Source organism: Scomber japonicus, chromosome 2 (genome assembly GCF_027409825.1).
Source record: "Scomber japonicus isolate fScoJap1 chromosome 2, fScoJap1.pri, whole genome shotgun sequence".
NCBI lineage: Eukaryota > Metazoa > Chordata > Actinopteri > Scombriformes > Scombridae > Scomber > Scomber japonicus.
In genome coordinates this window covers 30418365-30490453 of record NC_070579.1, presented here as the reverse complement: position 1 = coordinate 30490453, position 72089 = coordinate 30418365, and the positions used below count along the sequence as shown (strand labels likewise).

General features: G+C 43.0%; 1 protein-coding gene across 1 annotated transcript; it reads right to left on the bottom strand.

Annotated features, from left to right (window-relative positions):
- Positions 1-36956: 36956 nt before the first annotated feature.
- bcl11ab (BCL11 transcription factor A b) lies at positions 36957-69467 on the bottom strand. Its single transcript, XM_053332086.1, has 3 exons — positions 69413-69467; positions 65509-65901; positions 36957-38947 (listed from the first exon to the last, which is right to left on the bottom strand). The coding sequence occupies exons 1-3, from the start codon at positions 69465-69467 to the stop codon at positions 36957-36959; spliced, it is 2439 nt and encodes an 812-aa protein (XP_053188061.1).
- Positions 69468-72089: the final 2622 nt, after the last annotated feature.

Sequence of the window (72089 nt, the reverse complement as noted above, 5' to 3'; positions counted from 1 at the left end):
GTGAGGCTAGGAATAATGCCGATTATCATAATTGCTTAAAGTGTGTGTGAATATTCATGATTTCTCCAGCCTTATTATAGCAACAAATCCACACCACAATGAATGTAAATGCATTGTGATTATTTTACATAGCGCTATGCCCCCAATCCTTCTCCCCCTCTGTAAGTGTGGGTGTATGTGTGCATGTGTGTGTTGAGTGCAGCTGCGGGTGTCAAGGTTGGGTGTTATCTCTAACTGGCCCTCATCAGCTGGCCGAGCTGTTCCCATGCATCACGTACAGAAGAAAGAAAGAGCAGGATGTGAAAGGACAAAAAAATATCTAATGTGGAAGTAAGGAAGAATTGGGAAATGAGGATAAAAGAGCAACAACTATCTGTCATCAAAGGTAAGAAAGGTATGAAAAGAAGTTAAAGAGAAGAATATGTGAGATGGTGATTGGAGAAAGTAAATGGAAGGAGGGGTCATCCATGCACAAAAAAAAAAAAAGCACTTTCCCATCACGAAAGAAAAAAGAATGTGAATGAAAGACAACATGGGTATGGGATGTTAAGGTGCTGGAATTGGGGGGGGGGGGGGGGGGGGGGGGGGTAGGAATGAGTGGGGTTGCGGCAAATGGGATGTACAAGACACATAGCGGCGGTATATCAAGATAACCCCCCCATACACACACACACACACACACACACAGAGGCCCCCTCCTGCTACTGTGCCCATGCTTTTTAGGTGCCAGATGGCACAGGACAAACCCTCCTGAGGGGAAACAGCGTGATGACCCCTCCCTCTTTCACCCATACTTTCTCACACATTGAAGACACATGGAAACAGAGGTGGGGGGGGGGTGGTGGGGTGAGGTTATCAGTGATGCCCATCAAAGCATACACGCACACACACAAGCTATGCACTGTCTAACTCTCAAGATGCAGCGATATCAAGACATGCCTTGACATATTCTGAGGCAGGAGAAGAATCTGAATAGCCCTTCAGAAATGTGGCTAGCCTGTGGGCCTGCTGCACTGCGTCACGGACAGTGCCCTACATCAAACATTAGCTGCCCTCACTTTGTCTGCCATCCGTGCCCGTGCTACGTGAAAATCCTCAGCTCACCTCCACCTGCATGCTACATGGTGACCCGCCTCCAGACCTGTACCGTGCAGTCTTCCTGTCCAAAAGCGTTCATAAGTGGAGGTGGTGGTTATGGGCGAGTGGTTCAGAGACAGAAGAAGAGATAGAGAAGATAGGAAGTTCAGGAATGAATGTGGGTGAAATTGAAAGAACTGAAGCATATTGTTGTTGCTGGTGGTGGCCATATTAATCAAAGCACCTTCATGGCACATGTCATGTATATGATGGTTGTGAAACAGTTTCATAATTTGTTATATCGTAGGCTTAACTGATAGCTTAGGATAACTCAGCAGCAACTCTGATAGATCTGGAAACAGCGACATAGAAATTATAGGTGGAGCCAAATTCAAATATGATATTCAGAAAAGCACAAATAGTGGGGTTTTATGAATATTTATTTTACAAATATTTAAAAAATGATTTGTTTTTTGGGGAAAAAAGGACATGTCAAAAAACAGCAGGCCAGTAGGGACATTTCTTTGCTGTCTGCATCTCTCTGTTGTGCCTTGTTGTCTGTCAAGCATGTGTAAATAGCTGCAGGTCTTTGGGACTGAAAAGGTTGAGTTTTGGTTGAATGGTTGGCACAGTCGTCCGAGGTCTGAGAGACTGGGGTTCAAGCCTTGGTGTGGGAACTCTAGTTTATTGAAGAACACTTATTTTAACACTTAAACAACCTAAAATTATAAATGTAATTAAAACATTGTTAAGTCTATTTGCACTTTCATTTGAATACAAATAAAACATTATTTGCTGCCTCAACAAATACAGACACAAATACAAATACTGGACATTATGCACATCCCTAACATAAATATATTGGGGCTGAACAATCACTAATTGCTTATAGGAAAACTGTGAGCATGCAGCTACAGTAAGTACGATGGGTCAAATCAGAAACAGAAAATAGGTATGTGAACTGTGATGAATATATGTTATCCTGAGGTTTTGTTTAAAACCTGTCATGTCATCTGACTGCCTGTGTTTCTTGACCTTTATGAATTCTCTGTGTTGATTTGTTCCCACATATAAGCAATTAACTAGGTCATTCAATCTTATTATCACCAATAGGAATGATGGCCAAAAGTAAGACAAACTTGAATTACAATTAAATTAAAAAAAAATGCTCATGCTGTGACTTTTACAAAAGGTCAAGTTTGAATGAATTTGAACTCACACATATAAACACTGTAGAATTAAGGTTGTTCTGTACATTTGCATTTCATGGCCCTGCGTTTACAGATGATGTCACACATTATGATGTAAGGCTGTAAGTCAAAAAGTGTATGGATGTCTACTCACCTCAGACTACCATTTAAATGAGCTAAATCTGATTGTGCAGAGAAAGATGTCCAAATCTAATAAAATATAAAGAAAAAAATTTGTATACAGAGTGCAAATTCACTATACAATATATACACTACATAATCTGCATGTCTGTGTGTGTGTGTGTAAATGTCCTGCTGCATTTTCTAATATTTACATCTAAAAATACATCTTTCTATAGATACACACATTTCACAGTGACCAATCTGTACACAAGATTTTATTTTCTATTTCTTTAAATGGGTTGGGCATAAATGTACTGCTGCAGTCTGTAACATTGGTTGCTCCATTATTTATTAACAAAGGTACAACAACAAAATCCATGTACAACCCACAAATGGATTTCTGAAACTGTGACAAACCAGTAATTTGCCCTGTCTTTATAGAGACCTCCAGATGTATCTCCAGCATTCACACCTCCTACAAGCTGTCTCTACCATGTATTCACCCTGCCTTACAGTGTGGTGCATGCAACTGAGCTGAGTACTTCCTCTACTTGTGTTCCACCCAAAAAGGTTTGGCAGTGCACCACTTAGCTGTAGCATATCAGAGCCCAAAAAAACTAAATTATCCATAACAAGAGAAGCACTAACCCCACACAGATAAACATAACCCATTATATTTTGTAGAGAACAACAGTCTTAAGTTATATTAGTTAGCAAGTTATTGTTAGCTAACAAACAAAAACCACAGTGAAGTACGTTATCACAGCTAGGACCCTGAGCTGATCTGGCAGGTAAAGCTAAACTGGTAACTGCTAACTAGCTGTTAGCTTTGAACACAGAATCCTCCTGCTGTAAAGCGATAGTGCTAACCACTGCACCATGCGGCCCACTAGCATGTCATTTGTCTAAATTAACGTTGTAGAATTAAGGTTGTTTTGTTCATTTGCACAACTCGCCTCTCTAGCTTCAGTTGAGTAACAAGCTAACGTTACTGTAAGGCAGCTGCATTGTATGTCAGCAAACAGGTCTACCTTTATCCACAATTTTCGGTGATAAAACCAAATTGCTTCCTCGCCTTTCACCTGAGATAGTTTTGTGTCAGCACAGCTCACTACCTTTCTCCATTTTGCTCAGCACAGTTTACGAACGTCTCCCACTGGACTACAAAGCAAGACCTGTTGTGCATAGAAACACTGAACTTTGAATTCAAATAGATTATTACAGATTCAATATTACATTTACAGTAGTTAGACATTTTTCAATGAAGTGACAGCTCTAATCTCTTCTGAGCAATACAGAAATATTTTTCCACAGCTGCATCCAAAATATATCTGTCCCTCCAATGGCTAAAGAGAGGCCTATTTGATTTCGTCTCACTCCTCTCTCTATGCGCCAGCTTGGAAGGAGACACTGTACTGGGAGGACAGGCCAAGCCATCCCAACGGGCTCTACCACTTATCACCAGCCTTCTGAGATTCCACCAAGATTCACCCCCTTATGAATAATCTCACCCACAGGCACAATGGAGCAATGGAAGGGGAGGGGGGGGGGCAGATTATTTAGAAAGACAGGGAGGGTTGGGGATAGTTTGAAGGGGAATGAGAAAGCAAGAGAATGAGGAAAAGGGGGAGACAAGAGAGAGACAGAGAGAGAGAGAGAGAGAGAGAGAGAGAGAGAATTGTGGAACAGAAAGAATAAAGGGAGATGGAAGGAGGAGGGTTGGAGGGCACGACTGGTAGAGAGAAAGCGAGGCGAGAGGAAGTCTTTTGATGTGTTTCACTCTCCAGAGCGGGCATCAGGGTGGATAGTGGATCCGAAGCTGGCCTTGCTGCTTGAAGGGACTGACTGGTTTATTAAACGCTCCCACCGCCCCACATGCCTCCGAGCATGATGGGATTAATGCTGGCATAACCCTTTACTTAATTCATTACAGGGGGACGCTGACTAATTTGATTTGATATTATTTTAATAAAGTTCTGTGATGATTTGGAAGATTGTTTCAGGCTATCAGAAATAATTTTCCAGTTATTACCGCCGTTCAGGCAAGTCCTTTGATAGCGGCAGTCAGTCTTGGTGTGTGCAGAATACATTAGACGTAAGTGCAAGTACTTTAGCTACAAAGCTACTGAAGAAATACTAATAATGAGAAGACTCTGAGTTGCTGAGTGTTGTGAAATGATGCTCAGATGTGCTGTGGGCAGGCGCCATGTAAGACAAACATGACAGAAGAAGAATAAAGGGAGAGAGAGAACAGAGAAAGAGACAGTGCAAAGGAGAGATATTTTGTATGCATTGAGCTTACACATGTCACCATTGTTAAATCTCCTAGGGATACATGGTTGCCTTTGAGAGGAGCCCCAGTGCTTTGTGTTATTCATGTGGTTATTGAAGAGTCTACTGCGTGGGTGTTTCTGAACAAAAAGATGGACCTATTTTCTATTTTCATGGCTGTGGATTTTGTTTGTTAAATAATCAGATGTGCAGCATTGAAAATGGACATATCACACGTGTTATTTTTTGAAAATCATCATGTGAATCTCACATGATTTTAGGTACATTTCTGCAGTATTCAGTAGTTGTTTATTTCTAATACTGTTATGTATATTTGCTTATTTTGTACAGCAGTATTATATAAAGTTCCAAAAGTCTCAGTAAAAGTATTGGCCCCTCTGTGTTAGAATAATCCTGTTTTCCACCAAGCCTTTTGTCCACTTCATGTCATGAGCCGTTGCCAGTTGCAAATAATCCCGCCACTGTCTCTTCACCTATTTACATATTCCTCAAGATAATCAGAGACACTGTAGATGTCTCACACTATTTCCTTAAGCCTGAGTCCAGACTCTGCAAGTTTTGGAAGCGAAGGGAAAGAAGTGGGTTTAGGGGAGGGGGTCGAACTGTATGGTAGTGACAATGTTTTTGTTTTGCTTTTTCCTTAAACCCCAAATGACACACATTTCCCTCTGAAAAGATAAGCCCTCAGTCAAAGGCCGCGGGAGATGTCTGGGACCCTGTGAAAGAAGTGGGGGAATTACCTACCAGGGGTCTGGCATGAAGAGAGAGGGGGGGAGGTGGGGGTGGAGAAAGAGGTGGGGGGGTGGGGTTACCCTTATTCATTAGTCCGTCTGGGGTCCAAGGCGGGGTCACACAATGTGACGGTTGTTCTCCAGACCCCCAGACCCCAGCAGACACGTTTAATGGCCACCGTTTCCTCTCCAGACAGAGAGAGAAAGAGAGGGAGGGGGATGGAGGTTGCAGTGAAGGTGACAGAGGGGGATGGACTTTGGGAGATTAAAGAGGAGAATGATGAAAAAAGGTTAAGACAGAAAGTGAAAACACTAAAGAAAGAGAGCGAGAGGAAAAAACAAGGTCTGAGAAAGGGAAATGTAGAAGGTGGTGGACCCACACTCGGAGCATAAGACGCATTTTTGGGTCATTGAGGTTCTCACTCGGAGCATGTTAGTACCTGCCCTGGGAGAGAAACGGCACAACATTCCACCTCTGGATGCCTCCTTCTCTGTTTTTTCACAAGCTCAAAGGTTCAAGGGTCACAATTTAGAACAATTATTGGGGTCAGAGTTCATGGTTATCGTGGATAAGTGGAATCACACAAACGGGAAAATTTCACAGCCCATAACAAAACATAAAAAATAAAAAAAACTCTTGAAAGTGGATGGTTCCCACTTTACATAAACACTTCAACAGCACTTGACATAACCATCTATAAAATGCAATTAAAAACTTTTATAAAATCATTGTGATCAACACTTGCAAACCAGCAGAAGTAGTGTGTTGCTTCCCACCACCTATGAAAATGACATGCAAATCATATGTATATAATGCTGTATTTTTGTTCCATATATGCGTTTTAACCAAGGCACTTGATAATGTCAAAATGTCAGAGGTTTCGGTAATAGCTAGCTTTCTTAAGTTCATTATATCCGCTGAGATACGCTGCTCCAGGTTCAGTAGTATGGCCCCAGGCAGAAATCAATGTCCGCAAAAAGGTTTTTTGATACCACAGCAAGTAATCAAGGTTATAGAAAAGGGCACACATTAACACAATTTCACTGAAATATGCAGAGTTCATGTGCATATGTTCCAAGATTAAATCAAAAACTCAAATGTCAAGTGTAAATGCATGTAGATCCTAGCAAATAGGGCAGAGCGGCTGATATTGATACCAAGACTGGAAGGCTCGGCAAGGTGTATGACTTCAGCAAATGATCACTCAGTGAATGCAAATCAAAGAATGAATGACTAATACTTAATATTAAGCATCTACCAAAAACAATTATTATATTAATCATTTGTTATCAAGACATAATTTCCATATAAAAACAATTTAGATGTTAGAAAGATGATCTGCTGGTAATTGTAGCCCAAACCCAGAAAGAATAGAGTCTTAACTAGGAATACAATGTCATTAAAATGAACACATGCTTTGAACACAACACCATGGAAAATGGCAAATGATTTTTATCTAATGGACTGTTTTTTCTGCCATTTAAGATGGAATTAAAAGATATAACATTAACTACCTAGGTACCCTTTTCCTGCATCCATCTCTAGAGGTTCCCTCTCAGTCCCTGGTGTGAAAGGTAGTAATTTGTCACTTTACGCCGGCACCAATTAGATTAATTGCATTAGACAGGCTAGTTTAGTGAAACCCCCTCCTCTGGAGCTAAGAGACGTGGGTTTTCAGTCTTCTTTTCTTCTCACTGTCCTTTATATGCTGTTTCTATCCCCACAGGTTTCACTCATGATCTTGAAAGATTCTGTGATCCACTGTTGTATCGTAGACAGAGGCAATAGGAAATTTCTTTTAAAATATGCCTGCATAGAAAATAGTTTTCTAAGATTATAGTTAAACATCCAGGACACTAATAATTCACTAAAAGCTGTATGTCTTTTTAAAATTATTCATCAAACAGCAATAAAACACCACAAACACATACCTGCTTACCTACGTACATGTCTCAACTGTGCTGAAGACACAAACGAGAGGTTGTTCCCCCATAAAAATCCTCTTTGTCTGCACCCTCTTCTTAAAAGTTGGATGGCCAAAACACATGTTGATCCTGCCAAAGCGTTAGTTAGCACTGTTCGCCCCTCTGACTAGAGGAAGAAGATTAGGGGTCATGTCAGCTCCAGATTATTGGAGGATTTTACATTTATAAACCTGTGCTGGCTCTAATTTAACTGCACCTTCAGGGATCCTAAAACGCGTCTGGAATGAGAGAAACAGATGTGGGGCTGTGTTAATGGGGGAACAGCAGCACTGGGATGGCCCTGCAGTCACTTGAAAAGAGGGGGGGGGGCACAAAGACAAGGCCAGACAGTCCTGCTCATGAGCCCATCTTCTCCCTTTCGGTTCCTTTTCCTCTTTTGATTTTCCCCTCTCCTCTCCACCACTTCCACACCATTTCTTCCCTTGCCACTTTCTCTTGCCGCTCCTTTCTTACCCGTCCCCTCTTCTCAGGTACAGCTTTGCAAGACCAGACTAGGTTTTATGCCATGTACTGTTGAGTGAGGTTCCCTGCCAAGCACTCAGCATCCAGGGATACTCGCTTGGCGTTGGCCCAGGCCTATGTAGCTCGTGCTCTGGTCAACTGGCAGAGCAGTTGAAAGTTAAACACGTTGGACTGTGAAATCAAAGGCATTGCAGCGAGTTGACTTGTACGATCTTTGCAGAATGTTATGTCACAGAGTCCTGAGGGGAAGAAGGAGGACTGGAGAGAGATTACGGGATGTGAGTTATTGTATCCTGCTGGCACTTTTTCTGAAGTAGAAGAGAGACGGTTTTAGCCACAGGATAGTTAGATCACTGCAGGGAATTTAAAACTGACCTGAAAGAAAGTCAGAGCTGAGTGAAGGTGCAATATTTTTTCGAGGTGCTAACTTTGTGGTTGGCTGTGTAACTGATCAGTTGTGATTGTGTGTGCTAGTGCTTATGGAACACTGCACACTAATATTTCTGTGACTCTCTTTTTCTCAACCTCTGTTCCTCTGAAGCTCTGTCTGTCTGCCTCCTTTGGGCTTTTAGCCTGAAGTGGGTCAGAGTTTAAAGGGATCTGCTTCTCATTTGAGGGCCCTCAGCCGTCACCATGCTTAATGACAGAGTGCACTGGATTCCTCTCTCTCTCTTAGTCTGAGAATTCTCACCATGGAACGACCAACGGAGAGTTCAACTGCAGATGGCTGAGTTGCTCAGATACATTTACAAGGTATACAAAATAATGAGCAGTATGTTGTGATATGCTATTAAAGCTACCCTGTGGAGTTTTCTTGTAAACAAACAGTTACATTTACCAAAACCCACCATAGGTATTCCTGATGCATCACAACTAGAGCTCTTAGAGTTTAGCACAAAGCCTAAAGGCCAGACCAAACCAGACTATACTTGCAGGATACCCTAACCTTGCAGGTACCCAAGACCTGAGGCTATCCTTGTTATTTATTCTTGCTCGCTTTGGAAGGATTTTCTCACATATAAAAAAATAACCAATTTGACAACAGCAATAGACCAACACAAAATAAGTCTGCAAGGTAGCTCACCAGCACAAAACGTACAGACAGATGACAAATTACAGGAAAAACCAAGTTAAAGTGTCTACCTGAAGTGGCTCATGATGCCAGAACAGCTTCATTGTACCTTGGCATTGATTCTACTGAACTCTGCTGAACTCTACTGGAGTTCAGAGGTGTTCAGTTGGGTTGAGATCTGGTGACTGTGAAGGACATAGCATATGATTCACATCTTTTTCATATTCATCAAAACATTCAGTGACCCCTGGTGCCCTATAGAGGAGGGCATTGTCATCCTGGAAGAGACCACTCAGAACAGCTTTGTATTGATTTGCAGTTAAAGTCAAACTATGCCATAACAGAAATACTGTAGGAGTCAAACATTCACACCTGTACTGTTGGAGGATGGAGCATTTTTTTTGCAACATTCTTATCTCCCTCACTAATACAGAAAATCCTTACAATATATTTTCTATCTCAGGATGGCAATAGGTAACTTTTGAGATTTATGTAAATGTATTTTGTTTTGTGTCACTGGGACCATCAGAATGAGAGAGTTTAAAGCTGCCCCTTTAGATGAACACTTAGATGAACTATCACAAAACTGCAAAACTGAATCATCCTCATCAACATAGAATTTAATTTATCCCAGCTCACACACACACACACATACATGCAGGGACATACGCCCACCCCTCATACAGTGGCTCTGTATGAGAGGGGCAAAGCGGTGTGTTATCAGTGGTACTGTTCCATATGGCACAGATCGGGAGGCATCACATGCTCGCTGGCTTCCCAGTCCTACTGCCAGACAGGCCTGTTAATTGGGCGACAAGATCAGAGGCAATATTACAAGCCAATTAAAGCGATCGGGACAGATTGCCAAGTGATGAGCTCCACTGCGTAATTGAGAGTGTGAAGTGCTTGTCGCCTCTCTCTCTGCCTCTCTCTATCTCCGTCTCTCGCCCTCTCTCTCTGGATCCATCTGAATAAGTGATGAGACTGTGGAGGACTGAAACTAGTTAGCGCATTAGTGATGTCACTCGAGGCCCCTTCATCATTACTCTTAGAGCAAGACGCAGTGGATTTGGGTTAGAGAATTTGCTGCACCGCCTCACTTTAGCTGTTACTGTAGTGAGTGGGCCCATGGCGCTGGTGTACCAACATCAGAGCAGATGGCAGACATTACACAAGTGAAACTAAGGCTCTCTGTACACCCATCCATTCAAGTTTGAGAAATTTGTTGTTTCATGAGTATCGGCTTGTTTGATTTCTGCCACTCTCTTGTGATTTGAGATTGGCCATGTCATTAGTTTGTTTTGGGTTTGGTTTTGTTATTTTTTCTGTATTTGTGTGTGAGAGAGACAGTGTCAGTGTGTGTGTGTGTGTGTGTGTGTGTGTGTGTGTGTGTGTGTGTGTGTGTGTGTGTGTGTAACAGAGAGAGAGAGAGAGAAGCAGAGAGAGAGAGAGAGAGAGAGACTGATCCATATGACAGCTACTTTAATTTGTTCTGGGAATATTGTTGTACTGGTGCAGTCCACTGGGTAGCACCTGCATGCCAAGTTTGCTTAATCATGCAAAAAGAACAGAAAAATGCATTACACATGTCAGACTGCATCCCGATAGAGACAGAGATTTGACAAACACCTTGAACCCTGAGAGAACAGTGGTGCAAAATTCACTTTTGTAGCGTTCAGCTAGACCTTGTCATCAGAATGACAGTTCTGCCCCTGATATTTAGTACATTAGGCATGCACAGAGTAATTAATCATAATCTCTATCTTCCTTGATTGCTTTCTTGTATAAGGAAGGGAGGCCTAAATTAATAGAAAATGTCAAACTAAAATAACATTTAAAATAACTGTATAAACTGTTTAGGTTGAATTGGAAATGCACTGTGTAAGACATCGAGTGTACATATTATGTAAATGTAATATAATATGTAAATGTGGAGCATTTTAAAAGGCAGACAGATCATTAAAAAAAGAAAGCAAAACCAAAGCAACAGAATGAGCCACTGATGACATCATCGAGGTTATAGTATGTAGTTATAGTACAGACATTATATAGTAGTCCTACTGATGACAAACTGATCTTCATGTGAAGAATCAATGAAGTGCTCCTTCAAAACATTTTATATTTTACTTTCACAATTAATATGAGGCAAATATTTCATATTGGAAATAAAAATAAATGTGACTTTATATCACATGAGCTAAAAGCCCAAATCATTTCCAAATTGTTTTCCCCAGCTGTTTATTTCGTTTTAATGTCCAATTAGCCAAGGTTCAGCAGACGAGCATGCAGTTTTGGCACCTTTCGTTTGTGCCAATATTTTTAAACCATATCTGCAGGCTACTGGAGGTTCAGTGACAACCAGGAAAGATTGGATTAGTCCCATAAGAACCTCTCGTGAAACAAGACGACATTCCGAGATTCCATCAGACCTGAGACAAATTACAAACCTGGACCTGGATGAAAACCAAGAAAGAAATGTCACAAACTTTAGAGAAATTGCAGCTTTTTAATGTTAATGTATTGAACTGACGGAGACCTCCCGAGAGTCCTAATTTGAAAACAGCTGATGAAACATAGTAGTTACTGAGAAATGTTTTCATTAAAACCAATGGCAACAGAGCTCATTTAAGCTCCATGTGATTATGTTATGACAGTTATGACACTGAAGACTTATCTTTGGCAATAGCTCCATGTTGTGTGGTTTTGAGGTAGCTGGTATTTAGCGTAGCTCAAAACCAAAGTCTGTGCCCTTTTCTCTCTGTCTCTCTCTCCCTCTGTGTGTCTATCTGTCTCTGTCTCTATCTGTGTCTCTCTCAGCCTCTCCCACATCCCTCCATAATGCCACAGTAGCCCTTTAATATCCAACGGCTGTGATTATCCAGTCAAGTCCGAGATTTTCTCTGATATTTTCCATCTGATTTTTGAAACTAATGGGGTGTTGGTGCGTGCTTTGTGTATGATACACTTTTTACGGGATTGCAGGGGTTCCTTCTGAGGGCTCGGAGCCATTTCAAACAGCGCGCTAATGCTAGACTCAACTGCCTTTGTTTGTTTTAAAGAGGGGAGAGTGACATTTAGTGGCTAACCGAGGGGCGAGGGAGAGAACTTGAAAGTGAAAGTTTCATTTTTAAAAAAGAAAATGCCAGCCTAAGGTTTCTGTTACAGGCAGGTTGTCGCACCACACACACCCTCTCAAACCACAAACGCATGCACACGCACACACACATAACTGCGGCTCCAGACGTAACAAGACTTTTCAGTTTTCCCCATCAATCTAAACGTCCTGCAAGGTGCATATACTCGTCACATTTAAGTACACTTCTCTTTAAATGGGCCATAACTTTAAAGGGAGTTGACACCAACTTCCCATTACAAAACAGTTACGACTTTCACAACCGTTTTTATGAGCTTTATTGACAACTCTCCCTGCAACGCGGAGCAACAAACAGTTCAATAGCTGAATTGTCCCTCCTTCCCGTTTTCCCTCTGCTTGTACTGCTGATGTTGTTCTAGTGCTACTCAGGGAATAAGAGACCTCACACTATGGGGACTTGTAAAACCACTGTCATGTTGATGGGGGGGCTCGGCAGTTTGTGTGTTCAGAGTGCGTGTGCGTCTTTGGATGCGAGTATGAGCACACTGCAGAGACCAGTAAAATGCTGTCTGAATGAAGTCCCAGTGCAGCAGTGGTGAGTAGTGTTTGATGGCCATGTGATTTGTTTGTTCAGCCCCAATGGCCTTTTCTCCCGGCTGAGAAAGAGAGAGAGGGAGGGAGGGAGAGAAAGAGAAACCAGGAGAGAGGGAGGGCTGATCGCTTCACACCTTCTCCCCTCCTAGCCCCACCAATGAGCCATTTAATCCTCCTTCCTACAGCTAAATCAACACCTCTCACACACTCCAAGCTGTTCGGACCACCACTGCTGACTGTCCACTGCTCAATCTGACTGTCTGTCTTGGTAGTATTTCCATTGACAACAGCATTAGTGCCCTTTTTTTCCCAATATCCATGTTTTTTTGGGGGGATACACTCATGCCTAATGGACATGTCACTTAAAGTACAATATGCTGTCCTTTCCTTACCGTTCAACTGTATATTCACCACATCATCAAAAATGAAGATTTTCATCTCACATCATTTAGAGCAAACTTGTAGAAAACAAGGAGTGTGTTCGAGAGAGAAGTAAAAGATTGGAAGGAGAGTGAGCAAGCACAGAGTATGAATGAGATATAGTAATAATGGAGAGAGAAAGAGTGAAAGCATCAGAGGAAAGGAGAGTTGAGGTGAGAGTATGGAAGGCCTTTGATGGGTACTATAGCTTGTGGGCGGCACATTTAGCCCAGTGTGGTAATTGTGTCTCTAGGGTGAGATTCTTGGACCTGATCCTGGCTGAGATCAGAGAGTGAGGCAGAGCACTACAAAGCCAGAGAAGAAAATGAAAGATACTGAGAGAAAGGGAAACCTTTATGTGTTCACACGCATAGGAAGGTTGGTGTCATTGTCCAAGTAAATCAATGCATGTACACATTTATTTTTCAGTTTGTAAAGCATGGGTGTAGATGGACTGTAGGGACATGTCCCTACCAATGTCAACGTGTTACTGAATCAATATTGTTGCCGATATAGAGCCATCTTTCTATTTTAACTCCACACAATGTTAACGGTAAAATCTTGCCAGTTTTGTCTGTTTTCTGCAAAAAAATGGTTTATCATGACAAAAAGTGAAAATACGAATGGAGGATACTTGACTTTATTACCTGGAATCTGTCAACTTCAAACTGTGTTACGCATTGTTAACTAGCTGCAGCCCGGCAGCAGCAGCAGCAGCAGTGGAGGTGATGAATGGTGGTGAATCTGAAGTGCGATTTATAGTTAAAATGTTTCAAAGGTCACAGAATTGAAAATGACTTCACTGGATAAAACATCAGTCAGTTGATATTATATTTAAATTTCAGGCATTAGGCGTTTGCTAATTTTTGATTGTTGCTCAGAAATGCCATTTAATTAAATAACTCAATTACTGTGGGTGAATTCAGGGACCAACGTGTCACTGACAGCTAAGCTTAGCTAATAAAATTGTTCTGTATTTAATCCAAACATTAATCTTCTTTTAAATTAGTGGGAGAGATATTAACTATTTAAGGCCATCCATCCCTTTTGGGTAGATCAGGAGCAGAGGCATTATTGCATATTTGTCATTAAGAGGTAAATTGACTACAGATTGTCTGATTTGTTTGTGACTGTCAGGCAACATTTTATGAAAACCCTGTCAGCAGCAGCCTGAGCAGCACAGTGACACACAGACAGGTGAGCAGGTGAGAAGCACAGAATTGGAGTTTGAAAACCTTATAGCAGATAGTTGGTTTAAACATAGTTTAGACACATTACCTACAGGCTATTAACTTTTTTAACTGTTACTGTGACGGTCTATGTAATGTCAATTCTAAATATTAATGTCGGTCTCAGATTCATATCAGTTACATAAAATGTAGAAAATCAGTGAAGCATTCACAATGCAGGTGTGGTTTCAGGCAAGTCAGCAAACACTCATTCATTAAAGTGTGTCTTTATATGTGTGCACATGTGCAAATGAAACAGAAAGTGCACATACACAATAATTCTTATAAAATTGTCCCTAACCTATGCCCTTGTTATAAATAAGTGTTAATGGTACCAGTAATTGGATAGATCTCAGTAGATCATGCATAATATACAGTGTAAGCCTCAGAAGCAACAGACTAACAACCTGTAATCTTAAAGCTTAAGGATGACAGCATTTTACTCACAAAGTTAATATCTAGAAATGTGTTGACATCCCTAAAAGAAATCAGGAAATCAGAAATCATTTATTTATTTACATTTATTTACTATTCTCAAAATCTCTCTCTCTCTCGGATTGATCTAAAGTTTACTTAGTTCCTTTCCTGCACACATCACTGAAGGATACTTAATGATATTTGTGTGTGCACACTTTCTGTTATAATTCCAAATAAAGTGGCTTAGTTAACCTGACCAAACCATTACTGTTATGAAATGTTTCCTTTCAATCCATGCACTTCTAAAATTTTCTAGCATAGAATTGTTTTTATCTGGAAGGAAATCACAGCTTCATCTTCATCATCTTATCCATCCTAAAGGACACAAAACTGAAGAGATTATTTTCTAAGAAATGCATAAAGGTGCTTTTCTTGCCCTGAGATCTTTACTTTGCTTTGGTGAGTATAGTGTTGTCATAACTGATAGAAATGATGTCCAGAATCCAGAAAAGAAGACCCAGTAAATGATCCCTCAACGGTAACAAAGAGTGGTGTCCATGCTTACTACATAGATCACATTACACACCACACCCACAGCAGGCCTGCAGCTTATAATGCAGATAATCAACAGATTAATTACCTTTGATTGTTACATGTAAAATAAACATTTTAGTGCATGTTGAAGTATTTAGTGCACATGCTCCACTCAGCTAATGTGTGAAAAGCTGTTCTTGGCTATTTTGTTGCAAGCCAGTGTACAGAGGGGCCACTACTTTGCTCCCTGCTGAAAGACCAACATACTCTCATGTGAAACACCTCCTTATCTCCCTCTCCCAGAATGACCAGGTTTGTTTCCCTGCAGGCCCACCAACACTCACACTCACACACACACACACATATGCAGGCACACACCGCCCAGGGAGCTTGCGAGACTGTTCAGACACATGCTGATGCACACATAAAAATGTGTATACACTCTGACAAATTCAGACACACAGTTGTACATATGCTCTCTCTCCCAGTTTCTCTTTCTTCCTGTGTGTGTGTGTGTGTGTGTGTGTGTGTCTGTGTGTCTCTCTTTCTCTTTCTGGTGACAGCAAGAGAGCGAGGGGGGAAACGTGAGCGTTGGCGGTCCAAGTGCCTTGGTGTCGACTGACAGATATAATTACAGGAGCGGTCTCTAAACCCCCCCCCCCCCCCTTCCTTCTTCACCCCCCCTCCACCCCCCCTTTTTCCTCTTGCTACCCCTGTGCCCCCCCCCCCACCCCCCACCCCAACGCCACTCTTACCCCCTCGGCCCTAACCATTATTTATTTTAGCAGCTCCAGCCCGCTTCAGAGGGCTCAGCAGCACTCACAGGGCCCCTGCCAAAAAGTGGCTTTCTGACTGAAAGCTTTCCAAACAAGCTCCGCTGGTCCATTTGGCTGAGATCCAACGCTGTGCGGTCTCCCTACTACTGAAAGAGGGAGAGAGAGAGAGAGAGAGAGAGAGAGAGAGAGAGTCTGGTTTGCATTAGGATGAATGTGTGTGTGTGTGTGTGTGTGTGTGTGTGTGTGTGTGTGTGTGTGTGTGTGTGTGTGTGTGTGCGTGCACATTCAAGTGTGTGTGTTTCTGGCGATCTGACCCAGACCCAGAGTGATGGTCCCTGGAACCTGAAGCCACACCGCGCTGTATAAACAATGAGCGGTGTATTTACACAGAGCTAAGAGAGCAGGAGACTGCGGCTCCTCTAGTGCATCACAGCAGAGCCACGTCTCTGATACTACGCAGACAACCTGGACTTTCTCCGGTCTGCCTCACTCCCAGGTATCTTATCACTGTCTGTGAAGATAGGAGTACAGGGAGAAGCTGCTATAATAGCTCCTAAGATAAGTCTGTGTACAGGAGAGTGAGGTGGGCAGATAACATATGATTAGATTAAAAAAGGTGGTCAGACACTGGAATATAATGTGGTCCATGCTGCTACCATCAGCACATGCATGCATGCATATGGAGTGATCTTACAGGTATGGCCAGGTGTGACACAAGTGCTGATAGGATATCTAATAGATACGTGTGAAAGTTTATGAATCTGGCCTGATATTCAACACTAATTAGTTGACAGTTTTCAATACTTGAGAATGAAAGACAGGCAGAGAGAAAGAGATAATCTCTGTGTGTTTTACTGTGTCTGTGTGTGTGTGTGTGTGTGTGTGTGTGTGTGTGTGTGTGTGTGTGTGTGTGTGCATGTTTTTTGTGCATGAATGCGTGTTTGTGTCTTACGTCATTGCATTTTGTATGAGATGTTGCAGCTGTCCACTCTTCCAGGAATCAGGAACCAGACCCAATCTCACCTGACCTCCCGTGAGTGCTGGAGTGTGACCGAAAACACGCACATGTATACACACACACACGTGCAACACACACTCACGAACAAGCCCCAGAGGAACAGAGCAACAGGACACACACTCTTCCCCAGGCCAGCAGAGAGGAAGGAAGTAAGGGCTGGTGGTCACACAGCACACCAACGGTAAACTTGCCTGTCACACACTACAGTATAAGTTGCCGTCTCCTTTCAGCAGTGTAACCTACAAAATGAAAAGCTCTTATAATGAAATATGTGGAGTTAATGAGTTTTTATCCTGTTTTAACATGAACTAGTTCAATTCATCATGGTGAAAAATCATCAACACAACTGTAGCCTACAGCCTGGCTTTGAAACTTTGATGAGGAAACGACTTTCCCTTTTGAACAGCTTGTAGACAGAATATTGTAGCCTTATTACATACTTTAGGAATAAAGATACAATTCTGAAGGACTTCGTCAATGGTGGTCAATAATGGTTCCTGAATGTTGATGGAACATTTATAGTTTTTTGTAAAAGGTGACAAGGTCTTGGATTGGTCTCCTTAAACCTTAAAAATGACTACTTTGGTAGAAGATGACACAGGTACAAAAAACCTCAGTGTCATCATTGTGAAAACATATTGGATTATGGTCCAATACAAGCACTGAGTATGTGCACTGACAATACTAATAACTGGATGTGCCAGAATGTTCTTCAGTTAAATAAAGATAAAACGGAATTAATGGTTTTTGGAGCTAAAGAAGAACGATTAAAAGTCAGCACTCAGCTTCAATCTATAATGTTAAAAACTACAAACCAAGCCAGAAATCTTTGTGTAGTCATGGACCTGAATTTTAACAGCTACATTAACACAATTACAAAGTCAGCCAACTATCACCTGAAGAATATATCAAGGATTGAAGGACTTAAGTCTCAGCAGGATTTGAGAAAACTCGTCCATGCATTTATCTTCAGGCCTCTAAAAAAGTCGATCAGACAGCTTCAGCTGATTCAGAATGCTGCTGCTCTAAAAAGTGTATCTAATCACTCCAGTTCTCAGATTGAGAAGCAAACTATTGCTGCTGGTTTATAAAGCACTGAATGGTTTAGGGCCAAAATACATTTCAGATATTTTGCTGCGTGATGAACCGTCCAGACTCAGGTTGTCTGGGACGGGTCTGCTTTCTGTCCCCAGAGTCAAAACTAAACATCAAGAGTCACTGTTCAGTTTTTATGCTCCACATATCTGGAACAAACTCCCAGAAAACTGCAGATCTGCTGCCACTCTCAGTTCTTTTAAATCAAGACTTTTTTGTTTGTCGCTACCTTTTATTAAATCAAATTTGAGGCCTTTGATTAATATATACGCTGCACTGTAACTCTCCTCTTTCATTTGTGTTATTCTAATTTAGTTATTGTTTAATTATAGTTTAATGTCTTTTTATATTGCCTTGTGTTGCTTTTACATGTTTTTATGTTTTATGTCAAGCACTTTGATTTGCCTTGTTGTTCAAATGTGCCATACAAATAAACTTGCCTTGCCACAGAAGGCCCCAAAACTAAGTCCATGTGTGTCTGTGTGAGAGATGTCTGTGACACATGAAACCAGACAAGCACACACACAGTCAAAATATCTGCAGTTTACAGTAATACATGCAAATATCAATGTGATGGTGTGTGATGGAAACCTGTGAATGTCAAAAAAAATGTGAGATGGTCCAGTGTTGTATGACAGACAATGACTCACCAGAATTAACCTTAATTAGTAGAGTTTAGTAAACGCATGACTGTAGCGTCTATTTTTTATTTTTTATTGTATGATTAATGTAGTTTTTATTTTCAAAAAACATAACACATTCACAATGCTCACTGCAAAAGAGAGAAATATGTTGGATTGGTACAATCTACAATATAAATATATTGTCTCACTTTCTCTGTGTAAGTTAATATTCAGATACACTAACAATAACTATAAAAACAGGTAGGTTTCATGACTTCCTTGAAGAGAAAAGGCTGTGTTGTGTGATTCAGATGAGATTTTAAAGTCCATTTCGTGTTTGAATCACCCATTATATGATGATTTAAGGGTTAAACTTTCCAGTGAAATGCGTTTCATTTCTGATCACTTCTAGTTCAGTGATTATGAAAAAAGAACTTGAGTTGTGTTTTAGGAAGCAAAACTTTGTTATGACTATGGTTTTACATCGTAATATTAAATGTAAGGAGTTATATTGTTGTGGGCTGAGGTTTTAAATGTGCATCATGACACAATAAAATGAACAAAGAGGTAGTTGTGTGCATATCTCATCCTGTATTCAGACCAGATGCAGAACAACCAGATCGATCTTTTCACTGGATGTTTACTGCCAAAAGTGTTTTTTATTATTATTTCTATTTCTATTTCATCTGGCAAATAGAAGAAATGTTGCCTTTTTCATGCCACTAAATTCCAGTGTCCTTCTTTACAGTAAGTAAAATAAATTATAAAGTTAATCTTGAAGAACTGTATATAAATGTAACTCAAGGTGCAAAGTTTATGAGGTTAGTTGTAAACACCAATGCAGCCATAATCCTAATATGTCATTTTAACCTCTTTCTTCTCTTATCTTATCTTAATCTATTTAGTGGGTTTTTTTTTCTTATTCTAATTTTTTTTTTTCATTTTTAAAACTAAAAAGCAGTTCAATGAAACGTTTGGTGAAATATTTATGAGGCACAGCAGGGTGAAATATGGTAAATGTGACTGTTTGTTCAGTGACAGCAAACAATAAACAGCCTTTTGAATGACTTACTAGTTTTATGACACCAACAAAAAAATGGACAAAACTGAAAGAGCTGGTTTTATGTGTGTGAGCACAATATCCGTGTTAATTACGAGCGTTTACGGGAGCAATGACTGAGCGATGTCGCAGAACAGAGAAATGATTGTTCAGCTAGTTAGTTTGCAGTTGCTGTTTATCAGAGAGGTCAAGGCTGGCGGTTATTGTTTGAGTGCAGCCACTGGTCCTCTGCTGCACGTAGATGACTGTAATGAGCAAAAGGTTGCCCTTGCTGATAAGTGTCAGCGAACTAGAGTGTCACTGGTTACATCAATCATTCCTCTGGCCGCTCAATTCAACTCTTTGTGTCTGTTCTTTCTTCCTCTCTTCCTCCATTTTCTTTTTTTTTTCTCAATCTTTTTATTACCCTGCAATTACAGCTTATCTGCGGTGGTAAACTTGGCCCCTCCACTTCCTTATCTCCCTGGCTGGGCAGAGCAAGGGTCTCTTGAGTAAGAAGACAGAGAGGACAGAAGAAGAAGGAAGAGAGAGAGAGGTGAAAATAAGAAAAATTGAGACCTCAAGCAAATGAACGGGCAGGTTGCTGAAAGGAAGTTTTACTTATGACTTCCTAACCTCCCCTCTTTTCTCTAACAGTCAGCACAATATATTTTATTTTATTTTCACCCTTGTACAACATCAGAAACTCATTCATTTTTTTATCCACTCTAAGATTATAGAAAAGTTACTTTTTATTAACTTATCTGCCAGTTTAATACATATTTGCATACTCAAATATTAACTCACGTTTTTTTTACCAGCGACTTCATGCTTCTATTCAAACCCAGTGCTTTTTTCTTTCAGCCCTCCCCCATTATCCCATTCTTTCACTGCCTATCACCCCTCCTCAATGCCCCCCTCACTTGTCCTGGCTGGTCAGTCAGTGTGTGTGTGTGTGTGTGTGTGTGTGTGTGTGTGTGAGTGAGTGAGTGAGTGTGTGTGTGTGTGTGTGTGTGTGTGTGTGTCTGAAGGGCCATTGGGGTTAGGGAGTAGACCTTGGCCTTGTGGTCTGACCCTAGAGAAGAGACTGGTGTCTGGGTCTGAATGCCCTGTCTGACCTCACTGTCACAGCCTGTGTGTGTCTGTGTTCGTGTGTGTGTGTGTGTTCATCCATCTGACAAGATGCTTTGTGTGTATATATATGCATACTCTGTATATTAACGCATATGTCTTCTTGTGCATTTTTGCATGCATGCACCCTCTTATGCCTATGTGTGCATGCAAGCGGGGCATTTATATTTAACTATTTGCATGTGCATATCTGTGCATGTCCGTGTGTGTGTGTGTGTGTGTGTGTGTGTGTGTGTGTGTGTGTGTGTGTGTGTGTGTGTGTGTGTGTGTCATCAAGCCCTCCCACTGTGTGCTGGGGGGCAGGGTAGAAGGGCTCTGGCCAGACGAGACAGAAGTGACAGGTATTGATCATCGTTGTTCCAGTCAAGCAAAGACCCTCTCAAGCTTGTGTGCTTTGGGGAGAGTCCTGTCTGCATCTAGGGAGAGAGAGGGAGAGAGGGACAACCACAATCAATGTCTGAACCGCTTCTCAGAGCGGCAGGGTCAGTCTGGATTTACCTCTCTTTTTTTTCTGACTGACAGCAGTAAAATAAGATATGTCAGTAAACGAACAAAACATCAAAACGTCAATATTCATGTTTTTTTTCCTATGTTCTCAGTCAGAAAGGGATGTGTAATAAGTTAACAGAAGAAACAATGATGAAAAATGTTGCTAAAATTCTTCCTAGAACACATAAACTCTTTGACACTATAGTAGCTCTTATTCAGACTTTGGTGATGCTCAAACTATGCTGACACGAAATCACAGTTGCTAATTGGCCTTACCGAGAGCCTCCTCATTTCATACAAATAACGCAAAGGGGAAGAGACTATGACATTGTTTTCAGCAGGGAGAGTTGCATACCTCAGGCTTTTCACCAAGTCGTCCTCGGTGCTCCACAATCCCCCATCCCACCTCCTTGCCCTCACCCCTTCCACAGACAAATTGATTTGCAAGGGTCCGGAGCTGGCGAGCCCTCAGAGCACCACCTTTTTTGCATACAGAGCGCTGCGGGGATAGCACAATGACTCGGTCCAACAAAAGACGAGAGGAGAGAGGGATGAGGGGAGAGAGAGAGGGGGGGGGGGTTTGTATGGGTGGTGGGTGTTTGCGGGTGGGGGTTGGTTCCACCAGGCCAAACTCAGCAGGACAGGGAGAACTGGCTGGTTCAAGGGTCCACAGTATCAACTAATACGCACACACACATGGATACAGCCACAGATTTGCTCACACACACATGGAAAATAAGCACATGTGAACACATACACACACACACCCCCCCCACACACACACACTCACACACACACTCCAGTGCCCTCATGCCCCCAGCCCTCCCTCCTTGTCCCTTTATCCCTGTCTGGTTGGAAAGGTCAGTGCATGTCTGGGAAAGGGGGTCCCAGGATCCCCAAACCTTTCTATTCCACACACACACACACACACACACACACACACACACACACACACACACACACAAGCACACACACATACACACACACTCACACACACACACACATACACACATGTCCATTCTTTTTTCATGCAAATTTGTCATAATTCATCAATACTGTACACACTGAAAGATAAAATACTCACACAGTGAAGCGCCTTTGGTTAGGGTGAAATGGGGGTCTGAAGGAGATTTATGTGTGTTGGTCAGCATCAGCTGACAGCCCCCTTCAGACAGTGCACCCCCTCTCCCCCTATCCCTGTTACTCCAGCCCACTTCTTCACCCCCAGACTTTAGTGAAAGAAGAGAGTGAACACATTCAAATGGAAAACATAGTCTATTGTGACCGATGTTTTGTCTCCTCACGATGTAAATAGATACACTGGCCAGCAAACAGAGCTGTGCAATTGTAGCAACGGTAGATAACAACGCAGTCACTGTCAATGATGTCATCAACTGTCATGTGACTTACTTTAGTTAGACTTTACATTTTTACAGTGAAAATGATACATGTGGTTCTAATTTCTAATATACTATATCCTTCATGCAATAGCTTATAAAGAGAAAAGGAGATACGCACACATGTATATCAGCATGTGTGTGTGTGAGAGTGTGTGTGTGTGTGTGTGTGTGTGTGTGTGTGTGTGTGTGTGTGTGTGTGTGTGTGTGTGTGTGTGTGTGTGTGTGTGCATGTTTGGATGTGTAGCGAGATGATCTGCTGTCTGGTTCTCTTCCTTTTCCCCCTGATGCCCCTGAGACACTGCCCCTTGCACACACACATATACACACACACACACACACGCACTCACACACACACACACACACACACACACACACACACACAGGATTGTAGACACACACAGTCTACGATAGAGAAACCCTCTATATCCTTCATGAACCTTCTGACCTGGAGCCCTATACAGCCTACCAGGACAGGGGAGGTAAAGAGGGGGAGATGGGGGGGGAGGAAGGTTGTGAAGAGGGGAGAGACCATGAGCCCAGCTGGGGTGGGGGAGGAGAATAAAACCTTTCCTCCTCTCTTTTCTCCCTCACACTCACCCTCTGCTCTCTGACCTGCTGCGAGGAGGAGGACTTAAAAAGTCTGGTCCAATACATGGCTGTGGATGAGTTGTCCAGCACTTTGCAAGAGCATGAACAGAGTTTCTTGAAGCCATACTTCATTCAATTTGCTCAATTCTACTCAAATCTTATTTGCTGTACAATAATAAGAGACGCTGACATGACCCTAAAGTTGTATCTATGGTTCATGCAAGGGGTTAACAGGAATCCAGGCATAGAACCCATAGATAGATAGATTTATAGTTCACTGTCACATAGTTTGTGGTTATCTTGCTGTATTGTGTTTTAATTACATTCCCATTTACTCCATGATATGAGTTACAGCAGGAAGGTCGCCTTCTATCATTACTGAATATGAGACTAGATGCTGCATTTAACTTGTTTCATTCACTTCAATAGAGAGCGGGGATCATGGTCAAGGCTTGCAGTATAGACGGCTTTGTTGGATACCTGTTACTGAGAAGGACATAAAAAAAATGTAACTCAGCCTGTTTTCAACTTGTTTTATGTGTTGTCTTCACGGTCTCTGCTGTGAGAAAATACAAGAAACCAACACTGCCCAATCACAGTTTGTGCAGTCTCCATGTTGTATCTTTATAGCTCCTTTAGGCTCGCCGTGCAGTTACATTTTTGATGACACTCACACATGTAGTATAAGCTATAAGTAAGGTATAAAACCTCAGTGCAAAAGTATAAATCCAGTTTAAGTCTCAAAATTGCAGGACGGATACATCCCATCCAGGCAGTGTATTAGTCTACAGCACAGAGCTGCCTGAAACAAGGGGATGGAAAAATTAAGAGTTGTGCACAACTGTGTAAGAATGTGCAAATTCAGCACTTAGTTTTCTTGGAAGTGATAAATCAATAGTGCAAGTTTTTCCAACTTCACTTGAGCATTGCTATCAGACAGACTGTCTACCAGACTTGACTTTAGATTTCAGCTATGATCACATGGTCTAACTGACATTTTACTCAAATGTAAAAACATGAAGCTACAGGTGTTCAGTTTTTATTACTGGCAAGTTGATTTAGCACGTGCTGATATTAGATAGTTATGTTTTATTTTATGGTGACATGATATACTGATATTATTGATATTGACAGTTTTCAAACATTTGTATTTGTACAGGTATTGCTTTTTTTCCACTGTTGAGCAGTAAGCTGTTATTTAAACACACGATGACACACACACACACAAACAGATACGCATTTCTATATATACTGTACAGTGCATATATACATACAGTAGAAATGTAGTAAACACTAAGAAAAAATTACGCTATGCACATAACATCAAGGCAAGGCAAGGCAAGACAAGACAAATGTATTTATATAGCACATTTTGACAACATGGCAAGTCAAAGTGCTTCATACAAAACATAAAATGCATCAAGACAGGATATTAAAGCAACACATGGAGAAAAAAAAACCCCAACAAGAAACACTAAAATAAGATTAAACTGCTGCTATCAAACTGCAACTAAACACAATCTACACTGTCCATCAAATGACACCTCCTTAATAGATACTGACAAGTTGGACAGGCACTGAACATATGTATGTGTTGTTATTATTAATTGACTCCAAAGTAATGACGAGCTTAGTGTCAATTTTAGAAGGATAATAAAAGAGAAGGAGCATATATTAACTTTTAAATTCACTTACATACGTTTTTTTTGCTGTGGGCCACATAGGATGAAAAACAAAGAGGAGATGGTGAAATGGAGGATGATGTTATATGCTACACTATACAGTCTAATACTCTGTGATATAATACTCATTTAAAAATCAGCTGGAGGAATTTCCAAAAAGCCCATCATCCTAACTTGATTTCCTGTAGAATCGCAGGGGAAGTTGGAAGAAAAACAGTATTTATACCATGCTTTTTTAAAAACATAAACATAGACATTATTGCAAAAGTTGATGTGCTGCTGTAGCTGAAAATAAGCTGAGTTGTCTTCATCGTCGCCTTCACTGTGATCTCCATGCTGAAAACAGCTGCCTGGAGGGGGAGAAGTAAAGACAAAACACTGTAGTCGGGACCCATTTCAAGGACAAAATACATAGATAAGTTTCAAAGAAAGAAAATCAGAGCGAGAGGGAAGGTGAAGGCTATATTATGTCTCAATATGTTGTTTGTCAGTGACACTGATGAAGTACCATCACTCTGTCTGTGTCTGTGTGTTTTCCAGGTGTATAAGTGTGTTTATGTTTACATTTTTACACATCAATAGGTCATTATTCACATGGTCCTCGATCCACTACGTGGTTTACACACACATGTACACACACGCACACACTCCATGAGGGTTTCTACTCATCCTGCCCCTGATCTGGGTCAGGAGAGACCCCATTCAGGTCCATTCCATCCCCCAGAACCCCCTGCTGCTTCTGTGCTCCATCCCCACCCCAGCAGCCTCTCACTCCTCCATGCCCGGGATTGTTTCCAAAGATTAGACTTAATATGAATATCCATAAACAGAATGGGACTCCCAGACTGTGAAAGCTATCAAAGACATATTTGCATCTAATCCTCAAAGAACCCCCCTCCCACCCCTTAGAGAGAGCCCACTACCCCCTTTCGGCCCCCCGAAAAGATCCTATAAAACCTCCCCCAAAAAAACTCTCAGACCTTCCATCCCCCAGCCCCAGAAACCCTCCCCTCTTGCCCCCCGGACCATCCCATCCATTCCCCAACCGTTGGGCCAGACAAGACCAGACCAATTCTGTTGGGGATTATTTGGCTTAGTGATGAATAATGGATGACCATCTCCCCTCTGGCTCTCCACCACAGCAGCACCTCTCAATTGGCCTTGGCATCGAGCCATTCACTGGCCTGTCTGGATGGCTGCTTGGCCGCTAGCTGGCTACACAACCCAAGAGATCTATATCATGATTGCAATATTGGAAAAGTATGGGCAGAATATTAGCAATGAACATGGAAAAAAAGTTGATATTCATAAAGTGATTCTGTGTCAATCTGTATTGTGTGCATAAGTGTGGCAAGCAAGTAGTTTTAGCTATCTCTTTACACAAATTTGTATTTATCTCCCTCCTTTAAATATTTTCTAGAAAGCTGCTCACTCAACATGAAATTACTGATTGTCTTTCTGTAAATTCAAATATAAACCAATGGTCGTGGACACTAAGTAGACCATGAGGGCAAAGAGAGTTGTACAGAGCGTGGGAGAAAGGCCTGAACATTGTCCTTGCCCTGAAAAGCAAGGAAGCCACTCTTCTTTTATTCCTCCTCTCATCCTTGTTTTGCACTTTATCTCTTTTCATTCGCTGCGCTCTCCGTCTTATTTTCAATGGAGCACTTGGGGCCAAAGAGATGTCAGTGCTGTGGATACACACACACAGACAAGGACACACCTGGGCATAAGAGCGTCAGCTGAATGGAGACAAGTTCATCCAAAGGGCCTGGCTAACAGTAACACAGGAGGGGCCAAGTCCCTTTGTGCCCCTGGTCTGCTCAGAAGCTCCTTACCCCTCACTCTTCCTGAAGACAGGCTCCCAAGGTGCAATTTGACAAGATGGTTTTTGTACACTCATTATTTGTGACCCTTTTTTGTCTTTCATTTTCTTGTTTTACGGCTTTGTTTGTTTGTTTCTTTCAGTCGAGGGTAGAGTAGCCTTGGGTCTTTTGACGACAGCTGTGCTGCCGAGCGCTGCATAGAAACAACACAAGTTTAGCACAATGACTGACAAGCGCTTTGTAGGACAGGAGGCCCACAATGAATGTGTCCCCACTAAAGACCACCGGTTGGCCCCATAAAGACCAGAATATTAGAGGCTGCCTGGTCCAAGAGAGTCGACTGCACTCCTGCGACCCCCTGGAGTAGTTTGGACAACCGCAACCTCCATCCTGCAGGATGGTGATATCTGGGCAAAGGCTCTAAAAATGTGCAAGTGAAATGTTAACTGCACAGACTAATTAAAGACCAAAACAGGAAAGGAAATGTGTGGCTGAGGGTGAAAAAAGTGTATTTTGAAAATTGACGTGTGTATGACTGAAATAGAGTACGATATAAAAGGAACAGAAAGAGCCAAGAGAGAGTCCATAAAATAGTGAATGCGGAAGTGACAAAAACTCCTCCTCTGTCACACACAAACACACACTCTTAGATCTTGACATTACTCAGAAGTATGTAAAAAAAAACAAAAAAAAAAAAAAAACTTCCAAAACATGTATGCTCACTCAAAAACTGTAACTTCTGCAGGGAGAAGGAAGTATGTGCAGGGTGTAATAAGGTTAGTCTGGCAGGTCAAGCATGCGACCGTGGCCCTGCAGCCCCTCTTCCTCCCCCGCTCCTCTCTCCGCATGTCCCGCTCTCTTTGACCCCTGGGCCTCAGGAATGAACCAGGAGTGAACCAGGAGTGGCGCGGCAATTCTAAGAAACTTCCAGAGAACCTCTCACCCTTCAACCTCGGCTGGTCTTAGCCTCTGTCACCCCTGCAGCAGCTGGAGTGGCTCAAAGAGCTCTGCTGGCCCCACTGGGAGGCCAACTACACCCATATACACCTTGACTGCACACAAACACAGAAGGGTACTCACACGATAAGACATATTAAGCAAACTTAGATGAGAAAGGATAAGGAAAGTAAACATGTATGTAAATACAAAAGAATTACAGATGTGAAAAAGATACAACCAGGGTTTATAGACAGGAAATGCTTAAGTCTATCCCTGTTGCCTAGACATTGGACAGTTTGACTATGTTTTCTAGGTAGAGCGGCAATGTTTTTAAAGCACTCACTGCCTGAAATGGCAATTACGGTATGTTTAATGTTAGTGGTTTAAAAAAAAGTCTTCTCCTACATGCTTTACCACAACAACATCCTATAATTTCACCTCACTATGTGCTTTTTAGGGTACACTACCTCCTGCCATGACACACATGGCAGACATTGTGAGGTGCAGATTCTTCCATAATGGATATAATTCCTATAGGGACAGTGGGCCGCCAAGGTCATAAGTCCAAATTCAACCAACTTAACCCTAACCTCACCCACAAATACATTTTTGATTAGTCATAAAAATGTGTAAAATATGCCTTTGTTAAAACACTTAACTATTTGTTTTAATTGTGCAGTTATATGTTCATGTTTTATCTCCAGAAGTGATGGTCTATGGGTGTTTCAAAGGCTTGTCCACACTGATATTTTTATTTTATTATGTTTCATTTTATTGCCCCAAAACTGTCTGGAAACATTTGGAAAAATGCTTTCTTGCCAAGACTTAGATGAGAAGATCGATACCACTCTCATGTTAGCTGTAGCTGTAAATACACAGCTATAAATACTGTAAATATTGTCTTGTCATCACTGTGAACTGACCAGCCAACCAGCTGTGGCTGTAAACTTATATTTACCAGAGAGGTATGACAGTGGTCTGGTTTCGATCTTTGAATTCTTGCCAAGAAGGCAAATACACATATTTCCTAAATGGTTGAACTATTTCTTTAAAGATATTTAAAAGCAATAATGAAACAACCTTTTAAAAAAAGAACAACAATGTACAGAGGACATGACCTATAGTGTCCTAGTGTAGCAACAGTCCTGGACACAATGTGTCAAGCATACAGAAAAAAGACACATCCTGTATGTTTTAGTTATATATCAGCCAAAGTGAATCACTCTGAGAATCCAAACTGTCATGGACAACATAGTTTTCAGGCAATAAATCATGTATTTGCTGAATTACTGTCCAGCCTTAACTGACACTGAAATATAGTGGCATAAAGAGGCCAGAGGATGAACTTTGCCTCTTTGTTCACAGGACAGTAAACAGGCGCTGTACTGTCTCCCCCTGCATACACAGTATATAGCTCACATATACACACACATGCAGGTGCACCAAAAAGCACACACGAGTCAGAGGGTACTGATAATATGACCCTGTTTTACTGGTCATATAAATTCTGCCAGCAGCGTTGCACCTGGAGAACACACACACCTACACGCAAATATGACCACGAGCATTCAAAAACTCAGCCATATGCAGACAAAATGCATGTAAGCACACACACACATATGTATACATGAATCTGTGCAACACATCCACATATAACAGAGCATGACACGCAGGCATGAACGTGCAGTTTTTGGCCATGGTAGTGGAGCACAAAGGCTTTGACAGTATGTACATAGTACATGGTGCCACTCTGAGCTCCACGCCCCACGGTTCAAGGTCAGATCAGTCGGTCTCTGGAATCTGCTGCCCCAGTCCCGCTCCACCTCCCTCACCCCATGACCCTCCCCTCTCTTCCAACCACCCATGCTCTGGAATGAGCCACCCCTGCAGTGTGCCAAAGGAAACCCCTTCAGTGATAGACCAACCACATACTGATACCGTACAGTACAGCTTTCACTGAAAGAGTGCTGACCTGTACAAGACTGGCCCTTATGTATCATTGCATGCATACACTGCACACACACACACACACACACACACACACACACACACACACACACAAGGCACTATCACTCAGGACATGAAAATGAGAGATATAGGATAGGGCTGTTAGGAAAGCGACCAAAAGATCAGTAATAACAGCATTACCTAAAGTCTCATATCTGATTGCACACCATGAAACCGAAAGAGTCCAGTCAGTTATGATCAGCACCGTACTCAAGACATTCCTACCCCCTCACCCCTCGCCCCCTGTCCTTCTTTTTCACTCCGGGGTCAAAGTTTTCACCTTATCTGGAAGCCATCAGCAGTACCAGTCCCACCTCTGTGACTCATTTAGTTGAAACTGTTGCACGTCGTTAAAATCCCTCTCTCCGGGACTGAGGAGTAGGGAAAAAACACACACACTCTCTCTCTCTCTCACACACACACACATACGGACATTTAAAGCAATACTTCACAAGCGAGGTAATCCGGGTCTCTGCCAAGTTTTTCACTGCCAGTTACAGCGCATATTGTCTAGCAGGCAGACTACGACTCAGATGTTGTGAAGGGGAAGGAGGAGAAGGAGGAGGAGGGGTGGGGTGGATTCTGCTGTGATCCAGTTTACTATTTTGGCTGGGGCTTTCTTCTTGCTGTGTGGTCATGGGGGAGATCAGCACAGCCAGCAGGCACTGAGGACACTGGCTGGCCGCAGCCCGACACAGAAGCCACATGGCCAGAGAGAGGGAGAGAGAGAGAGAGAAAGAGGGAGAGAGAAGGAGACCGAGTTAAGAGTGAGAGGTGTAAGGAGAAAGGAGAGCAGAGCTTTAGTGTGAAGAATGTGGGTGAGGTTATTCTGGTTTTCTCTTTTATGTTTTCACATTTTCTCACTCTCCGTGCCCCGTCTCTTCCACCTCTCCCTCGTGCCTCTCAAACACTTCCTCCCCACTCTTACTCTTCAACTTCAGCCTGACCAGACTTCAACTTGAGCCTCATCCGTCCATCCATCCCTCTGTCCCCCTCCCCCCCTCTCTCCCTCCTCAGACAGACACAGCTACCCTCCTGGACGTTTCCTTTCTGCCGGCCTGCCCCAACAAAGGTGCTCAGTCATGTGAAACCTAATCTCCAGCCCCCCAAAACCTGACCCTTGACCCCTTCAGTCTTCACACAGCCAGAGGGGGAGGGGAGCCGGGGCAGGAAAGGGAGGCTTTTGGGAAAAGGTCACATTCCCAAAGACACTTTTGTGTATGCACGTGTGTGTGTGTGCGTGTGTGCCTGTGTGTGTGTGTGTGCGTGTGCCTGTGTGTGTGTGTGTGCGTGTGTGCCTGTGTGTGTGTGTGTGTGTGTGTGCGTGTGTGCGTGTGTGTGTGTGTGCATGCGTGTGTGTGTGAGTGTGCATGCACCCAATCCATTATGTGGTTTGTGCTCCAGCATCAGCATGTGTGTTTGATTCTGTGTCTGCGTTCGGACGTGTGTGAAGGGAAGTTTGCCTGTATATTACTATGTGATTAACTGCCTTTTAAGTTTTGGCAATAATTTTTGCTTGCATCCATGTGCGTTTTACAGTATGTATGAGTGTGTGTGTGTGTGTGTGTGTGCGTGTGTGCGTGTGTATGAGTGTGTATGTGCATGTTTGTGTAAAGGCACTTTCAGCCCCGAAGCATTACTGCCCATAGACAAAACACAGACTTTGTTTTCTAGCCGGGCCAGACCTGTAAGTCTTGTCTGGGCAGAGCTCCTCTCCTTCCACCCTATACTAGCAATCCTCAGATCTTTGTGTGTGTGTGTGTGTGTGTGTGTGTGTGTCTCTGTGTGTGTGTGTGTGTGTGTGTGTGTGTGTGTGTGCATATGTGCGTGTGTAGCACAGTGTGTATATGTGTGAGGCACTGGGTGTCAGCTGTCCTGGGTGATTAGTGCTTTTATATTGTTCCAAGGAGCCCGGACGAGGCCCCCTCTTCACTGCACCACAGCACAGCTGCAGTCTGCCTCTCCATCGCTGCTCTTCAGCCTTCCTCTACTCACTGACACTCGTGAGGCGGGCTCTGGCCCAAGAAAAAATGAGCCTGAAACAGAGGCAAGAACTAGACGAAAAAGCAGCGCATGACAGAGTGCATATAATACGGGGAATGAAGAAAAAGAGGAATAGGAGAGATAAAGAGGGATGATCCACTGACAATTGACGCAAGGAGGAGACAGAAGCGACAGAGAGAATGAGGAAGGCAGAGGAATGGAGGGAGAGCAGTGAACAGGGAGAAGTGGCACATTAGGAGGATTAGAAAGTCGATTCAACGCGCCGAGTCTCTCCTGGACAGGATTTCCCCAGCTATGCCTGGGAGGCCTCCCCTACTTTAAACACACAGACAAGTCAGGACAGAGAGAGAGGTGAAGTGGGAGAGGAAGGGAGAGCAAAAGAGGGAGGGAATCTTTATCTTTTCAAGAGTGTTTGTGAACTAGTTTCGATTAGCATAATGAACTAATAAATTCTTGCCCTTCAACAGAGAACCAGTGTATTCTCCTAAGACTTGCCAGAAATGAGAGGGACAAAAATAACACATTTAAATGTCTTTCTTGTTTTACAAATTTAAAAAAAAATGTTGAAGGAAACTATACAAACAAGAGGATAGGAGATTATTCTCTGCATGATTTTTTTTTTTTAAGACTCTGTTTTCAGTCAAAGAGTTGTGATTGTTGCCTTTACGAGTTAAGGACATATGTCTACACAAGGAGGAGGACGAAGAGGGGGCAGGGGATAGTAGGCAAGGGCCAAGAGTCTGCTATGGGAAAAGTATGTCTGCTATGCACGGGTTGTTTGGTGGCGGGATTTGTGGGCCAATGCATTGTTGCTCTCTTGACATTGAACTTGGGAGATCTAAGACGAGGCGAGGGGGGGGGGGGGGGGTGGCGAGGGGGTACCAACCTCCTGAACATTGTAAGTGCGTATATGTGCAAGAACACACACAGCCTAACAATTCCTCTCTCCCAACACCCACCTAACCACCCCCCACTTCCTTGCTACTCTGCTTTATCTTAACTGTCAACACCTGGCCTTAGCAGGAACCTCTCTCTATCTGTGAACTTTAATCTAGCCCTGCTAGGCAAACAGCGCCAGGCTCGGACAAGGAGAGCGATTAGTCTGTCACGTTGCCCTCCAGTGCTTCAGCAGGGAGAAGAGGAAACAAGGAAGGGAGAGGTTGGAAGAAAAGGAGAGAGATAGGGTTGTAGGAGGATGTATAAAGTTAGATGAAGAATAATGAAAAAAGACACGTGGAGTAGTAAAGAAGACACAACAGGGCTGAGGGAGTGGTGTGGTGGTGGGGGGGGGGGGTAAAAAAGAGATGGGGGTCATGATAGGGCAAGAGACAGGAGGAGATGGTAGGGATGTTGGGAGATATAACACAGATGCGTAGATGACCTGACAAGGCCACAGACCAGAGATATAGTGGTGAACTTCCACCCCCATGAACAGTGGCTTAAACTGAGCCATGCAAACATGTCTGGGCGCCATATATCCAAACAAATATCCTCACAGTGCACGCAAGCACACTGCAGCATATGTTTAATTAGCATTGTGCTTATGAGTGTGTTTTTAATTAAAGAAAACTGTGCATTTTTTATCTCATGTGATTAAAAATGTTCGTCCATGGTCACTGAACTATAGCAGAGCACAATAAAAAGAAAGGCAACAAATTCAGATATGTATGTAATACATTTTATTTTTTCCAAGACAAAATGGCTGAGTGAAGAGAATAATGCAGACAACAGCTGAAAATAGAGTGGCATCTCCGTAACTGAAAAATAACAACAAAGTCTGTAAGTCGAGCAAGAACTCATAAATGTTGGTCAATGACCTTTGGTCATCAAACAGAGAAATTAAGCCATCAGAATTCATCAGGAGGGAGAAACATTAACTGATTTGTTTTGCAGTGACTCTGTTCTGAACAGAGCGTATGTGTGTGTGTATAGTCATAATAAATAATGTCGACGTATGCCATGGGTCAACTTCAAGTTCAGTTCAGAACAAATAGCTTGAGAGTAGATACAGAACACAGGATGAAATCAGGCTGAAAACTTAAATGTACCTCAATACCATCAGCAATGATAACATGTACCAAACTTTTTTATTTCTATGATTTCAGTTATATTTAGAATATGCCTTGCATATGAGATGTACCATATTTAAATTATAAAGCACCATGGTTCTTTTGGCAATGAAAGAAAAAAAACTAAATTAAAAATAACACAAAACAAAAAAAACGGCAGCAAAAAAAACAAAAGCTTTTTTCAGATTGATGTTGGATTGATTGCATATGACAAAAGGTCTTTTTCAAAAACGGCTGGAATGTTATCAGGTGGTACATGTTCAAGGACAGTAAAAAGTTGGCTACCGAGAAAACCCAACAATAGCTTGTATTACTGCATATAAAATGGCAGGAGAGAAAAATATATAAAACAAACTAAAAGATATGTACAACCACCTGTTTTTACCTCATTGTGGTCACTCCAGCGGGACTGCCTGAAAAGGCCATCATATGACCTCTCACCCTTGAGGAACGCCACAACATTTTATTTTTCAAAAACATACTTATTTTCAAGCATACAAATTATTCACACTATATTATCCTGCCAAATTAAGAAAATATACGGTGGCAGCTTGTTGGGATTTTTTTCACTACAGAAAAAAGGGTACATTGAAACCTTTAAAGAGTACAGGCAAAACAGTTAAAAATACAGGCTCCAACATAAATACTATAAGTGCCTACACTAAGTGAACATTAATTTCAAATACCATTCTAAATACAGGAAAAAAGTAGACCATAAATGTGTTTTGAACATAGGAACTTACATGAGTGTGCATTTTCCTATGTGTTTAAGTTCTCTCTATATATTTATATATCATAAATCTCTCCCCAATGCAAATTTTTGTTCAACCTGAAGACTTGTGAATAGTAAAGGCAAAAAAGATGAGAGACATGTTCATTACAATTTGTTACATAGTGATCAAGTCCTGGATGTCACCAAGACAGAAAAGAGAAACAACATAAACAATAAAAAAAAATTTAAACAAAATTTAAATAAGGTTCTCCCCTAAAGATATTGACGTGTTACTTTTAAAAAATCAACAACACAATTTACTTATCTTTTTTAAAATCAAATTTGTAGATTTTTTATCTTTCTGTACTGAGCAGTATATTTCTATAGTTGGTATGTAGCAGGATATTTCTATGGCGGTTCCTGCATTGATACCTCCTCTGACCCGAACGGATGTTTAATTCTCAGGAGGAAACATGGCTGGCCACAGTTTCTAGTTCACTCTTTTTTTCTTTTTTTTCTTTCTTTTTTTGTGTTAAATGCAAAGCAATGACACCACAGTAATCTGTCAGCATAAGAACAAGTTTTCCCTTGAGTGTTCAACTGTAAACTGGGAAAATTGAACAGTGCACGTAGGTAGTCCCAGATCTGAAATCCGGTCCTCATTTTATACTCAACCGACTGTACCCCCGATTAGAGAGACAGATACAGAATCCAAGGCAGAGTGACAAGTGCTATATCATTAACAATGATGAGGGTTGGATTAAAAGAAATTACAACTACTATAATGAGGTCTTGAGCGTAATCACTTAAAAGAACATTTTACTTAAATTGTGTAGCGGGGGGACAATTTATTTAAAGAAATGTTTTTACTTAATTCAGATTTTTGACGTTGAATTTCCATTTAAGATCGTTTCCAATGTTATTTTAAAAAAAGGTTTCAGATTACTTAAGGATTTCTAAAATCTAATGCGGTAAAGAGAATAAGAGCTATAAGGACATAAACATTTGAATTGTAGAGACACCTGGTCAACCCACTCCCCACCCACTACTCTGACCCTCACCCAACCATCCCATTCTACACCCACCCTAACCTCTCACCCACCCTCACCCCGACCAAAATCTGTCTGGCTTAGAACAACTAAAACCCACTCTGTGGTCTTCAAGTTACTGCTGGCTACACTGCCTGCCTGGCTGACACCGAAGAAACATAATTCTGTGCTACTTACAAAAAAACCTGCAAACTTTTAATTTTCAAAGAAAATAAACACTCTGGAAAATTAAGAGCTTTACGTTGGTTAAAACGACTTGTCAGAGTACCCTCTCAGTATGGTACACATGTACAGGAAAAAATAAACACCTAAACCAAAATTCTACACACCAAACTCCTACTCCTTTTTTAGCATGTAACATGCCAGTAAACAGAATCATAATCTGGAGAATAACAATATACATGAGTCAGGCAGATAAATGATTTACCAGAGATACACATAATCTTTTTTTTTCGTTTTTGTTTCAGCTGGTTCCTTATGCTCTGCTAAGTCACAACACGACAGGGTCGCACAGGTGCTTGATGCAAGGACCTGCTTATTCCATATGTGCACAAAAATGTCCTGTAATCTTCTATAGCTGAAACTCCGAGCTTATAGCAAAAAGGAGGATTAACTAATGCAGGTAAAATATCCAAGGCACTCTTTGTTGTCATTTCACACCATATTGTTAATTTCATTGCTGTTTGTAAAAGAAATATTTAATGGTGCTAGTGCCTAGCATTTCATAGGCAGCCCAATTTATATATATATATCTTATCTCAATCTTGCATGGAAAATCTTTCACAAAGATCAGTTTTAAGTGTGACCCTGCTTGTTTTGATGTTTTGATAATATGACACTGTCCACTATGTTTGAACACAAAACTGTACATGATATGTAAAACAGTATGTACTGTATGCAGCATGGGTTCTCATATCTATCTTTTTTTATGTTGAAGAAATCAAAAATATCAACAGCAACACAAGTACAACCAAACCCATCAGCCAAGGACAATTTTCTCTCTAAGTAGCCAAAACACACCGAGCATGCTGTCCAGTTACAAAAAATACAAAACGTGTAAATTATTGCACAATAGAAAGGCTCAAAAAGTTTTGCGTTTGATGCAATAGTATTGCCCCAAAGGTGGATCATGCATTCAGCTTTTTCCAGTCTGGGATGATAACAGGGCTGTACTGTGTACTGGTGTCTAACCCTGTTGTCCTTTCCCCTCACTTATCGGCTAGTCAGCCAGGGTCGCTTTTTAGCCAGGGGAGCTGAGAGAGAGAGCTGCCAGCATGCTGCTCTTTGCCTACTCAGTCTTAATGTCATTAGCCAGAGGGCGGTCACTGTGCCACTTCTTCATGTGTTTCTCCAGAGTGCTGTATACACTGAAAGGCATGTGGCAGATTTCACATTTGTAAACGTCCTTGCCCATCTGTCCGTGGGTCTTCATGTGGCGGGTGAGCTTAGAGCTCTGGGCGCAGGCGTAGCTGCACAGCTCACACTTGTAGGGCCTCTCTCCAGTGTGACTGCGTCGGTGCACTGTCAAGTTGCTGCAGTTCTTGAACACCTTGCCGCAAAACTCACAGGTGTCACTGCGGCGACCATCCTTAGAGCTCGGCCGTCCATTCCCGCTACCACCGTGGGGAGTGCTGGCCCCACTACCGGTGCCACTACGTCCTGAAGCAGCACGTTCCCCGTCCAGCTCGCCGGGTGGAGTGGAGAAGCGCAAGCTGCCATTCTCTGACGAGTGCTCAGATGAAGAGGCGAAGGGCGATTGTCTGGAGTCCCCACCTGTAAAGTTGAGGAAAGGGTCCTTGAGTTGTCGCGAGGCAGCGTACCCAGCTAGCCACTGGGAGTAGACGTTCTCTGTGTTCGGGATGGTGGGCGTGGGAGGGTCAAGGTCCTTCTCCACCTTGATGCGCTTGGACAGCGGACTGAGTGAACCAGGGCTGACCCCTCCCCCTAATAACTTCCTGGACAGGCTGTCAGTGGATAGAGGTCCCAGGCCATTGATGGTAGTTGTGGTTCCATCATCTGCCCTGTCTGACTCCATGGCAGAGTCCTCATCACCGGGCTCCCGGGAAGAGCTCCGGCGGTGTGGGTGCAAGGCCTCACTGTTCTGGTGGTGGCGGGCCCCTTCTAGCCGCAGGCTGAAACGATAGTCATTCCTCTCCTCTTCTTCTTCAATTACAGGCTTACCCTCTATTTCCTCCTCCTCCCCCTCTTCTTCTTCCTCTTCCTCCTCCTCTTCCTCTTCCTCTTCTTCCTCCTCTTCCTCCTCCTCTTCCTCTTCCTCCTCCTCTTCTCCATTTTCAGGCATCAAACCATTGTTCTCACTCTTGAACTTGGCCACTACTGACTTAAGAGCATCCGTGGCACTGCCTATCCGCTCGCTAGTACCAGGCTCAGGGGAGCTGGCAGTTGAGAGACCGTCATCTGACTTGGCATTAAGTACCGAAGACTTGCTCTGACAGTGCGTCTTCATGTGTCGTTTCAGTTTGCTAGCCTGTGTGCAGGCATGGTTACACAGGTGACACTTGAATGGCTTTTCCCCCGTGTGGCTTCGCCGGTGAACGATTAGATTGCTCTGGAACTTGAAGGTCTTCCCACAGAACTCACAAGACTTTGCCTTGAGAGGTGTGCCTGGTTGGGCTGCATTGGATACAGGATTGGGGGTGGAACGTGAGCCAGAAGGTGACTGAGAGGTGGAGAGGGGAGGCGTTGCTGAAAATGGAGCCTTAGTACCTGGCTGAAATGGCTGTAGCAGCCGTTGCATAGGGCTGGGCCTGTTAGGGGAGAGAGGTGGGGAGGCGCCTGTGGCGTTTCCAGCCAGCTCACGTAGCCGTCTGGAGAAGTCCATGCTTGGAGGGGGTTCTAGTGGCACTGAGTTGAGCCTCATCACCCTGTCAAAGGCGCTGGGATGGTGGGTTGCCAGGGCCAGGTCATCAGGGCTGAGGTGATGGCGTGGTGGGGGGCTAAACAGGGGTGGGGTTTGGGGATAACGACCCTCACGAGGTGTGGACGCTGAATCCCGGCCAGACCCAGAGCCTGGCATCCTCAGCAGGCTGTAAGGACTCCCTTCAGCCAGGTGGACAGCATGGATGGGAGGCTGAGAGGAGGCACAGTCACCCCCCATCCCAGGAGCAGTAGCCACGCGGGGGGTGAGGGGGCTGCCGGGCTCACTCTCCAGATAGATGCGGAAGCCGTGCGTGTTCTGGGCATGCTGGAGCAGGAACCAGGCACTGGTGAAGGGCTGCTTGCACGTCGTACAGGTGTAACTGCTGGGCTCATCTTTATCTGACAAAAAGAGACACAGAAAGAAACTAAATGTTATTTGATATGTAATAAATTAACAAATTACTTATGAACAACTAACTGATGAAGAATGAAGAATCATTTAAAAAGCTGCATGACTCGGTTCATGTCTTTTTTTAAATTGACTTTTATCATTTTAAAAACATACTCTACCATGGATTACATCACCAATTATTTATGGAGGAACTATTGTGATTAAGGGGAGATTTTAAAAATCTGGAAATTGCTGTTCAAGGTGGGTGAAAATAATCTTGATAACACATGGAAATGAATCTGTTTTTACTATTGTGATAATTCTGCATGACTGAATCCTGACGTATTGCACAATGCATTAAAAAAATTCTTATTAGAAATCTTAGAGATTCAATTTCAAACCAGAATTTACTTCCCAGTGGTTGTACATTTGACAAAAACATAAATGAAACACAATAATGAGAGATACCTCAGGAAGCTATTATAGGCATAGGAATATTTCAAACAATAATTGACTTTCAATAGTACTTGCAAACTGACCAGAGATTTGCCTGACAATGCACGTTTAATCTCGTTAAACACACTCATCTCCCTTCCAATGCCTTGTTTACAGAATTAGCAAGGCTAAAGTGGGACATGTATCTGATGCTGCATATTAATGCTGAATACAAATAAGAGGTCACACGTTAATAAACTGTACCAGCGTTTATCACAAAAAACACACATTCACGGCAAAAAGAAGCAAAGGGGAAAATTGTGTGTGTGTGTGTTTGTGTGGGTGGGGAGGCTCCTATGAAAATGCATTTCATGCATTACTTTTCTATTTCTGATATTTCATGCTTTATGGATTTATTTAAATCCTCTCAGGTGAATAGAAAAGGAGAAGAAGGGGAAAGCAGAAGTGAGAGATATGCAAAATAAGAAGCATCCGCCACTTGCAAATGTGCTCCCTCTTTCATCTTTTGGCTTTCTTATCCTTTCTTCTCTTTTTTTCTTTTTTTCACTGGAGGGCATTTTTTTCTGAAGTCATTTGCAGACACTGAATCGAAAACCATGGCCATACTACGGTAGAGACTGAAACAAGGAAGAAGGAGACAGTAAGACAGGCCGAGTGTGTGTGCGATTGCAACTATGAGCGATCCCTAAGATGGTGGATGGACAGGCTTGCATGTTTTAAGCCTGCTGTGGCTAAGAGACAAAGGGGTGAAGAAGGGGCAGTAAGAGAAGACGGCTGCTGAGAGAAAAGAAGGATGTTGTGGATGAGCAATAGAGGGAACAGATTAGTGTTTTGTGGGTCTCCTTTCTATCTCATGTGTCCACAGCCACCGTGGCCCCCTCCGAACAATCTCACTTAAAGACCAGAACACGGCATAAAATGTGCACCCAATCAAACCTCCACGCAAACCTTTTTCTCTTGGCTGAAAAGAGTTGGAAGGGGGGTATACTGGTAAATTATGGATCATTACAATCTGCAAAAATTACAGTTAATTGCTGCCACCTGCAAGGGGCTTTGACCCACCATGGAATTTTTCCATCATAAAAAAGCCATTTGCCCATACACGTTTTTGCTCCTTCTCTCATAAGCACAAATAAAATGTGCCCATTACATTGGCTTTGACTATATGTATGTTTCCTGGTTATGTGTGTGTTTTTATGGCTTAAATTGAAAGCCCTACATCACTCGTAAAACGGTTGCAATAACCTGGCCTCTCCCGTTCACTTTGCTTTGATTTGCAGCCTGTACACACTTCCTCAACCCTGTCTAAATGTGCGAACAGAGCGCGTGTATGCATGAGGAGAAAAATAGACCATTTTTTTCTGTTATTGTGAAGGACGAGAGAAAGAGAGAGAGAGAAAGAGATGGGGGGTTGGCTCGAATGTCGTCTTCTCCTCCGAGACACAGCCACGTCTGTCAGAGGAAAGAAAGCATGGAGCGATCATAGGAGTGAAGGAAGGAGGCAGGGAGAAAGAAAGGGAGCAGAGAAGGGAAAGAAGTGTGGCGTGAAGGGGACATTCCTAATAACAACCCACCACATTTCTGAAGGACACAAGAGCCACAACACAGCACTTCAAAGCTGGTAGTCAATTCATTTTCTTATTTATCAAAAACAGCATGTCTTGTGCTATGCAATCACAAGCCCATCTATAGACATTAGACAAACTGTGCTCATACCACAAGCAGCGACAATAATTGTTATTCCCATCCAGGCAGTGGACACATTGATGGGCACCAACAAGCCAGACCAACGCATGCCCAGATTCACAACAACAGCATAGAAGATATCTAAATAAGCCCACTATTGTCCTTAATAGCTGTCCTCAAAGGGATAGAAGGACAGTTTTTCAAAAGAAGAAAAGACATTCTGACAAGGCGTTTGATGGCCTTGAAGGGTTTTTTCTACCATAGAAGAGAAGAGAAATGTGTGAGGGAGAAAGGATGATCTTATAAACGAGTCTGTCCTCTAATGGAATAAAGGAGAGCTCCATCTCACTCTCTTCGTCTGTTTCTTTCCTTCCAGTAACTCTAAGTCTGTGGTGAGTTAGGGCTGGAGAGCAGGAGAGCTGGGGCTAATGCTGGATCTCCAGGTCCCTTTGAAATAGGATCAGCAGAAAGGAGAAACCACACTGACAACCCCTTAGCTGCCATTTCATGGCAAGGGCTGAAAGAGGGGACTTTAGGGGAGAGAAAGACAGAGAAAGCCTATAGGAGAAGTAAAGAGGGAGAAGGAGAGAGGGAAGGGGATAAGGGAGCTGAAAAGTAGAAGAACGATAATCAGAAAAGAGAGAAATATAAAGAACTAAAGAGGCAGAGAACAGAGGAAAAACGTAGAACAGTCAAAAGAAGAGAAAGGGGGGGTTAAAAACTCCTTCAAAGCCATTTCAGCACATTGCAACACAAAGCAGGGGAAGGCTATTATGGTGTCTAACAGAAACAGTGGACTGCTATCAGGCAGAGAATATGATCCATGGCTCATGCAAAAAGCACAAGGCCGACTGACGCAAGGGCAGAAGGGGGAAATTATGGCGCCTTAAACAGCAGATATAGTCGCCTCTAGCTGCTGACACCACATTCACACCACTGTCCCAGACAGTGTTGACCAGACAAAGCAACACACACACACAAGCAGTCTAGGAGGCTGAGGCGTCATGTACACTTTGCTTATGCAGATTGCTCTATTGTTGGTGACCCAACCCCCAAACCCTGTCTCACACACACAGACACACACACACACACACACACAGACACACACACACACACACACACACACACACACACACACACACACACACACACACACACTCTCTCTCTCTCACCAAGCACACAGCACAATCATACCACCCCTTTCCCTCTTTATCCCATCAGCACAAACACAAACAAACAAAACGACAGGCGCCAAGACAACCATAACCTTGACCAGGAGTTGGCAGGTCAAAGATGTGTTAAGACAAAAAACTGTCATCTTTATCTCTTAATAAAATCTATTATCCATCTACCCCACCCCTCAAACTTTCTAGCCATACATCCAAAAGTTAGCAGACTTGGCTTGACCTCTATTTTTTGTTCTGTCCTTCACCAACCCAGATAGTGGGCTCGGGCCGTCCTGGTGTGACCACGCAGCTCTCACTGATATTGGTCATTTAGCTAATGGAGGAGCAAGCTAACAGGATTAGCTCGCAGGCCCTCCAAAAGCAGAAGGAGGAGGAGGAAGGCACAGAGGCAGGAGGCACGGGGGACGCAGTGTGTCACTGCCATTTCCCAAAGTTATCACTCGCCTGGGCTTGGGAGCACTCAAACACACCTGAAAAGTGATTATGCTAATAGCAAGTCTTTGCCAATATTCATAAGTGTTTATAGGTGTTGGAGTGAGTGCCTTGGGAAGACGGAGGTTTGTCAATACAGTGCCTCTTAAGAATGCCTGAGCCGTAACTACCGTTAATGTGATTACTACTTTGTTTATGTCATTAGGGTATTCACAGTCAGGGATTCGACAGGGGTGAAGGGTGAAACAGGAGAGGAGAGGGTGAAGAAGAAGGTGGGGAAGTAAGGGAAGCTCCCATTAGAGCTCTTCTTCAGTGTCCTGCATTTTCTAAATTCAGTCTCTTCAGCTTGACTTTCAATTGACTTAGCTGATGAAGGCCCGGGTGGAAAAAATTGTTGACAAATGAACTACAATCATTCATCAGTGTGAGAGCACTCTCATACTTGGGTGTTGTCCAGAGTGTCTATTACATGTTATCACCCAAAAATGTTTTATCAGTCTCTGCATCCGTTTGTACTTGTGAGAGTACCTGCTAGAGCAGCTAGCTGGCCTTGACCTTCCTCCTTATTTTTCTGGCTCTCTAAGTGTGTTTGCCTGTGTTTCCCTGCCATAGCCACACACACCCGTGCTCATACACTCACTTCTTTGTCATGGGCCAGACTCGTTGTGGTGCGCTGAGCCACTGGCCACAGACAAAAGGCTTGTTTGACCAACACTTGTTCCTGAGACAAAGCCGGATGCAGGAAATACGGTTTACTAAACAGAACACCAGCCAGGGAATAGAGCAGGCCTAAATCCCAGCCTTTTACAAATCTGATGCGGACCAGGACCTGCAACGCTGGCTGGTGTTGAAGTCACACATTACACAATTGGGAGAAGCTAACCACTAACCACTACTACACACGGAGAGAGAGACAAAAAGAACATTAAAAAAAGGCACTGAGAAAAAGGAGAATGGAAGACCTGAGAAAGCAAAAGAAGGAGAGAGAGAGGTAAACTGGGAGAAGAAAAGCCTAGCTGGCATGAACAAGCAAGAGGGGGGGAGGTAGATCTCCAGATAAAGATGCATGGTGGTCTTTGAGGGCCTGTGCCCAGTATAAAGTAATCTGTTGGCTGTGGCTTTGTCTCCAATCAGACTTTCACACTTCTTACCTTTCCTTTCCCCTTCTCCTTCTCCTGAAAGTTGATAAGAGCAACAGTGGAACTGAGGCGTCTCTCTTAGCCACTAAGAAACTTTTATGGACAGATGGCACCCACACAGGGGCCAATGAATGCATGCACCATACACAATAGAAAGGCAATGTGTGTGTGTGTATGTGAGCTGAGGAAGTCTGCATATTTTTCATATGCATGTGCTTTTGCATGCGTGTGAGTGTTTCTTTAATGGCCATGTATGCTCACTGTTAGCGAGGATGACCACATGACTGTGTCCATGTATCCGTGCATTTATGTGTGCGTGTGTGTGTGGACATTTGTATGTAATACACTTGCCACAATCATTTTAAAATTAGCATCGCTCTGCACTGTCTGTTTCCCTGCGTAACCTTACTCCCTTTGATCTTTTCTCGGTTGAACTGTGTTTGAACTGACCATCCACCCACCCACCTATCTGTCCGTCCGTCCATCTCTCTATCCCTCCATCTATCCATTCATTCAGACTAAGCCCAGCTGGGCAGCTTCGTGCTTGGGTGCGGCTCGGTCCGGCAGACCTTATAATAGTCTGGGCCAGCTACGTCTCTGATGCAGATCATTATTTGCCCTCTGCTTACCAGCGACGGTGGGAGGCCGCACGCTGTTGTTTCTCATCCTAGCTCTAATGGTACAGTGAAAAGACCTCTGGGCTTCTAAGCTTAACCAGTCTAATTAAATGGACCATCGCTTATGTAAGCATCCGCAGAGATTATTTATTGAGTTGGGATGCGCTTCACAGGATCAAACTGCCGTCAACAAAAGTCAATGCTCAATGGAGTAGGTATTAAATAAAGAAGTGGAATCAAAGAAACTGCAAACTGCCAATTGTCAGTTTAAGCACACATATCCAGGTACATAAGAAGACTTAATCAAGCAGGAGTATTTTTGGACATGGGCAATATCCCAGATGGGCCAGAAGTCTCTTAGCACATCAGAGGGGCTATGTGAAGTGTTCTGTCATGAAAAAAATATGTCTCAATAACTCCAGTTTAGGGGAGGAGAATAAAACAAAATAGGTCATGTAGAAACTAATAGAATAGAATAATTAATTCAGTGGAAAACAATAGAACTGAATATAATAAAATACACATTTTTCCATGTCTTTTTCCAAGATACAGGCTGCAACATTCAGATGAGAGCATATGCTGTCTTTCCTTACAAGCATCATCCCTGTTTGAAGTGCACAGACAAGATAGCCTCCATAAGACATGAGGCCAGCAGCCTGAGCTTCACTATCTGTGCATAGCTCAGCTTATGACAGGCTGGCGTCCCTGCAGAAAGGATGGAGGGGGACCAGGGAGGTCGACTAGCAGCACATTTCTGCATAAATCTCCAGATAGATAGTATCAGGAGAGGAGAACGGGGAGGGAGGGAGGCAAGCAGCAGAGGATGATAAGGCCCCCAGGGCAGGGCATTCGACACTGTCAAAACTGTTTTGTCTCCGGCTATTGGACGAGTGGAGCGCGTTATGAGCCTGCATACCATTTGCCAGTACGCGATTTGGCTTCACCGGAGCATACAGGGCCCTGTATCTGACCTCCCCGCTTTCCCCCTCTTCAGTCTTCAGCGACATGCAGGGAGATGGACAGAAAAGCACATGCGCATGGAAAAACACTATGAGTATTGAAGAGAACACATTACTGCAGCAGTACAAGACAGAAAAGACAGAAGCTATTAGTCAAGTTTGCTTTACTTGTGAATATTCTGAGCTACATAAGGGAGGGAAACTACAACATATGTCAAAGCAAACTGAAATAAGGAAGAGAAGTCATATAATAAATCTCACAGAACAATGAGACTGATGTTCAGCAGGACTTGCTAAAAGATACTTCCTACTCTCTCCTTTCTTGTAAACATGATTTAACTTTGATGGGAAATTCTGTACTGTGAAGTGTGATACAAATTTTCACATCCTGTAATGCTTAAGGAACAAGAGCCTTTCCTTCCTTAGACATGGTCAGGTTCACTCTGTTGACTCCTGCATGAAGTGCTCCCATAAAAACCAAACATTTTCACTTGTTGATGTCGGTGTTACTGTTATTTGTCCACCGTCTGTGCCTTTAGTCTCTATGTTGAATGACAGGCCAAAAAGGTGTAGAACTACAGTATGTGTCAATCAAGATTCACGCATGCAGTGTGCACCTCGACTATTCATGAATGTAGTGTGCACCTAGACTGACTTGCACAAACATGTACACACACCACACTCACACAGCCAAAATGAAACTATCTTTTAAAAGAATACAGTGGACTGAAACAAAAAGTAGAGAAACATTTTTTTTAAATGAAGTTAGGTGGCACTCGTGAGCTCACTGTATTGAAAGACTGAGGCACTGTTAAAAGAGTGGAGGGTAGTGTGAGTGTGAGCCAGCGAGATAGACAGAGAGAAAAGGCAAAGTAGTGAGGCAAAGAAAGAGAGTGAAGAAAAGTTGAAGAGAAAGAGTGGGCAGTGAGGGTTAGAGACTTTGCCTGATCTACAGGCACAGACCTGCAGTCAGGGTATCTCTGAGCTCTCTGTCCCACACGCACACACACACACACACACACACACACACACACACACACACACACTGAATCTGTCTGGACTGAGTAAACACTTCAGCCTGTCGGGAGGATAAAGTCATTCCCTCTCCTTTTTGCTCTGTTTCCCTCATGCAGCCTGCATGCTCCTTCGTTGCTGCTTCTTCCATCACGCTACTTCCTTAACATGCTCTGATGACAACACTGAGAGAGGTTAAAGTGCCTCAAAATCCATCCATCAGGCAAGTGTGTGCAGGTACTTTTCTCCTACATTAGCCTGAGGTTCCCTGTCACTGTAAATAATATTTCTAAAGAAAATGTGACACATGAAGCAGGCAAAGTAAAGAGACAATCATTATCTAAATTGCTGTAGGATTCCACTGGAGGGGTTTGAGGGTATATGTGGAAGGTTTGCAGTTCCAGATACATTTAGATCATCAGTAAAATAGCACATATTCATGTTCTGGTCCTAAAGCGGAAGTAGGAAACTGTTAGGAAACACAAAGTTACCACTAACGTTGACCCCAGTTGTTTGTTCCTGAACACGCTTGCAGTGGCCCCAGAAGCTCTCAAGCATGGGCCATCATTTAGATACCACTGAACAAGGGCTGTTTTAAACATGCAGTTATTTTTCACCCTGTCCTACCACCTCAGGGTGAGAGGACCAGGGCATGTGAGCTTGGGCCAACCATAGCAGCTCGTTATGCATACGAGCCTCAAGGCATTGTGGAGGGACATGGCACTTTAAAACAAGAGGGCCAGTGTGTTGGAGTGTCCCGTGGCCCGGAGCTGTGGAGGCTGAGGGTTTAACACGCGTCCCATCTGGTGTGTGTGACTGTGCACACGGTGGTCGAGTGGTTAAGGAAGCATCAATAGCTGGACTCTTTAGATTGAGGGGTATCTCAGGGTCAGAAGTAGCTCGCAAATCCATTTTCTTTACAAATAAAAAGGGAGAAGTCAAAAGAGATATGCTTGTACATTTGGTGACCGCATAACTGAAGCTTGGACTTTGGATGACAAATGACTGTATCACAAGTTCAGTGTATTATTCAGAAGTTAAATTCACTGCAATGTTATTATGGAATAAGGCCACTAACAGTGAGACCTTAATGCCCAAACCCACCACCATCCATCCAACCAACCAACCCACCCTTTTCCATTCCATTATTAATTCATAAGAACAGTGTTGGGCCACTTCTCAACCACACACTTTCCAAATCCTGATTAAAATTGCAAAATGGCCTCCTGTTCAGCCCTAATTCAGCCCCTTCGAGACATTCTGACAGAAGCAGGATGGGACTTGGCAGAAAGAGGAAGTGGTCACATATCGAAAGTGACCTACAAATGTTTCCTTCAGTACTCCTCTGCTCAATGTAAAAATTGACAGTAATATTGATGGTAGTTTTTGTTGTTTTGGACAAAAACATTTTTAGCAAATCAACAGAGTTCTCAAATAAGTCTGTAATGTACAAGCCAGTGAAAGGATTGGGTTAGAAGCAATTGAAGGCATCCAGTTAATACCTACATGTAACATTTACCATCAATAACAGTCCATAAGATGGATGGGCCATATGCTTGGCAATGGCAGGCCACACTCCACACAATTCTTCATCTCAGAGGCTTGCCGTACCAGATTCCTGCCTACTAATTGAAGACATGTGGTATGATCAGCTTCTATAGCAATGCTAGAGAGGTGGGTAAAATGGTGGACAACAGGATATAGTGCGGCACAGAGAGTTAACATCAGAAGCCTATTGCTCTGTCTAACAAACAGGCAAAATCTGCATTTATATCAGTGATATGTTTACCTTTGTGGAACTGTTAAGCCCTTAAAAAATCACTTGTGATCACTTTTAACACAGCTACCTGTGTCTTTTCTGTTACATCCTGTGCACACCCACACCATCACTGTTAAAAATACAGCATGTGGACCCCTCTGCTTATTCTCCCTAGAGGTGTGTCAGGAACATACATAGGTCCAAGCAGTAGCGAGCGTGATATTAATTAAGGTAGCCAACCTGTAGGTTCCTTTGTGCCCAGCTGTAGAGCATAAATCAGGCTTTTAACGAGGCTAGGGCCCTAAGATCTCAAACCGTGCTGGAATGCTACCTGCACAGCCATGCCAAAAATCTGTCTGGGTCTAGGGCTCCTATAGATCACTGTGTTTATAAGGGGGGCTATAGCGACCTACCCCGGGGAGGAGAGGAGGGTGTGCGAAGCAGAGGAGCAGAAAAGGAGGGTGGCAAAAGGGGGGCAAGAGCTATTTCTATTGGGTCATCAGGTTTAAGTAAACGTGTGGTGTTGGTGTGGTGGTGGGAAAGTATGCATTTATGTCGCATGCATGTTTACAGTATGTGTTGAACCACAATTTGTTTCTCCTCTGTTTTAATGAGAAAATATGAAAATACTGATGGAGTTTTTAAGACATAAAGACTGAAGACAGAGAAGTAGGACAGTAGTAACAGGTACAAACATCTCCAATGGATCAGATATACATAGTAATTATCAACAAAAAAGCAGCAATAAATTCTCTTCCTCGTGAGATAGTTTATATATGTAATAAAGAAAGCTTACAGAGTTGATGAACAGGATATGTGAAGAACGCCTGGGTGCCTTTGGTGACAGAAGGATTTATTCACAGACAGCTGCAGGACTGGACACACGCATGTACAGACTGACTGGATGTTTGACTAGTTGAGTCCATCTACAAGCCACTATTTCTGCATAGAAGGGGTCCATGAACTCAGACATTCCACAACAGGCAGTGGCAAGACATGCTTTCACACACAACAGGTAGAGTCCTTGCATGGGCACAATACAAGTCCACGCACATACACTCTCAAGACCAGACTATGTAGCCACACAAAGGGGTCAGAACTGAGCTAAAGCAATGTGTTGAAGAGTACTACAGTTTCATATGCATTAAATAGTACAGCAGTACTTTCAAATACTAAAGCTGCACTCCTGGACAGCTTACCAGGTAACAAACTGTAGGCTTATATAAATAAGTTAGTGTGGAAGTGTGGAAATTTGGATTAATGGCTGATCAGGGGATGGGTAGAGCTGGTTTCTCAGGCTGCACTCTGCAGCACCACCTGAGATTTATGGACCAGATGTTTGTGCCATTGCTTCTCTGACAGACTATAAAACTTCATTTACAGAAGGCAACAGTGGGGTCTCAATGTAAAGTGTCACCAACCAGCTGAAATTTTGCTGCCTCTATGCAAATTTCAAAAAATTTAAATCAGTAATCACAAACGGCTTTCATTATTGGGATTTCCTGTGCACCGCTGCAGTTGCTCTCTCTTTCTCTCTCTCTCTTTTTCTTTCTCTCTCTCTCTCCCTTACACAGGAATGTAACTTAACTCCCTGCCAACGTGAACTCAGGTTCTCAAGATTCACCCTGTCATTTTGAGAGGGGTAGACACTCCCTGACTGACGCAGGGGTCATTGGGGCATTGACCCCATCAGACTGCTTGTGTTGCATTCTGAGAAATGAACTTTATGGGTTTGCATAAGGTCTTACAGTAAAGATCATATGTGTTCATTCCATACATGTCCAGCTGATATGGTGTGGGTAGAGCACAGGGGGGAAAGTGCCTGAGATCAGTTTCAGGTTGACCGCATGGCTATGTTGCGTACCTTTGACACTGTAGTGAAGAGAACTATAACGACATAAAAAGATATGTTTGCTTTAAAAAAACATGTCCTTTATTGCTTTTGTCCGGTTTCATCACCTTTGCGGTGCACAGAGTTCAGAGTGACTGATAAAAAGAGGAATTAAAGGCAGTGGGAGAACAAGAATATTATCTGAAGAGGAAAGGGTGTAGTTAAAGGGTGTCAAGAATGACGTAAAAAGCTGTGGAGAGGAGAAGAAGGGAAAAACAAAAGAGCGGTGGACAGCTTTACACTGCAGCACCCCATTCTAGATTACATTAGTGGCAGCTGCTTCCTTTGTGTGGTTTTATGGCCTGGCCCCAAGAAAAAGCTGCTAAAATTTCATTTAATCTGGTGCAGAAACTCAAGTGTCTGTCAGCCACTCAAACAAGGGGGCCTAAAAGCACTATGCTCTCAGATAACTGAGGCAAAATAACGCTAATAATATCTCTCTCCATGGCCATACAGGCAGACATTTTGTGTAACCAAAGAGGGCTTGCCTGTGCCGCCGGTGCATGGGAAACTGGCCCACTCTCCGAGTCCAGGGGCAGGCCCTTAATGGCGGGTGAGGGAGCCAGACAACGTCCCCCTTCTTCCCTCTTTCTCTCCCCCTTTATCTCCACCTCCTGTTCATCCTTCCAAGTCATTAACTTATGTTAATCGCTAAAACTACCAAGAATGACCCCCAATTTCATTTAGTATGCCACTATACTTAACACCAGATGATGACGCAGCTGCTACAACTGATTTATTAAGATAAAATAATTGTATGACTGAGCCTACATTTTGTGCTAATTAGTGTTACTTGTCTACATCGTCAGACTTCAACACATACAGTGTCTGATGAGATAAAAATCCAATCCTCATCCATTTTCCAATCCTCACACAACTGGATCATGTTCAAATGTGCTAAATTCTGGACTATGGCTTGCTAAATTACTTTAGCCAGCAACTTAAGTCTACAAAGTCTAATAGGATCTGAACTATACCTAAACAAGTGATGAATAAAATTAGCCAAATAGTGGAAATGCTAGCATTACACTTTAAAAACAAATGCTATATTAAAATGCCTATTCAAAACCCCAGATACCCAAACGTGAACACAAAAAAACCCCACAACGTTTTGCTGGCTGTGTTAGCCTTACACAGGGATGGAGATTTGACAGCAGTGGTAACTGACAGAAAGCAGCAGTACAGGCAGCGGTTAAGGGCAGCTTCCTTCCTGGGCTTTGGGTTGACATGTCCACATGCGTCCACATGCATTTCTTTTCAGATATACTGGGGGGAAGGGGTGGTGGTAGGAAGAGATGTGGCTATTTTGCCAGTGATGTAGCTTAAGGCAAGAGGAAGAGGAGGAAGAGATGCAAGCGACCCCTTTCCTTCGACCTCTCAGATAATAAGATGGCAGGATTGGATGGGGAAGGAAGGGGTAACTGAGAGGAGCCAGGAAAGGGCCAAAGCACCAAGCAGAGATAGAGAGGCAGAGGAAGTTATAACACCCGGTCTGGACCAGATCTGCTCTCCTTCAACTCGCATTGAGCACATTCCAGATAAAGAAAGTAAGCTAGAAACTCCATATCCCACAGGAGCAGGTCTCACTTGCACACAACTCATCCTCTCAGGTCTGGCTAAAGCTTAAGAGGCTGACACTTTTGTGTGAGGATAATGACAATGAAGTATGGCCACCATATAAATGGAAACAGTCAATCACCTTTCTCCTAGTCCAGCAAGATGGGCAGGTTTTTCTTTTTACTGTCACTTAAATGATTCTAAGAAGTACTGTAATACTTGTATGCATTTTTACTTCTTTTTGACCATGTTGAGTTAGTGATGTCTATGCAAAGCAAAAAAACGTGCTGAGCGATGAGGGGAGAATTTAGAGTTTTGATGATATAGTATTCCTTAAGAGAATCACTGGTAACTGAAAGGAAAAATAAAATTTGAATGACGTCAACGAACAGTTCATTTTGGTAGATATCGCTGTCTTGCATAGACTGTGTTTGAATATACATATGAAGCTCCAGCCAGCAGCCTGTTAGCTTAGCTTAGCATAAAGACTGGTAACCAAACAGCTAGCCTGGCTCTGTCCAAACATTTCATACATTATGTCATTTGTTTAATCTGTTCAAAAAGCAAAGTGTAAAAGTGACACATTGTTTTATGGAGCAGTTATGTGTCAGACTATATTTTGGCCAAGAGCAATGACTTCCTAGAGTCTCAGAGATGACTAAAGTTTATACTGAGCTAACCAGCAGAGAAACAAGCTGCTGGCTATAGCTTCATATTTAAAGCACAGATAACAGTGGTATCAATCTTCTCATTTAACTTCCAGCAAGAAAGCAAATATGAGTATTTCCCAATGTTTTAAAACTATTCCTTTGTTTTATGGTTCTGGTCAGTTCTATTAAAGCTACAAAAATAGGGCACAGCGTGTAGAAAATTTGAGCCGATTTTAACTCGAAGGAGGTTATAAAAAAGAACACTTTGAAACAATTGAGAAAAACTTCATAAACATGCTGGCTCAGGGGGAAAATTCTATTGGACATTAAGTGTTACCTTTTCCATGTTGAACAGTGTAAACAAAAGCAACTAACTGAAAAAAAACATTGAGAACAAGAAACATTCAAAGGAAAAGCAAGACAGAGACACAAATGAGTGCTAATGAAGGCATAGCAAGCTGGGGAGAGGGGGGCGGAAGAGATGGGCGAGGGCAAATTAACCTTTTTAATTGGAGAGTGGTAGCCCTCTTTGGACCCTGCAGTTGAATCCAGAGTGCTGACAGATGATGAGAGGGAAATGGCAGGCCTATTACAGGCAATCTGGCCCTGCAACTTGGCAGACCACAGCAGTACCAGAGCCTGGGGAGAACAGGGCATGTCCAGCATGGAAAGCACTCCCTGCCAGACCGCTCATTGGCAGAGAAGGGCTTGCCTCAATAAAGGTATAAATAGAGAATGGTTATCTTGGCACTTTGACCTATAGGGTAAAGGGTTGTCATAAGGGAGTCTGGTTACTTGTCTGATAACAAAATACTACCTGGTCAAGAAAAAGGAGAAGGGCTTTGCTTTAATGAAAGACAGAGAGAACCAGTCTGACAGGTATGAGAGAGGAGAATGGCCAGAGAGGGAGGTGTGGAGGTGAGGAAACCCACACACAATTCACACACCATTTCCACATAAATTTGTGCTCGTGCACATACACACACCCATTTTCAAACCCAGTATATCTGCCTGGTGTTCACCAAGGAGCCAGATGCAAGAGAAAGACATCAGAGAGGATAACTTCCTGTCTGTCTCTGTGTCTGGATGCAAGAGCCATGTTTATGTCTGGGGATACAAGGAAAACAAACATCAAGGTCAGAGAAGCTGGAGTCTGTCCAAGCGATGGATAGCCCCTTCTTAACAGGGCTGCAGGCCTGTTTTAACATACAGCCCCAGGGGGACACCAGGATTTAGACGGAACCCTACGGCGGGATTTCTTATTGAATTTCGGGAATCTTACACTATCACAGCTATTTCCCAACATTTCCCATGATAAAGACTTTTCACCTCACATCTGAAAGACACTTGCAAGTGAGTACAAATGATCATAGTAAAAAAAATTGAGATACCACCTCCTGAAATCCATGTCTTCGCACATACATCTTTAAACCCATTTCATGCTATGTTCTGTCCACTAAACAACAACCTTTATTGTCTCACTGTCCAGCAGGCAGTTGAAGTAAACATAATCCTGATGCCTGGTCTTTAATGCTGACCCCATTAGCCAGACATTCATGGACATCTCTAGGTCATCACCACTAAGACAAAGAATTACCAGGCCCTACCTCTGTTCTTCTCATACTCCCCTTCCCCCCTTTGTCTCTCTGTCACTCCAGCTCTCAATCCACACCTTCTACTTTGCTGTCTTTCTTTGCCTTTGTCCGTCCGTCTTGCATTATGTATTGTAATGCATCTAGAACAAGACACAGGCAACTTAGCAGACCACACTGGGTTGCTTTTAGTCACATTATGCAAACCCATCCAAGGAATGCTACATGAAAGTGTGTGAGTCCACAAAGTCCCACACTCTTCACATAAATACCCATGTGCATACACATGCACACACACACACACACATGCACACACACAGACACAGACACAGACACACACACACACACACACACACTTTCTCTCTGTCTCCATCAGTGTTCTCTCTCTGCACCTCACGCACACAAACTCTCACTTGCAAATTTATCCCTCACTCTCTCTGTCTTTGTATCTGTCTCTGTCCATAAACACGCACACACATACACACCAGACACATGGCCGAAGAGAGCAGACTACCATCTGGGAGTAGTGGCCGGCTTTGTCTGGGGGGGTGAAAGCGCCAACACGACCCCCCTAATGCACACACACGCAGACACACACACACACACACAAACACATAAACCATACACGCAACCCTTGCAACAGCCCCCATCGCCCTCCCTATCCAAGTGTGAGAGCTCTTCTCATACAATCTGCGCATATACATATGCAAATTTGCAGGGGGGCATTATAAAAACAGCCATCATCTCTCTCTCTCTCTCTCTCTCTCTCTCACACACACACATACACTCTCACACACACAAGATATTTAGTTGGCTTCAGCACCAAGAGTTTTGGAAAAGAAAACATGTTTCTGAGAAATAGAGCAAGAGCTGGAAGGCTGGAATAAAAGAGCAAAGAAGAGGGAAGATGAAAAGAGGAACCTTCTTATAAATAACAAATTAATGTGAGCATGTGTGAAATACATGCAAATTGGATTGCATGCATTTACACGGACACACACGTAAACACATGCACACACAGACACGTAAACATACATTATCCATGTTTACCCTGCAGCAGGCATGTGATGAATTTATACATAAAAACTCGCTCAAATCGGTTATTGGCAACTCTTGACACAAGATGTAACAAAACTGTCCTTAGATTTAACATCACATGTAGGTAGGAAGGCTATCACATGCAACCACGATGAACCAAACTGATGATATGAATTAAACTGGTATAGTAGGGGGGACATCTAGCACCCCACTGATTATAGTGGGGATGGCAAAATGTTGTTAGAAAAGTGTCTTTATCTTAAAAAAAACTTTTTTAGTAATGTTGTTTTCCCTTTTTTATGTAATTTTGCAATTGTGAAAAATTGCTTCATACATCAGAACTTTGCCAAAATAAATAAAGTCAGGAACATTTTCTGACCAAGCATCTGCTGCCAACTTTCAATGCTTGACACCTTTAGATAACAAGACTTTGATTCATGGCAAACTTCAAAGAATTTTAATGAATTGAAGATATTTGATACAAGATGAATCAACTTCTGCGTAGCTGCACTTGAACTTGAACTCTTTTGTCTAGTGTCCATTAGTCATAACCAAAGACCACAAGGCCCTGAGCGAGGACAGAAAAATTCAGAGCAAGGCAGAGAGAGACAGAAACGGGGAAAGAGAGACAGACACCTGCAGCAAGTGACACTTAATCCACTCCTATTCTTACATAAACCACCTCATCACAGCTCCACACACAAAGTTTCACACGTTTCAACAAATCACTTTTCTCACCTCAGCAGTTCATTTGAGTGTCACAATTTACTGCTACAATCTGGGATTGTTATTTGAAGTTTTAACTGTTTGCATCTGCAACTGTCAGCATTAAAATCGATCAACAATACGCTTTAATCAAGACGACAGACAAGGAAACGTGAATGCAAATTAAGAAATGCTACGATCCTAGAGAGATAAACTCTTGGTCCCTTGAATTCCTTAGATGTTCGTGATGTGACAGAGCTTTCAGATCTGCCATCTCGAAGCAGGGTTTGTGTATGAGCTGATAGCATTTGAAGTGGAATAGTGAACAGCCTGCTCTCAAAACTCAAGGGACACATCCGAGTCGTAATTAGGAGAGAAGCTGCGTCTATATTTTATGGCTCACACAGACACAAACACATTCACCGACATGATTTCCATTACTTCCACATGTATTCATATATGGATCCATGGATATATTCATGCATGTGAGGCTAGAACACATAGAACATTTCTCGCCAACACAGCACAACAGTCCATTATGTACATCTTCCATATCAAATTCTCCCTCTAGTTTTTTACCGCTCTCATGTTTGCTGTAATGTTTTCAGTACACAATAGCAGCAGTGGTGTTAAGCTCATGTTGCCCCATCAAGAGGAAAGCACCAACAACAACCAAACACTTTTCCCTCCTCTTCCCACCCTGTTTACGACCGGATCCATTCGTCTCTCACTTTGTTCCCACGCTCCCTCGCTTCTTTTTTCTCTCCTCTGCATTGTCCTGTGCCCTCAGGTTAGAGGTTCTCTCTGTTTCCTCCTCTGAGCCTGAAAAACAGAGGAGGACGAGAGTGGAGAGCAGAGAGGGGGAGACTGACACAGAGAGAGAGAGAGAGAGAGAGAGAGAGAGAGAGAGAGAGAGAGGAGGGCCAGGCAACTAGGCCTGTCCGTCTGCCTCCTTTGGCCTGGCTGGCTAACCGGTCTGAACTGGTTCCGACATAGGTGAACCAGAGACGTGTTCTTTTTCGCCTCTGGACAAAAAGGAACCACGGTGGCATTCCATCCACAGTCAGCAGGTACCAGGGAAGTGTGTGTGTGTGTGTGTGTGTGTGTGTGTGTGTGTGTGTGTGTGTGTGTGTGTGTGTGCCTGTCTCCCAAGACCTTTGAGGCCTGGACCACTGCCAAGTTCATCTGTTAATGGACAGCTACTAGGAGAGCTGCCCCATCCCCCTCTTTCCCTCCTCCCTGTCTCTCCAGCAGCCATGCCTGTTCACGACCCCCCCTTAACCTCCCCAACCCCCAGCCAGGCCTGCCCAGATACAGGCCCTCACTCTCCCTCTCACTCCTCCTCCACTCCTTTTCTCTCCCATCCCCTGACAGCTATATCATTCCCTTTCTCCCACTCCTCCTCCTCCTCTTTCTCAATGCCCCCCCCCCCAAACACTCTGTGCTTCTCCTATTCAAGATAAACAGAGTGCTTCAAGTTCAGGGGACACCCTGGGACCCTTTAACAAAGCCATCTATCATGCTGTCTGCCTGAGACTCCTTTGGCCATACCGGGCTCTGCTGCTGCTGCTGCTGCTGTTGCTTCGCCTCTCTCTCTCAATCTGTATATGTGTGTGTGAGTGTGAACACACACAGGCTGGACATAGACCAGCCAGCCAGCCCGCTAACATTGGCTAGCTACTTGCTCTAGCTGATCCCGAGCCGGACAATTACCCCATTGTGTTTCTGGCCCCTCCTGGCCCCTCCAAGACCAGAGCAAAGACAGACCCCCCTCTTCCCCCCCTTCTGCCAATGCACCCCCTCTCCTGTTAAAACGAGACAAACTCATGACACGCCATGGAGCGAGGAACAGCACGCACACATAGATGCACTTTCTCTCCACACCTCGGTGACTGACTCTGCCGACCCCTCTCCGATTCCCCTGAAGTCAAACTGTGGGACGATTAACCAAACTGTCAACAGCTTAATAGTCTGGGAATAAGAGACTGACAGTAGACCTAGGAGCTGTGTATAAACACTATGGAGATTATGAATCGTACACGTGAGAGAGCAAGAGAGAGAAGAGAGATGAGAAAAGGCTCGTTCACACAAGAGTCCTGCAACATCTACGGGTTCAATGATGTAGATGGCATTTCATCACTCAGACACTATGGAAATACTGTGTGGCACATCTTTTCCTTCATGATGTGATATTTCATTCATTATTTTTCTGCTAATTAGGGGTGGCTGATGTTCAGATTAAACTTTATGGTCATTCTGGAGGCCGCAGTTTGTGGTGTTGCTGAATTGTAATGTATTAGAGAGGGGTTTCTGATCATTTGCACCCCCCCCCCAATCAGTGAGTGTACACTAATTATAGAATTTAATACTTTCAATAATTGATTTTGTTTTACATAGAAAAATAACTCCAGCTCCTGTTCCCATATAATTCTGATAAGGACTACAGCAGGAATATTCACAAGTTAAAGTGAAGTGTATGCATTTAAAGAGCCAGAGAGGGAGTTTTTCCAGGCTAACAATTGTGACAAGAGCTGGGTAATCAACTCTTGACACTACAAGTTCACTCCAGGCATGGGAGAGGGACTAACAGTCACGTCATGGTCACGCAAACACATTTTCTTTCTCTCGTTCTCCCTCTTTCACTCCCTCTCTGCTTCCTCTTTCTCCGAGTTCTCACAGCTCTCTGCCACAGCGGCAGCCCCAAAAGCCCAGCGGCTGCTGTCCTCTGCAGCCTTCTAGAGAGGGGGACTGGCCTGCCGGTTTTAGAGTGCTAAATTATCCATTAGATGTTATCAAGTTGTAGCAGGGCGATGCCATTCTGCTAGGAGCCATCAATCTTTCATAAGTCCCAGGCACGGCGTGCATTGGGATGCACTACCAGAGCCTCCCTACCACTCCCAGTGCACAGCCAACCCCATCCAACTCGCTTGATTGCACGCAAACGTGGACATGTACACACAGTCAGGTGGACATCCACACACACAGTCAACAAATACACATGCTGACATAAATGCAGCCAGGTACACGCTCTTGCACTCAGGCTCAGCAGAAACAAGCTGGACGGAGCTTGTTTAGGGAACATCCAGTTCTACAGTTCTTCGCCTTGTGTCTTTCATCCCTGTTTCCTCCCTGAACAAAGCTAACATTTTGAGCCAAGCATCAAAATTTACACTGCCTTAACCGTGTTTCACTACCTTTCATACTAGCTTCCCTTGCATACTCTCCCTTTTTCTCCTCTCCTCCTCATCTCTCCCTCCCTCCCTCTGCTTCTTGCCGTGGCCTGGCAAGCAGGCAGGGCAGACATGTTCAGAATGCGCTCCGGTAATGGGCTAATCAAAAATGCAAAACAATTGGCAATTACCGCGCAGGGCCCTAATGGTCATTAGAATTTACAACAAGGTAATGAACTGAGAGTCAGCTCAGTCCATGCATATTCATAAAGCAATCAGGCCTTTGAAGATTAAAGAAGCGCTTCAAATTTAAATGAGGGCGCCAGCATGTTATCAGTGAGATTCAGCCTGCAAAAGTAAAGGGTGCCTGGGACAGGAGTGTGCATTTATGAGCGTGCGTATGTGTGTGTGTCTGTGTGATGAGGGTTGGGGGTCAGTTTGGTGTGGAGGATGGAGTGGAGGTGGAAGTATGTGTGTGTGTGTGTGTGTATGTGTGTGTGTTTGTGTGTGTGTGTGTGTTTTTGTGTGTGTGTGTATGCATTTGTGCATCAGTGTGTGTGTATGTTAGTCTCATTGGTGTGCCAGCTAGTGCCTGCAAGCTTTTGTGCATGAATGAAAGCAAACTACTGTATACCACCATATAGCCTAAAGTGATTCTCATAACCAAATTAACACTCTCTTAAAAATGAATGAAGGTCCTATCTCCCGATCATCATTTAAAAGACGTGGGATTTGAATCTAAGATCTAAGTTAACTTGAGCTATTAGGAGGCAATGAGCTTTTGAACACAAAACCCCCTGAGGAATACTGCAACCTATTAGTATACATTTTATAAAATGGTGCAGCGGCAGACATGGTTTACATGCACATGTACACGCTAAAGCACTCTAAGACACTCTCTCTCTCTCACACACACACACAGACACACACAAACAGTGGGCTGTGAGTTTTCACAAGTGCAACGTCACTCATAGGGGGCCTCTCTGTCCTGTACCTCTCTGGTATAGATAAGACTGGCAAGACACAGCTGTGGATGACCACCCACCCACACACAAAAGGTACAAATAGACTCACACAAACATTTATACATTATCACACACACCCACAAACACACACGGGCAGACAGGCCAAGCCCATTGCTGGGACTTGCGGTAAGACAGATAGCAGAGGAAGAAACACTATAGAGACAGATAGTGGGATCAGTGGGTTCAAACTAATGTGACACTCTCGTCAATATGGCTCTCCCATGGCCTCAGCATTATCGGCATGGGTGTGAGGAAGACAAAGCAATTGTACTGCAGCTCCACAGCCTTAAACACTACAGTCACAATATGAGCAGCAGAGGTTGAGCTGACATGCTAAGCAGTGATAGAGGATGTGATAATGTGATACAGACTCTCAGAGACGTAAATTAATCTTAAAAAACAGTATCAGTATCAATCATTGACCCTAAATGACTTTTCTATAATACAATTATTTACATTGAAAATCTACTTTATCAAAATCTCTGTTCCCATTCTAAACTGAAAACTAACCTGCCTAGTTCCTAAAATACCGCCTCTGTCCCTCTTGCTCTCATCTGCCACTTCCTGAGCTACAGCTGTATCAAAGACACTTTTTCTTCTCTGTTTCTGTTCTGTCTAAAAATAAAGTCATTAACCTGCAGGTGGTGAAGCCGGCGGCTGGCATGACAGGCCCTGACGCTGTCAGATGACCCCTGACCCTGAGATGTGACTGCCTGCCACGCTATTGACAGGACAGCGGCAGGACACGCTTATTTCTGAGGATACTTTTTCATCCCATGTGATGTGGCTGTGGACAAACCAGGTTGTTTCTGTCGTATAGCTTCGTTTGACAGTAGGTAGAGGGGATAGAGAGAGGCTGTGTGCGTGTGTCTGTGTGTGTGTGTGTGTGTGTCTTCTGGCTTGCTTTGCAGCCAAATCTGCGAGAGTGAGAATGAGCTCTAGAGTGGATGTTGGAAGCCTTTAAGAGGTGCAGACACGCTAATGTGGCCAAAACTTTGAGTTTCCAGTCCCCCGAGAAAAACTACTGGAGCGATGCGTGGAGAGAGAGAGTGAGTGAGAGAGAGAGAGAAAGCGATAGAGAGACAGAGAAGAAAGAAGAGGAGAGAGGGAGAGAGAAAGAGAGAGAGAAGGAGGGAGGGGGCTGAAATAAGGATCATATGTTTCTGACAGATCTCATCAACTCACAACACATCATGGGGCCTCTGCCACAACACATTTATTACAGACAAAACACAGGTTCACAGGAGGGGGTTTACACTGCACATGTGTGTGTGACAGTGTGTGTTTGTGTGTGTATCTGTAAAGGAAAGCAGGGGGCACACTTTTGTGTTCATAAGAACAGGTGTGTGTCTGTGTACATTTGTGGGTGGGTGCATGCGTGCATTTGTGATTTGTGTGTGTGTCTTTTTGTGTGTATGTTTGTGTTTGTGTGTGTCTGTGTGTGTGCATGCATACTTCAACTAGCCTCCACCTGAATGGCCTGAGGCTGTGGTACCAGGGTTGTTAGAAGACAAACAGAGACACAGGAAGCCCAAGCCAGGAGCCCTGAGGACAGCACACACACACACACACACACACACACACACACACACTCTGCTGCATACCTGACCTTAAGTACACACACCCGCTGTCTGTCACACACATACCCTCCACCTCACCATAAGTTCTGCTTCCTGAACCCACAAAACATCACTTTAACACACATATACACCTCCACCACCTACCTCTTACACACACACATTTAGGGCCCAGCCCGTCCCTCCGGCCCAGCGCTCTGTGCCAAGTCTGGCCTGGCATGGTCCACAGAGGGGTGTCCTCAGGCGAGGCTTGCCAAGTCAAAGACCCTTTCATGTTCAGCCTGCACGCCCAGGGTAGTAAAGCTTTAACAAACAGCCCGACACACACACACACACACACACACACACACACGCACACACACACACACAGAAAGCAATAAACAATTTAAGTAGTCAAAACCACACTCATACACACACGTGCACACATATACACATACATTAGCTTAACACCACGTTCACGCTAGAGATGTAAACATCCACTACACTTCAGCACTTGAATGCAGCCAGAGCCACCAACACTCAATCCAACAACAAAGGCTGACGAATCTCCACCGACAACATTTGTGGGTGTTTAGAGCTTGGCTTCAGAATACAAAAATGTCCTCTATGAAAAATTCATCCTAAAAACCATTCCTGTTCACCTTCATTAAAACTTAGTGGAGCCCACAGCCAAAAATAGGACCAATTTTATAAGAGCCCAGAGCAACTGTAGAATCAAATTAGAGTCAGTTTTTACAGACAATGGAGTGCGTATGTTGAAAATATTAGCTGGTGTCCGATAATTATAATAGCATGCATCTGTGCCTTTTCACCATCAATTAAAGTGATCACCGAAACAAAGGCACACACCGCATGTGAACTTGCAAAGCCACCCATACGCACGTGCGCACACACACACACACACACATACTGGCCACAGGAAAAAGATATCACTACCAAGGAGCCTCTCGCCCCCCACCACTCACACACTCTCCAGGCACTGCCCAGCCCCCCAGTTCTGCCTGACAGATACCCAGTGTGTATATGTGTATGCTTATGAGGGAGGGAGGGTTGGGTGTTGTGGTGGGGGGGCTGGTGGTTTGGAGAAAGGTGGCACGGTGCCAATACAGAGCCTGCTAAATACCTTTGTCTCCAAAACACACAGGGACAAACAGGACAGGCAAGCTGCTGCAGGAAGACGCACTACAGCTTGAAGAAATACCACTCCGTTGTTAGAATGTTTTCCTCCTCATAGAGAAAAAGGGGAAAGGTGGCTGCCATAATTAACTCAGTATCGATTCAGAGTCCAAGCTACAATGGAGGCAGAGTGCTGGAAAGAGGCAGAAGTGTGAGATGGTGGTCGATTTGAGCGGCTACAATGGCCTCATTAACACACATGGCTACGCTGGTGAGAATGCAAGAGGTGCTAATACTGGGATGGATAAATACAGGCCGCAGTAATGTAACACTATGAGCATAAGAATGTGATACCACACTCATAAAATGTACTGAAGAGAAACGATTTGTAAAAATACTAATTATGCTATATAGGACATGATAAAGCCTGTATACACTTGTGTGGTTGCACATCCTAAATTATAACAATGGAAAGTATCTTGCTCCAATTACTCAGTGCAGAAAGACCAAGCAATCATTTATCGCATTGATAACAATTGCATTTAATTCCTGGAATAATTAAAGTGAATGTAAATAAAAATCATAAATCTACATCACTAACCTGCCTATTTAATAGTGATTATATCTTGTGAAATAAAACCAGTTTTACACTACACTGCAGCCACATAGTTTGTGTGAGAAACCGTCATCTGCTCTTTTTCTGGGCCATCCATAATCTGGAGACAAGCTACGTTGTCCCTATGCATATCTTAAATTGTTTATCATGCAAATGATGGCACGCAGGCTGCTCTGCCCTCTCCTAACTGCCCTGGGCTCCAGACTGCAGACCCCAGCCCCAGCTGCAGCCATGAGACTCCCAGACGGCCTCAGCTGTCCTGTAGACGGTGACGGAGAGGCACAGCTTCATCCCCAGCGCTGGGTGTATTAAAGACAACTACCCCCCACCCCCACCTCCAAGCTAAACCATCCCGGACATCAGCTCCCTCACGTCCAGCAGCTTCTTTCCTTAACCTAGGCCCAGCCTGTGCCGGTATAAGCTGCTATGCATATGCGTCAAATGACATTTCAAGAGACGGGTGGGGAGTGGAAGGGTCACATTCATTTGAGTGTATGCAGGGCAGCAGGATACAGTAAATCTATAAGAGTGCAACATGTAATACACTCGCCTAGAATAAACTGAACATGAATCCAGTGTGGCACAGATACAGTGTGTAGGGACAGTATGCATTGAGATGCCTCATATCCATGTCAGCCTCTGACTGAGCGGGGTGAGAGAACATGGCAGCTAGCATATGGGGTACGGGGTGGCGCGCTGGCACTGCCAGTCTGGATCCATCAATCTTGGATACGGTGAAAAGAGGTGGGGTGGAGGTTGCGCAGGCTTTTACTCACACGTGACTGATGTGCAATATATCTTGTACAGTGGCTGTAAAAATCTCTTGTTGGTTTTATCATTTTCCTTATCTGCTATCCTGCTATTATACATTGGTGTTTTTTTTCTCACCTCAAACAGAAGGAAATGCTACGACAGGATTATAACATGATCTGATGAGGTGTCACACAAGAAGCAGCCTCACAACATGCACAGCCAAATTAATCTGTTTATTATTAAGCCAAGCAAAGCTTCTGTTCTACAATGTCCGGAGACATAAGGCCTATAAATAAAGCTCTGCTCACAATGCTAGTGACCTTATGATATCATGTGAACTCCACTGCATGATGATCTAAATGAGCAAAGAAAAGCATGTTCGAACAGCTGACAAGGCCAAGAGGCATGTCGGATTTGTATGTGTGTGTGGATGAGTGTGTACATGTCCGTGTGTGTGTGTGTGTGTGTGTGTGTGTGTGTGTGTGTGTGTGTGTGTGTGTGTGTGTGTGTGTGTGTGTGTGTGTGTGTGCTCAAACAGAGGGCAGATGTTTAACAAACTGCACACTAATGAACAGTGGTCATTCAGTATGACAGAGGGCTAACTAGCTAACAACAGATAACAGTAGTGCCTTTAAAATGCCATCTGCAAAGCTGCAGCACTGACTAATACAGTACAGTAGTACACATTGTTGAGTGCTGCTCTCCATGCATTTAGCCTGAATTGGCTTCAAATTGAATCACAACTGCCCAGACAATCAGCCCAATCTGGCACACGATATTGGATCAGTTAAAGGAAATGAATAAACATTCAAACAGGCTATGCTGGTCAGACCCCACTCTGTAAAACCAGCCATAAGGGATCCAAGCTTGTTTGCACAGCAACTCATGTTTTCACTTCAGCCTCATTTAGCCCCGGTGGACAACCAACAAACCGACCAGCCGCCTTAAGAAGTCCTTAATTACTCAAATCAAGAAAAACACTGACAATTAGTGGCTGTAAAGATTCTTCAAATAAACGCTTCTTCCTTGACAGCTGAGCATAATTACATTCTTTTCTATCTCTTTTTAATTTTAGCATCAAAGTGAGGCCTTGCAGGCGCATTTTTGAGGGAACAAGAGATATGGTGGTGTAATAAGCCAGGGAGGGATAGAGATACATCTCTCACCACCACATGAGAGAGAATGTGGCGTCCACAGGATCAGAGCACATCTGTGATGCAGCAACAAACCCAATGAAACAGTTTTTCTTTCTTTTTTATAATATGTTTCTTTGTCTGTCTCTGTGTGTGTCTTTTCTTTTTTTATTCTGCAAATCATTTTCAGGGCAGTGGATTTTCATGTGGGTTCAGCTGAGGGAGATTCACAGGTCTTAAATGCAGCAGCAGATATTTCACACCCTGGTTATGCAGATTGGATACATTCCTACTAACAGTAGCAAAACCATGGAAATCTGAGAAAGCAATTGTTCCTGCTTGAAATGGACTCTCTATGAACCTTTGAAAAGTGCGACCCACTCCACGCCTTTAGCTCTTAAGTCACATGACGACAGACTCACTTCCCACATTTTCTTTTCCCTGCCTCATCTGTTTACTCTCGCATGGCAGCCATTTTAATCTCCCAGTATGTTTACCTGTGATATTCTCCTGCTTGGGGATTATTCCTTGCAAGGGTGCAGATAAACAATCCTCATCCCGCGGCGACACCTGAACAGCCACCTCTACGGGGTGACACACCCTCCGCGGATGCTGGAGGTGGGTCCGCGAGTGCGAGGAGGACGTGGAGAGGGGCGAGGCGAGCGGGGAGGACGGTGGCCTGTCCAGAGGTTTGTCCATACAGAGGCTCCCGTGGCACTGCCTCCGTTTGTGTTCAATGAACAGCAGGATATCAGCCAAGGGAAAGCGGGAGTGGCATTGGCCGCAGGTCAGCAGGTCCTGGTCCCCTTTTAGGGGCTCACCCTGAGCCACTCCCAGCCTGGGGGAGTCCTGAGAGTCTTCTTCTGGTAAAACACCTGACAGTGGCTCAGCTGGATGGGCAGACAAGAAAGAAGAATGTGAGATACAGTTCAGTGAGGGGTAGTGATTTAATAGAGTTTATAAGCAAATGTGCTGGTTATTTAGAGAGGAGATGGAAATGCAAATTAGTGTGTCTTACATTGCTGCAACAAATGAAGACACCTACAGGAATAAGGTCAGGTTGTAGAATGTGTATAAAATATTTTTAGAAAAGAATGAAAGAAAGAAAGAGCACACAGACTACTTCGATAAGGACTGACATGTTCTGCTCGCAGGCAGCAGCCAAACGATTAAGTTGCTTGACCCTCTTTATTGTGCTGCCAATCTCGCTTTTTTAATGAACCTAACACCTCTGAGAATCAAAAAATAGATTCTAATTTGAGTTCAAGATGATTGGACCCCATTTCGTTAAAAGTGCTGGGATCTCGTGAACCAAGGTTAGACATTGAGGGGTTGGATGTGGAGTAGGTCCCTGAAGTACCGACGGAGAGAGAGAGAGACAGAGAGAGAGAGAGAGAGAGAGAAGAGAGAAAAAGGAGAGAGAGCATTTTAAAAGAAGTAATCTAGCCACATGGTAAACGACATTGGGCGCCCCGACTGGGATGTTGAGATAAGATGTGATGAATTCTTGCCGCCGGTTCAATCTTTAATTCCATGTCGGGTCAGACGAGAAGGTGGTGAGGGACTATGCAAGATAGGCCGTGTTACCTGTATGTTCAACTGCATTAAAGATGAGAGAATTCGCCCCTATTTTACAGGAGCTTATCTTAACCAGCTTATGCCACGGACATAGGCGAGGTGTGTGAGGCTGGGTTAGGTGGAAAGATTTTCTTCAAACCAAATAATCTCGTTTTGATGCCAAGCAAGAGTGATGTGAATAACTTTCAAAACTAAAATATAATCCTTTTTTTTCAGACATAATGACTGCACCAGAATTCAAAGTAGTTTAACCAGTGTTTCCCACTGGGCTAAAGAAGTGGGTCTGTTTTACCAAAAAGGAAAATGATTAGGCCTCTTCGTTAGCCATTTTAGGCTTTTATGAGTCACTGTGGATCAATAATTTCATCCAAACTCACTTGCTGAAAAATAGCATGAGGTAAAGGGATAAGTCGGCATGTATTACTTTCATTTTACTGGAACCAAATATATATGTAATTTAAATGTATCAAGCATTTTCTCTCTGGCTGTATAAATATGTAATAAAGTGTTCCTTTGCTAGATAACAGCTCATCACTGGCCCCAAAATGAAATTATGCAAAGTCTGATTATGCAGTCTTATATATTATGTTGTTCAAATTATGAATGTGAAAATTAAGAAATAGAATTTTTAAGCCTAAATGAATGAAATTTACTCAATGTTCTCAGTTAGAGGCAAAACTAGAAGTTATATAGGAAAGAATAAAACCTTTTCAAGTGTACAAAAAAGTAAAAGAAGATGTATTTTTTTTGGAAATTGTTCCTTGCAAACAGACCTAAAACTGATTTCTATTTAAGTGATCATCTGCAATTGCTTGATCAGGCAGCGTAGGGATAGAAGGAAGTCAGTTTTATTTGTATAGCACATTTCGTATGCAGGTAGACTCAATGTGCTTTACAGTAAAACATAGAAAACATTCAAGAACTGAGACTGAAAATACATATATAAAAAACTTCATAAATAAAATAACCTCTCAGCGACTCATACTGTATGATGCACACACACTTACTGGACGTAAAATACAGCACTCACACATGGACTACTACATAAAGGCACACACGACACACACACACACACACAAACACACACATACACACACGCACACACACACACACACACACACACACACACACACACACACACACACACACACACACACACACACACACACACACACACATACTCACTAACCAAAAGCCTGAGAGAAAAGCAATTTTTAAAGACCGCTTTTAAAAAGAAGTTGCATTAAATCTCAAGTCATCAGGCAGTTTGTTTCAGAGAGCAACACCACAGTGATTAAACGCACCTTCGCCTGATTTACATTTAATTCTAGGTTCATTCAGGAGACACATGCTTGATGATCTGAGGGATCTGATTGGGTAACAGACAGTGAGCAGGGCTGATATATATATTTAGGAACCATATAATGTGAGCCTTATAAACAAGCCAGAAAAGTGTTTTCAGTACAGGTGTAATGTGTTATATTTTCCTAGTCCTTATTAGCATTCTGCAGCATTCTGAATGAGCTGGAGCCTCCCTATTGTCTTTTTGGGAAGTCCTGCAGAAAGCGCATTACAGTAATCTAACCTGCTGGAGATGAATGCATGGACCAATTTTTCCAGAGTCAGACTAGGACAGGAATCTCATAAGTTTGGAAATGTTTTTTAAAAGGTAGAAAGCTGTCTAAAGTGGATCAAGTTCAAGTTCATAAGTGGCTCACAGGAGCACAATCATATTGCGCCCCCCACTGGCAAACCCATTGACAATTATCTCACAAATGAAGGCATACATGTTGCGAGAGCATAATTGGTTTCTATCGAAATGGGAGCATTAGGATCACATTTAAGTCAAAACGTTTAAGAACAGAAGAAATGACATGCAGTCATGATCTCCAATTAAAACTTACATCATGAATCTGTCTATTTGGAGGCATAACCATATTATTTGACGCGCGTAAGAGTGCATTGATAAGGCAGATCCTCCTGCCATCAGACGGACGGTGGAAAATAATTATCCCTTAAACATAAATGTATCTGGACTGGGAGAAAACCCTTGTCATCTCATCTCAATCAATGTGCTGCGATTTTATCACACACACGCGTAAAGCGACTTTCCTCCTTTTTCTCTCCGGTCTCAAAGCAGAGTATCGCGCACGGAGATTCCTGTAGATTCATGCAAATGTGTCTGTTAATGTCACCGCATAACCCATCTCATGTTTAATATATGGTATTTAAACAGCAGCTTTGAGGAATTTGTGGCACAGAACTATCCCTTCTGGGTAACGCACACGAGGTCTCTGCGCTGTGGACAAGTGGGTATGTAAACACCACTTCCCTGTGACCAAACAAGCTCAAAGCTGTGTAAATCAATTCTTACAGCTAAATGAAGAATGTTGGCTGCTGTTGTGGTCAAACAGCTTTGCAGTCTACACCTGAAAACTTATCAGCGAATGGCAGCAGCAGCAGAGGGCTTGGGCTGCCTTCATATAGGCAAAGGTCTCTGGCCATAAAGCCCATGCATGCCCTTTAATGGCGAAAGAAACCTTGAAGGCTACGTTATACAACACATTAACCAACACAAGTTGAAGCTCCCTGTCACGTTGTTTTAAAACTTTCACAAGCACATCCCTGAATCATTTCTAACCTGTAGTCTTGGTTATGGGATTTGTACTTTCACTCAGGACAGCGGTGGGTCCGAACGTGACCGTAACCTACCTATTAAAATCACTCAGGGAAGTTGCCCTACACGAAACAACACAAGAGGTGGTATGTTCGGAGGAGAGAGAGCGCAACATGAAGTCAAAAATACGATTTATGTCCACTTACGCGAAAACTCCCGTTTGCTCAAGTGCTGGGGTTTGCCTTGCTTGCGGCGAGACATGTTGGTTTAGTGGCGGCTTTTCAGCTGAGTTCACATTGGGAAATCCGTTCCTACAAGGTAGACTCCAAATTGAAATATCTTCATTGAAGCGTCTGACATCCAAAAGAGAGAAAAAACAAAAAGTGAACTGCGGATCATACAGAGGGTGAAGCGTAGCGCGCTACGGGCTGTGCGGAGCTCTTCATGACTTTTTCGCAAAGAGAGAGTGATGGGGGTACGGCTGAGCCCCCCCTGAGCTGCAAGTTCAAGTGCGGACGTGACGTTCCTGCGAACTTGAACGTCAGGAGATGGACGGACTGAGACAGGCAAAACATGGGCAGGGCGAAGCTGGCCAGTGGGAGGGGGACAAGCCATAGTAAAAACCAATGGACACTCATTATGGACTACCTATGGAAGGAAAAAAAAGAGAAGGGAGACCCTGAAGACACCAATGGACAGAGGGGATCAAGGGGGCTGGGCTAAGAGGGAGAGAGAGAGAGAGAGAGAGAGAGAGAGAGAGAGAGAGAGAGAGAGAACTTGAGTTGTCCAAGGAAGTGTAAGAGCGGAGAGCGCGTGAACCAAAGAGCGCATACAGCAGGGGTGTGTTTATTTTCAGCCTGCCATGAATATGCAGTGATTATGTAAATGTACAGTTTAGATTAGAGGCTTGTGGTTGTATATTTACACAGGGTATAAAATGTTAGGTGATTTTATGAAATAAAGACCGTTGTACGAACGAACAGACGTTTTCCATAGGCTTATTATTATTCTATACTTATATATCTTATACATACTTATCACATCACATCACAGTGAGGTTGATTTCTGAAAGGGATCATTGAGGAATAGCTTCGCTTTTCTAAAAAAAAAAATGGTATGGCACCAGTCAGACTTTCTCATTCAAGTGAATGGGAAAGTGTGCCCAAACTTTTGACTTATTGTAGATACTTTGGGCTTTGTCCAAATTCTGGAGAAGATAATGCAAATATAATCTAATCTAAACGCAGCAGAGTGGACTAAGACAACCAAATGAATTGTAATAAAGGCTAAAAATAAAGTAATACATCGCATGCCCACTGGAGCGGATTCAGGCACATTGAATTACAGACCAATAAAGAAAAGTTAAGTTGCCTATATGGAGATATGGAGATACGCGCTCAATTCTCCACTTCTTCTATGAAATCCACGGGAGTTAAAATGATATGGGGCTGCAGACTTTTCAGACTGTTTCAAGACTAATACAATAAAAAAATTATACAAATTAAAAAATATTTAAATATGTATATAGGTCTTTTGACTTTGGCTACAACGCAATTGCATTACATATACATCAAATCAGCATGTTAAATGTGCTAGGTCTGCACTATTCAAGTCAAATGTAGCCTAACTAAGAGGTCAAATGGTTATTTGTCTTCTCACCTTATCTTAATGTTGTCCTCTGACAGGTAGCCAGTGTGAGAGATAAAGCACCGACACTTGTGATAACAGAAATACAAATTTTAATTCAAACTTCAAGCGATATAGGGACATTTAAACACACAGTTGAAAGGTTAGTTTATTAAAATATTCAGTGATATTATCATCATTACCCATCCATGGGGTATATTATAAAGCATCTCCACTCTTTTTGTATTGTTTTATTATGAAATACATTTACTGCACAGGAGCACAAAGAAGTGGCAGTGGAGAGTAAAACATGAATATGCAGTCACGTGCAGGCACATTATCTGATTTAGTATTTGACAAAATTGTGATAACATCGTTTATATTTTGACAGATAGATGCTTTTCTTCCTAACTAATTATCTTTCTTTTGGCGAAAGCAACCAAGCATGATGCAAAGATTAAATTAAAGAGTTTATATTAAAAGAAGAGTCAAAGAAAAGGGCACATGCACGAACACTACTGAGGATTCGTGCGTCAATAACGTGTTTAAAATTATAGGCTAATTATTATTATTATCTTAATGCACCTGCAAAGTAGTATTCAGCTTGGATGAATGTGTAATAGTAGGTCTCCTCACATCGGTCCCATTTTTAATTGACTCCTACATGTCAAAAATCTGTTTGGATTCACTCGTAATCAAATTGAAAAAAAGATTATTGCATATATAGAAAATGTCCTTCTCTACCTTGAAACAGACTTAAGCCATTGGCCAACTATCAGCTACAAGATTGAAAATTACTGAGAGATATTTCACATGATGCACATTTAATGCGAACTGACTGAGCTTGGTTAGGTTTGATTTCATTTTATTTTTCTTATATTTGGTTATGACTTATTGTGTCAGTGTCAATGATTCTGTTGGTGGTAATAGAAGCCTTGTAATTGATCAGGCTCATAAACTGACCAAGCCCTCGTCCATATCGAAGCTCAATACTTTGACGCCATCTAGTGTTTCTACTCCTGATCAATTCTAAATTCAAATCACGTTGAAACTATAAAGCCAAAATTGTATCATGCAGCATTGAGCAGGGCTTTTTTTTAAAAACTTTTATTACTGGATAAAAATGAATATATAATTAGAAATGTAAAAAAAATAAAAATAAATACATACATACATACATACATATGTATGTATACAGTAGGCTATTTGTATATGTATGTATGTAGAGAGGTGACAAATGAAAGGAAAAACCAGTAC

What these genes read in the sequence shown, in the direction of transcription:
- bcl11ab (XM_053332086.1), bottom strand. Translation starts at nt 69,467, where the DNA reads ATGTCTCGCCGCAAGCAAGGCAAACCCCAGCACTTGAGCAAACGGGAG. An exon ending in GAGCAAACGGGAGTTTTCGC is followed by an intron (nt 65,902 to 69,412) that starts GTAAGTGGACAT and finishes CTGCCCATCCAG; the next exon opens with CTGAGCCACTGTCAGGTGTT. An exon ending in CAAGCAGGAGAATATCACAG is followed by an intron (nt 38,948 to 65,508) that starts GTAAACATACTG and finishes TCTTTTTGTCAG; the next exon opens with ATAAAGATGAGCCCAGCAGT.